At 35.0% G+C, this 72,089-nt stretch overlaps 1 protein-coding gene across 1 annotated transcript; it reads right to left on the minus strand.

Annotated features, from left to right (window-relative positions):
• Window positions 1–6,970: 6,970 nt before the first annotated feature.
• On the minus strand, window positions 6,971–46,031 carry LOC148940532 (uncharacterized). The gene is made up of 4 exons (XM_089105566.1): window positions 45,916–46,031; window positions 43,078–43,251; window positions 8,353–8,851; window positions 6,971–7,933 (listed from the first exon to the last, which is right to left on the minus strand). The coding sequence occupies exons 1-4, from the start codon at window positions 45,956–45,958 to the stop codon at window positions 7,717–7,719; spliced, it is 933 nt and encodes a 310-aa protein (XP_088961692.1). The 5' UTR covers window positions 45,959–46,031; the 3' UTR covers window positions 6,971–7,716.
• Window positions 46,032–72,089: the final 26,058 nt, after the last annotated feature.

A 72,089-nucleotide genomic window follows, 5' to 3' on the forward strand; every position in this document is an offset into this window, starting at 1 on the left:
AGACAGTGGAAATTTCGTGAATGAACATTTCGGCCAATTTATGTCCAATGGCCGTCATCAGCAAAAGATATAAATATATAAAAGAAGAAAGACTTGCAACAACATACAACCAATAAAAACTAAAATGAAGTTGTTTTTTTAAACGGTCCCAGCATCATTACTTCAGCGAAGTTCAACCAGGACTGATAAATAAAGTGAGATGAAACATGGCAATTCATTGAAATGAACGAAGAATAATTAAAAACACGTTCTTATCGCTAATCTTGCCTTTTTGGCAGATAACCTCAAAGGTCTATTTGTGACAGGTTCTGTGTTAATGTCTACTGCTTTTTTTAAAATATTTTGAGATTTTTTTCAAGAGAGAATTGATGTTATGGCGTTCCCTAAATTTTTCCCTACAGGAAAAACTATATGAGAGACATGAACCGTCAATTGTGTAATAATTCTACAACTACTACTAAATCTTCAATATATTTTTCTCGACATGTTGCGTCTCAAAGTAGCAAGAGCATCCTGAGGCTCATTTTATCGGGGGGGGGGGGGCAATCTTCGTAAATTTTACCAAATTACTACCTGATTTATGTCAAATTTTCTACGGAAATCAAGAATTTTGCTAAATTTCGGCCGATTTTGCAAAATATTACCGAATCACTACCTGATTTATGCCAAATTTTTCTGCAGAAATCAAGAATTTTTCTAAATTTCGGCCGATTTTGCAAAATTTCAGCCATAACTTTTGCCTTCGGCGAAAATTTTACCCAATTCAAACAAAGTTGGGGAGGGGGCGGCGCGCCCCTGCCCGCTCCCTCGGGACGCCCCTGCCAAGTAGTACCCTTAATGACTACTGGTTTTCATTCACTGCAGTATGCCATTTTAAGCAATTAAGTAATTTTAAGCTCCTGACTCGCAACCATTAAAGCTGTAGAGGGAAAACACTCAACCAAATTTGTCAAGACGAAATGTAAGTTTTTGTAATGAAATATTCAGACTATAAAACATACATGGTAAAAAATTCTGCTTCACGCAACTTGATATCGGTGCCTCAGGTTTTGATTCTTGAACTCTTAAAAACAGTTTCTAGTTGAACTACTGAAAGGGACATGCTATCAACTTACAGAAAATTATCAATAATTCGTCAAACAGGAGAGGACCTAGAGCGAAATCTTCGGTGTAACCCAATATGACAAAGGTACACATGAGCAAAATATCAGGGAGGGGGGCAATGTTACAAAGGTGTCAGTTATTGACCTAATTATTCTAAACAAAGATTAAAAAAAAAAGTAAAACAACAGGTTAAGAGGGAGCCAGAAAATATCTAGGGGGTCCAGTGGCCCCCGCCCCCTGGATCCACCAGTGTTGTAAAAAATAATCCTCTACTGAATTGAAGATGCATTATTTTTAAAAATGTATAACTTCTTCAGTTTTTTTTTTGCAACTCAATAGCATTTGTCGTTCCAGATCATCCCATATTTTGGGCATACCTTTGAAATCTCAAAACAATTAAGGTATTATTTTATACTATAGGCATTTACAGACTTCATATATGCTGTTTTTAAAGACTATACTAGCCTGTATCTTCAGAAATGCGATTTTGAATCGCTTTCACCACACCTATAGTTTGGAGAGTTTCTCGTCAATCTCTAAAGATAGTGACATACACTCCAGTCACAATGACAATACCTATAGAGGTAAAGAGCATACTGGCTACTTGGAAACAATAAAAATATAAACACCCGAGAAAAAAATCACGCTTAGAATCTGTTCGAACTGATAGAATAGAAGAAGTAGTTGGTGTTCCACAACTGGTAGGAATGGCGACAGATAGAATACTAAAAATCTTTCAGTTCTTCTTGTCACTTTCCAAAATGTATTTATAGATGTCATGCCTAAATTGCACGATGTTGGATGGAAGTTTTTTTTTTTTTTTTTTTTTTTTTTTTTTTTTTTTTTTTTACAGGCAGCAGACAAACAAATAGAAAATAAACGACAGAAACAGCCAATTAGGATAATCCTCGGTATATTATTCTTAATTAAAATGGCCAGGCCCTCCTGTTCACCAAGAATTACTTGATTTGACTGTCCGTGCTCTTGCGATTCCTTTTATGAACATCGTTTTCAGCATGCCTAAGTAAATGAGTGACAAACCCACCCATCACACTTTTAATTGGATCTGCGGTAAGCCATGTTATTACTGCAGGAACACCTGAGCATTAGAATCTTCATTCTCAAACAACTTTTTCTAAGAATTCGCGGTTCAATAGTAACCGAATTGTAAAAAAAGAATTCTGATACTATTAGACATCATATCAAAAGAATTGGCTTGATATAATGATTCCAAACATATAAGATTCATTAAGTTTGCATGTCAAAGGCTACAAGCCTAAAAAAATTTCCACGATTAGCGAAAAAGGGGGAAAACTCCTCTTAAAAGTCAACGAATCTTAATCAAAATCACACCATCAGATTGAGCGTTATCGAAAAAGTTAGTGTAGCAGTTTCAAGATCCCATCTGCAAAAATGTAGGGTTTTGTATTTTTGCCATATGAACGATCAGGAATGAGTATTTAATTGATTAGTTGTTTTTGTTTGTTTGTTCTCTCCAAGGGTGATCGCATCAAACCAATAGTCCTAGAATACGGGGGCAGAGCTCATTCGAACGAAAATTAAAAGTTCTAGTGCCCATTCTAAGTGACCAAACAGATTGGAGGGTAACTAGCCCCCTCCAATCCTCCTTTTTTCTCAAATTCTTCCGATCGAAATATTAAGATAGCCATATTGTTCAGCATAGTTGAAAGGCTCAAAATTATACCTTCGGAGATAACAAGACCCCCACAGTCCATAGAGAAAGGTCGTATGTGTTACTGGGAAGCATGCATACATTTTTGGTATGGAGGAGGGAGGTAAATTTTCAGTTTTCCATTGGGAGGGAAGTTCCCAGGGAGTGAAATTTCCAAGGGAAATTTAAATGGCAGAATTTGCCAGAATTCCTATATGAATTTCTTTTATTAGTCTCACTCTCTCTTTGCCAACTCAATTTTACATATGGAGATGGTAAGGGGAATTGTCCAAGGGAAAATTTTTATTGGTTTAGAGTTGTCAAGAGTATCTGTCCGTAAGGAGGGTGCTGGGATTTTTCACAGGAGACGTTTTCCACGGCATAAATTCTCCAGGGGAATTTTCTGCAAGAGAAACTTTCTACTAGGGGGCAGGGTATTTGTGGAAAAATTTCCCAAGGAGGAGGGGATTTCCGCCATGATTTTAAACACAATCAAAAATTAAATTCTTTTTCAAATGAAAGTACGCTAAGAAAAAATTTTCATCCAGAATCGTTCGCAAGAAATTTTTGGGAGGAAATTTTTAGCTAGAATAGTATTTTTCTGGGAGGAATTTTCCTGGGGTGGGGGGGGGGGATTATTCGTGGGAAAAAATATCCATTGAGGAGTTTTCCATAAGGAGAACGAAATTTCCATGGAGGGGAGCCAGATTTCCTGGCACTATTTAAAAAGAATCAGATATTAACTAAAAAACCAAATTTTTTCAACTGAAAGTAAGGAGCAACATAAAAATTTAAAACGAACAGAAAGCATTACGTATATTAGGGGGGCTGCTATATCCTCAATACCTCGCTCTTTACGCTAAAGTTTGACTTTTTGTCCCAATTCCTTAAGAACAACTCCTGAAACTTAAGGGTTGTTTAATTAGAATAATACGGCAATCTTTCTTAAATATCCTAGTAAATCTTTAGCAACTATATTTGACAACCTATGCATCCCTAAAAATTGTTTTTAATAATTCTTGGACCCTGTACTGCAAAACTGAATTCTGTCTGTATATTAAGATCTCCCTGGCAAACGAGGCAAGTGGTTCACAGTAAAAAACAATCTTTATTTGAATATTGCTGGGCATGAACAAATATTCTTCTACTTCTATTTTGATTATGCTAAGCTTTTCAGCCTATTAGAAAAAAAATATTATTGGTTCTTTCACGCAAATTATTTAGAAGAAAGAAGAGGTGAAAAACTTCAGCATTTTTACGTTAATTCGTCTAACCTGTCGTAAAAAGTGTTGAATTTAGCAATGCTACTTCTTAAATTTGTCGGAGATTTTGTCTGAAGCACCATTTTAGATATGAGAGTACTTGTGTCAAAACACAAGTTGTGCTTCTAAAGTGTCGGCAACTTTTGGAATTCTGTAGAATTCTGCTACAGGCCACTTTGAAACTATTTCCATACCTGGTCTCGACCCAAAGACTTGAAGTTTCCCTTGACCAAAAGACTCCTTAATTTTTGATTCTTTCCTCGGTTTAACTTTAACAAGAGGAGGCGGTATGAAAACCCGAGCCTGTTTCTGCAAAATGTAGTATGATTTGAACTACTCATGACTATACGTTTAAAACTTTTTGCTGGAAAAAGTTTTATTTCCTATTTACGAGCACCCTGACACCAAACACTAAACCCAGAAGCCAAATTGTTTCTCTCCTCTATTTCATGAGAAATAATCAATTGTGCTAAGATGATTCATATCTTTTGGATCAAATGTTTTATAATAAGCAAATCTAAGTTAAACTCGACTTTTTCCATTAAACATCCAAAACTAAAAATTTTGGTTGTACTTATTAACACAACAAGAAATGTTAAATATAGTAACTTGAATATATTAATAAACATGGTCTCAGCGGGTTCACGTGCATCAATAAACATAGAACATATTTTTTTGTTTTTTACATAGGATTAATATTTATGCTTTTGGTTAATTTCACATTAAACAGAAGGTAGTCAAAAAAAAAAAAAAAAAAAAAAAAAAAAAAAAAAAAAATCAACACTGAGAACATACAAAATAAACTTGTACAACAAACCCTTGAGTTTCCCACTATAAGATAAATTACAGCTTGAAGTAAAAAGTTTCTGACATAAATCATATTCGATCTATTTTTAACATGTATAAATTCTCTGTAATTGAAATCGTAACTGATCGTAAATACGATTTAGGTAATCGTAAATCGTAACTGAAAGTAAAATGTCTCTTACCAAAATCACGCTTGACAGATTTTTATAAAGTATAGTTCGTTGATGATAGCACAAAGTACAGTTTGAAGTAAACACTCTTTACATTCATCACATTCGAAAGCCTTTTCTCCAGTATTTTGATGGGTAGATAACTGGGACTTTTTGGGAAATTTTTCCTAGCATATTTAACATTGGAAAGGTTTTTCTAAATTATAAGTTCTTTTATGGTCAGATAGGGTGGATTTTGGTCAAAATAGTTTCTCACACATTGTAAGGTTATTCACCAGTATGAGTTCTTCGATAAAATAAACTATTATAGGAAAGAAAATAGCAAAATGAAAAATAAAAAAAAAAAAAAGATGAAAAAAAGTTCAAAAGTTAAAATGAAAAAAAGGTGAAGTTCTTCGATGATAAGATAAACCCTTTTTTTGTAAAACCTTTATTACATATATCACATTGGAAAGGTTTTTTTCCAGTATGAGTTCCTTGATGATCTGATAAGTAGGATTTGCGGCTGAATGATTTCTCACGTATATCAACAACGGTTTCAAATCTTAACGAATAAAAGATGAAGGTAGCTCCAGTGAAAGTACTAAAAAATCTTTGACTTAAAGAGCGAGGTATTGACTAGGGGGTGAACCCAATCATATACGTAATGTTTTCTGTCGTTTTAAGTTTTGATGTTACTCCTTACTTTCAGTTGAAAACATTCTTTTTTTTATATATATAATGTCTGATCTTTTTTGAATAATGCTGGGAAATCCGGCGTCCCCTTCATAGCAATGCCCCTTTCCCCATGAAAACTTCCTTCATGGAAAGATCCTCCCACATAACCCCCGATCGAATATGATGTATGTCAGAAACTTGACAATTATTATTAAGAATCCCTAATACTTTACACTATACACTCTTATGATCAATAGTTGTTAAATTAATTGGGACAGCTTCTGCCGAGAATTTGATTTCTGTGGTTCCAGTCTGCAGTTACCATAAAGAGAAAAATTTTAAATGGGAGAATTTGCCAGAATTCCTATATGAAATTCTTTTTATTAGTCTCAATATCTCTGTGCCAACTCAGTTTTACATATGGAGATGCTAAGGGGAATTGTCCAAGGGAAAATTTTTATTGGGTTAGAGTTGTCAAGAGTATCTTTCCGTAAGAAGGGGGTAAATTTTCCATGGGGAGTTTCCCACGGGATAAATTCTCCAGAGGGAATTTTCTGCAAGAAAAACTTTCTACTAGGGGGCGGGGTATTTGCGGAAAAATTTCAAGGAGGAGGGGATTTCCGCCACGACTTTAAAAACAATGAAAAATTAAAGTTTTCTTCTAATGAAAGTGCACTAAGAAATTTTTTTTTAACCGGAATCGTCCGCAAGAAATTTTTAGGTAGAACAGAATTTTCTGAAAGACATTTTCTTGGGGGGGGGTTGTTATTCGTGGGGAAAATTTCAATTGAGGAATTTTCCGTGGGGTGAACGAATTTTCCATGGAGGGGAGCCACATTTCCTGGCACTGTTTAAAAACGATCAGAAATTAAATAAAAAACCAAATTATTTCAACTGAAAGTAAGGAGCAACATAAAAAATTAAAACGAACAGAAAGCATTACGTATATTAGAGGGGCTGCTCTATCCTCCATACCTCGCTCTCTAGGCTAAAGTTTGACTTTTTGTCCCAATTCCTTAACAACTACTCCTGAAACTTAAGGGCCGTTTAATTAGAATAATAATCTTTCTTAAATGTCCTAATTAAGCCTTAGGGTCTATATTTAATGAACCTATGCATCCCTAAGAATTGTTTTGATCAATTCTTGGACCCGGTACTGCAAAACTGAATTCTGTCTATATATTAAGATCCCCCTGGCATAGGGAAACGTAGTTTTAAGTTTAAAGTGGTTCACAGTAAAAAAAACAATCTTTACTTGAATATTGTTTGGCGTGAAAAAAATATTCTTCTCCTTCTATTTTGATTATGCTAAGCTTTTAAGCCAATTAGAAAAAAAACTATTGGTTCTTTCTCTGCAAAATTTAGCATCCAAAACTACAAATTTTGGTTCAACTTATTAACACAACAAAATATGTTAAATATACTAACTTGAATATATTAAATAACATGGTCTCAGCGGGTTCACGTGCATCAATAAACATAGAATATCTTCTTTTTTTTTACATAGGATTGATATTTATGCTTTTGGTTAATTTCATATTAAACTGCAGGTAGTCAAATAAAACTAAATACAAAATCAATACTAAAAACATACAAAATAAACTTGTACAACAAACCCTGAGTTTCCCACTAAAAGATAAATTACGGCTTGAAGTAAAAGGTTTCTGACATACATCATATTCGATCTATTTTTTACATGTATAAATTCTCTCTGTAATTGAAATCGTAACTTATCGTAAATACGATTTAGGTAATCGTAAATCATAACTGAAAGTAAAATGTCTCTTATCAAAATCACGATTGAAAGATTTTTCTCCAGTATAGTTCTTTGGTGATTGCTTAACGTAGAGTTTGAAGTAAACATTCTTTACATTCATCACATTTACAAGCCTTTTCTCCAGTATTTTGATGGGTAGATGACTGGGACTTTTTGGGAAATATTTCCTAACACATTTAACATTGGAAAGGTTTATCTCAAGTATAAGTTCTTTTATGATCAGATAGGGTAGATTTTGGTCTGAATAACTTCTCACACACTGTAAAGTTATTCACCAGTATGAGTTCTTAGATGATAAGATAAACCATGTTTTGATGTAAAACATTTATTACATATATCACATTGTAAAGGTTTTTTTCCAGTACGAGTTCTTTGATGATGTGACAGGGAGGATTTATGGATGAATGTTTTCTCACATACATCACATTTGAAAGATTTTTCTCCAGTATGAGTTCTTCGATGAATATATAAATTAGAACTTGAAGTAAAACATCTTTACATACATCACATTGGAAGCGTTGTTCTCAAGCATGAGTATTTTGATGATAAGATAGGGTAGAGCTGGTGATGAAGGTTTTCTCACACATACCGCATTTGAAAGGTTTTTCCCCAGTATGAGTTCTTTGATGATAAAATAAACCATGTTTTGATGTAAAACATTTATTACATATATCACATTGGAAAGATTTGTCTCCAGTACGAGTTTTTAGATGAATTTATAAATTGGAGTTTGATATAAAACGTTTCTTACATACGTCACATTCGAAACGTTTTTCTCAAGTATGAATCAATTGATGATATGATAGGATGGAGATAGCGATGAATGTTTTCTCACACACATCACATTGGAACGGTTTTCTTCAAGTATGAGTTCTTAGGTGACAAAATGAAAATTGTTTTGATGTAAAACATTTATTGCATGTATCGCACTGGAAGGGTTTTCTCCCAGTATGAGTCTTTCTATGATAAGATAGGATGGAGATTTGGAAGAATGTTTTCTCACACACATCGGACTTGAAAGGTTTTTCCCCAGTATGAGTTTTTCGATGAATATTTAAATTGTAACTTGAAGAAAAACTTTTCTCACATACATCACACTCGAAAAGTTTTTCGAAAGGCTTTTCTCCAGTATGAGTTCTTTGATGACTTGATAGATTGGATTTTTGGCGGTATATTTTTTCACATACATTACACTTGAAAGATTTTTCTTCACAATGAAAATTCTCGTCTTTTGCTACATTATCTTCAGCAAATACACTAATGTTACTTGGTATCTCACCTTGAAAATTCAAATTTAATTCTGTTTTTAGACATATTCTTGTCCAACCAGGCTTGCTAGACGTTTTACATTCCACTTGAGTCCACACGATGCCGTTATAAAAGAATGCTCCCACAGGAAAAACTAAAATAATGTAAAATTTACTCAAAATAAATTATTTCTCTTTTGACAATTTTTACCTCAGAGCTACATACATTAATTTCCGATGACTCTTCTATAGGTAATTAGTTTATAACAACGAACATGAAACGCTATTCTAATTATGTTACGAATTCTTTATTTCTTTGGTACTGAATAAAGAACCGAGGTGTTTTTTATAATTGTTATTTACGCTAAATTTTGACCTTTAGTCCATGTTTTCTAAGTATCACTCGTGAAACACAGCACACACTGAATTTAAACGAAAAGAGCTTTTATAACAGTTCGGCTACTTTAAAATCTTAAGCTTAAGGTTAGACAACAATCTGCTTAAACGTGGGTTCATCTATTAGATATTTCTATATACTATTCATGGACTATGTTATGTTAACTTTCTACTTTTACCAATTAACGCAGTTTATTCACATATAAAACTGATATCAGTTTGTAATAATTTGCTATATTTTTGTTTTGTATATAGTATTTTAAATAATGCTACATAATATTAAAAGAGTTTGTCAAGGATGGTCAAAACTATCGAAGATTTATCTTAAAAGCAAATAACAAATTTATAGTGAAGCTCTTTTAAGTCAATTTTTCTTAAGATTCGTTTGTTTTACATATTCAAATGTCTTAGTTATAAAGAGTAGGTAACACAGTTTTTCCTCCCACCCTCTTTTTACTATCACATATGTGTTAGCTTTTTTGGGGAAATTTCAAGATATTTTGAGACATCAAAAAGCAAAAAACATAATTTATGCTGGTTGCCACATAGAAAAAGCGAAACAAGTCATAAAGAACTCCATGCACCAACAACATAACATCTCCAAAATATACATTTCGCTAAATGTAACAATCCTGACATCTAATATTTTTCCTCCCTGTCTTTCGAATCTTAAATCTCCATCAAATGAACCCATACAAAGACTAAAGAATAAGATTAAGTCACTGGCGAAAACAACCAAACGTCAACTGTCAAAACTTTGTCAGAAATCCATGCTGCATAATGTCCAGGTTGCACTCCAGTTTCGATATAAATGAACAAAAATTTATGAGCAATTCCCTGTTTTTATTAAAATCATCCTTATGACATTAAAGCTAATGGCAGCCTAGTCTTAGCCATAATGCACCAGATTTTCACTTATTTGCACCTGACTGCACCCTAGTCTTATTGCACTATCTTCAACTCTTAGTATCAGAGGCAACGCTATAGCGTTGCCTAAAGTAAAGAGCATACAGCTCCAATGTTTTATTATTATTATTTTATTTTTCCCCAGATGCACTTCATATGGAATGGATCGTCGTAAAAACTTCAAAGGGGGCTCATTCGATTGGAAATCGAGAGTTCTAGTGCCCTTTTTATTAGTCGAAAATTATTGAAGGGCAACTAGCCCCCCCCCCCCCCCCGCCCATCAATTCCCCACACACATCCAAGCAAAATATTGAGAAAGCCATTTTGTTCAGCTTAGTTGATTTCTACATAGAAAATATATTTTGAGGAGGAGGCTTCCCCAAAAACCTCAGAGAAAGGATATTAAGCTATGCCCAGGGTGCATATAAGGTTTTTATCGAAGTTGTTGTCGTAGAAACTTCAAAAAAACCTCAATTGATTGGAAATTAAAGGGCTAGTGCCTTTTTAATAGTCGAAAGTGATTGGAGTGAAACTACCCCCCCCCCTCCCGACGCCCATCATTTCACCAAACACATCCAATCAAAATTTTGATATAGCCATTTTGTTCAGCGTAGTTGATTTCCAGATGGAAAATATGTTATTGAGGAGGAAACTCCCCCACAACCTTCAGGGCAAGGGTTTTAAGATATTACTTGGGGGCATATAAGGTTTTTTATAGAAGGCGTTGTCGTAGAAATTTCAAAAAAGGCTCATTCGATTGTAAATTCAAAGGGCTAGTGCCCTTTTTAATACTCGAAACTGACTGGATGGCAACTACCCCCCCCCCCACGCCCATCATTCCCCCAAACAAATCCAATCAAAATTTTGAGATAGCCATTTCGTTCAGCATAGGTGATTTCCATATAGAAAATATATTTTTGACGCGGACACTTCCCCAAAACCCTCAGGGCAAGGGTGTTAATTTATGCCCTGGGGATATAGGAGGTTTTTATAGGAAGCGGTGTCGTAAAAACTTAAAAAAAAGCTCATTCGATTGGAAATTCAAAGGGCTAGTGCTCTTTTTAATAGTCGAAAGTGATTTGAGGGCAACTAGCCCCCCTCTCAAGCCCACCTTTTCCCCAAACACATCAAATAAAAAAATTTTGAGACAGTCATTTTATTAAACGTAGTTTTAAGTTCTGGAAATTATGTCTTTGAGGATGAAAGCTCCCCCAAAGCCCTCAGGGCAAGAGTTGTAATTTAAGGATTCTTCGAATCCTTCCCATTATTTCTTATGGAAAGGATGCTCGTATAAAATTTGGAGAGGTCTAATTTGAATTAAAGTTTAAAGTTCTTGTTCACTTTTTAAGAGTCAAAGGAGATTGGAGGGTGACTAGCCCCTCCCCCCCCTCCTCCACGCCTCAAATGCATCAGATAAAAATTTTGAGATAGACATTTTGTTAAAATAATTCAAAGTTCTGCTAACAAAAAACTCCGGTGTCGACACAGCCCACCAAGGCCGGGGAGTAGGCATTGTAAGTTATGCCGTGGGGCATAACTTATTAAAGGGGGTTTTTAACTTATGGCAAGGGGTTTGGTATGGGAAGAACACATAGGAAATTTATTATAATTATCCACTTATAAGGTTAAAATACATACTCTGAGATAGATGTAAAATTGCTTTGGCACACAAAATCCTATTAAGGTCAATTCCAAACAGTCGTGATCCCTTTGTGTCAGCAAGTGAGATTGTCTAAACCCCCTTATTGGAGCTATTTTTTCAATCCATTCATTTTTGTTAATCGCTGTCCACAAGTTATGCAAGCTGTCTATTGTTCATATATAAGGTTTTTATCGAAGAGGTAATCGTATAGACTTTGCTTTAAATTGAAAGTTCTAAAATGAGGCTTTTAAAAAAGCCTCATTCGATTTAAATTGAAAGTTCTAGATCCGTTTTTTAAAGTCAAGAATAATCGGACATTAAGCAACCCCCCCATGCCATAAAAACTTGAAACTATTTGCTATCAAAGGCGAATAAAAATTAATGAAAAAAACTTTCAAAAAATAAGTTATTCAAATAAAACTAAAGGCCATTTTAAACTTAAGCTTTGCAGATACAAATACATGTTAAAATTCAAACTCAAAACGACCAGAAATTAAATAAACAATCATAGCAAAAACTTTCAACAAATAATAATATAAATGAATAAATAGATCTTAAAGCGAGTAATGCTTAGATTGAATATGAAAATCAAGCTTAAAACGAAAACAAATATTTTGCTATTAAAGTATAAATGAAACTTGAAAAGAACAGAAATTAAATAACAACCAATGCGAACAAACATACAATATATTCTAATGTAAATGAATAAATAGATCTTAAAACGAGTGAAACTTAAATTGAATATGCAAATCAAGTTTGAATCGAATAAAAATAACTACAAACAAGAGTTTGGGTATCACCTCACTGCAGAAGCCTAAAACCTACTGCGTCATTGGCACTTTACTGAAAACAAATTATATTACAAATGTTTTCTTTTGTACTTAATATTGAAAATAAATATTAAAATTACAGTAAAATTTTGAACTGATGAGCTTTTAGCAATTAATATCATTATGCATCAAATATTCAGTTTAATTTATTACTTCTTTTCAAGATTAGTCAAGACAAATATAGCTTCACTACAAACAAAATTTGGATACTGCCCCCTTCTTTAACTGTAAAAACCTAAAGCCTTCTGCGTCATTGGTGCTTCACTGAAAACGAATTACTCGTATATTACAAATTTATTATTTTCCAGCTTACAGCACTGAAAATGAAAATAAAATTACAGTGAAAAAAAAATCTTGAACTGATGGATCTTCCAACAATTAATATCATTATATATCTAATATTCAATTTGATTTTGTTTACACTTTCCAAGACTGTTCAAGACTCATATAGTTTTGCCATTTTTTTTTTAACTCTGCCATTTTTTCTAACTAATCGTGCTGGTTTGTTATGAAAACATTCTATGGCTTCTAGGCATTTCTATTTGAGTGGAAAACTGCACCTCAAACTTTGTGGAACATGCATTTTCTTGCATGAAACACCAAAATATAATAAAATATCAAATTTCGGAGTGTTCCACCACTCGCAAGCAAGTGCCATTGGTATTTTTGAATCTGCATGGTCAATTTAGGGGGTGGAGGGTAGGCTAATTCACGTAGCAGCCCCATTCCGTCGTGGTATGATTCACACTTTCAACACCTGGCGTCTGGACTATCATATAATCTACCAAGCATACAACTACCCCAAATCAGTATCAATAAATAAATGAAACCCAAAACGAACAAATATTAAAATAAATATTAGAGTCAAACTCAAAACGAGCATAATTTAATATGAGTAGGGTTTAAAACCCCTATGCTTTCTAAAAGCCAGAAAATAATTTGTACTTTACTGAAAAAAAATTCAAATGAGTTTACTGAAAAAAAATGTGCATTGTCAATTTAATATACATATGCTGATATTTATTCCCTAAAATCTTAACTAATGAAAGCATTGTTTTCAGTAAAGCGCCAATGACGCAGTAGGTTTTAGGCTTCTGCAGTGAGGCGATACCCAAACTCTTGTTTGTAGTTATTTTTATTGGATTAAAACCTGATGTGCATATTCAATTTAAGTTTCACTCGTTTCAAAATTTATTTATTCATTTACATTAATATATATTGTATGTTTGTTCGCATTGATTGTTTATGTAATTTCTGTTCGTTTTAAGTTTCATTTATACTTTAATGGCAAACTATTCTTTTTCGTTTTGAGCTTGATTTTCCTATTCAATCTAAGCATTACTCACTTTAAGATATATTTATTCATTTATATTATAACTTGTCGTATGTTTATTGCTACGATTGTTTATTTAATTTCTGTTCGTTTTGGGTTTCATTTATTCTTTAATAGTAATTTCTGGTCGTTTTTAGTTTTAAATTTAACACGTATTTGTATCAGCAGAGCTTAAGTTTAAAATGGCCTTTACTTTTATTTGAAAAACATATTTTTCGGAAAGTTTTTTTTAATTAATTATATTAAAATCAATGGAAACTAAAACATTTTCTTTTTTTGAAAAAAAATCATATGAATACAGTGGTTTTTTGAAGTATCAGTAAATAAAAGCCAAATATACCTAAAACGGCTTATAAAGATACTTAAAAAGAAAACTTAATAAAAAAAAGTTCTAAAAAAGAGAAGACAAAGCAAAAAAACAACAGATGTTTGGAGACAAATATGCACCGAGACAATATCTATTTTATGCTAGTTCCAAATACGTTAAAATCATATGATACCAATCAAAATTAATTATTTTAAACTAATCTGCAGAATCATATAGTCTTTGTCTTACAGAAAAGTTCAATGTAAAGAGGCGATACGGAAAAACTCCAAAAAAAACTCTCTGCTATTAAAGGTAGCATACGCTTTATTAAGAGTATAATAAGCATTTACCTTTCTTTGAAACTTTCAAAGAAAGAGTGGGCAAGCTTTTGGGATGAGTGACTGTTGATAACAGCAAGTTTTATAAAGGAGAGATAGGAAGTTAGGACCAAAGGATGCATATTAGAGACTCCAAGTAGATGGCATGCTCTTAAACATTTACATTTTCTTCAGAATCTTTTCAGCGAGTTCTGCCTCTCCTCAATACCCCAATTTTTATGTTAAAATTGGTTTGGTTGTTTCCAAGAGGCATTTAACAATTTAAAAGAAAAATCACAGTCATAATTTTTTATTGTCACTATTTTATTTAAAAATTATTCAAAAACTGTATTATTTGAAGCAAAAAATTGTAACAAGTCATTTAATTATTTTTCACAGAAACCAGTTCATACTATATTTTTATAATTAATGAAACAGAGATAATTTTACTAAGAAAAGCAAGAAAAAAGAATTCATAGCAGGAGTCGGTCGCAACGATATGCGCAAGAAAAGCGATTCTAGTGCCTTTTCTATTCAAAAAAAGTGAAAAAAGCGACTATTCAGAGGCATTCAGAACAGAGGCTTAGCAATTGCACAGGTCCTAGTCACTGTTTTTTTTTTTTTTACATTTTGCCTCCATGAGATTCCTCCAGTTTGGCTGTTGGATGAGAAGGGTAAAACTCTAATATTTCATTCATTTTCTTTCTCTGATCATTCATTATAAGAAGCAAATAGGAAAGTAACAAAATAACGAGATTATATTACTGCAATAAAACATCACACATCATAGGTTACTAATAGAACGCAAATCCCGGCCCATAATAACCGAGAGAAAAATATGCTTAAATAAACTCATTTTTCTGAGTAAAATCCAATATTATTGAGAATAAAATCCGACTCAACAGAGGTTACTGTTGGCCAAATCTAATAAAACAATGGTTAGAAGTTACGAAAAAAATTTCATAATTTTCGAAAGAGTCTAAAATCCTTCGAAAATGGATCCGATTCCAAAATAGTAAACTGATCATTCATGGCTAAAAACCTAGAAAACCGGAGCAGCAGCCCGCCCTTCATCTCGACAGTCACCTTTGAAGTAAGTACACAAATATCAAGGGGAGGGGGTATGGTAAAAAAATAAAAATTTTCGGAAAAAACAAATAGGACTTAAGATTTGGCAAAACGGGGATATTTCAACAAAAAACTGATAGTGCGTGACTAAGAATCTTGAAGTTGGGACTTCACAATAAGAGTTTGATGTGATTGATTTGAAGGGTGCAAAGCCTAGCAGCTGGAAGAGGAATCGCCACCACCTATCCGGATCCCCCAGTCTACCTGAACAGGTTTGAGGGCACAATCGAGAGCCTGTGGTGAAAATTAAAAACAAAACTTATGCAAAATTAATCTGTAAACATTTAAAGATGATGCTTTAGAATTTCAATTTTTTTTTTATTCCAGTGGCATATTACTATTACTAAGTTCTACTAACAGCCTGCTCTGCAATTTGTGACTGCAAAAAATTGACTTTAGTGACAATTTAAAAAAAAATGAAAATCTAAAATAAATGTGACAAAAAGTGATTTAGTGACTGCGGCCAAACTTTGCCATAGCTTGGCTTACTATTTATATTATTTGAAAAAAGCTACGTTTTCTAAAGAGTTAAAGAGGCTGAGTTACAAGGTCGAACCTTAAAACGTACAGGGATTAGCAGGCACAGTTGGGGCTGCCGCCCCCAAACTCCCGCTTTCGCAGCCTTTAAATAAAAAAGTTTTTTAAACTGAAAGTAAGGAGCGACATTAAATCTTAAAACGAACAGAAATTATTCCGTATATGAAAGAGGCTGTGCCCTCCTCAACGCCTCGCTCTTTACGCTTAAGTTTTTATTGTTTAAAAAAAGAGTTGTGAGAAAGTCAAACTTTAGCGTAAAGAGCGAGGCGTTGAGGAGGGCACAGCCTCTTTCATATACGGAATAATTTCTGTTCGTTTTAAGATTTAATGTCGCTCCTTACCTTCAGTTTAAAAAAAATTTTTTTTTTATTTAAAGGCTGCGAAAGCGGGGGTATGGGGGCGGCAGCCCCCCAAGTGTGCCTCCTAATCCCTGTACGTTTTAAGGTTCGAACTTGTGACTCAGCCTCTTTAACAGCCCCCCAACTGTGCCTCCTAATCCCTGTACGTTTTAAGGGTTGACCTTACGTTTTAAGGTTCGAACTTGTGACTCAGCCTCTTTAACAGCCCCCCAACTGTGCCTCCTAATCCCTGTACGTTTTAAGGGTCGACCTTGTAACTCAGTCTTCTTTAACTCTTTAGAAAACGTAATTTTTTTCAAATAATTTAAAAAAGAAACTGAGTTTCTTTTTTAAAGTTTAAATTCAGTATATAAAAAATTTGCTCTGACGGTGAATCGAACCCGGGTTTTACACCTGACAGTCTGGAGTATCAACCGCTGGACTAAAGAGACACAATTGTAATTGTTTTTTAGTAAATGGAATCTATTTTCGACGCAAGCAAATTCCCACAAAACTTGATATTTGGTTTTTGGAAAACAGGAGGAAAACAGGAAGGAGTGATCAGATTGAGCTGAAATTTCGAGGATAAGCTCTCAGGCCCTAGGAAAGCTTATCCTCTAAATTTCAGCCCGATCAGACAACGTTAAAGGGGGGTTGTGGTGGGAAAAATTAACATGGGCTAATATAGGAAAACGAGGTTTTTCGTAAATGTAAATTCGGGGGATAATTTTTTCGGTCTGAAAATATCAAAAGGCCCTAACAAGTCAAATTCTGCTTCGAATGAGTCGTCATTCACCCGGATCAGTTGCCAACTGTGGCCTGTAGGCGTGGATAAGAAAAAATAAGAAATGATGATGAATTTTAAGTTGCTATATTTGGTTTTTTGAAAACAGGGAAGGAGTTATCGGATTGAGCTGAAATTTCAAGGATAAGCTCCCAAGTCCTAGGAAAGCTTAACCTCTAAATTTCAGCCCAATCAGACAACGTTAAAGGGGGCTGTGGTGGGAGGGTCGAAACTTCCGGCCCAGTTTACCCCATGAAGATAAAGTTGGAGGAGGATGAAATTTTGCAAGTTTCTTAGTTTGAGCTTTGGCTACAAAATGCGATTACCGCCGTCTCTCTGCGACATCTAGGACCTGAAATCGCTTAACATTGTGGTGGGTCGCCTCTTTATAGAGGCAAAAGTGTGCCTCCTTGATGTTGGAAAAAATTTCAACAGTTTTCGAAAACATACGCCCTTTTGAGAATATGGACACACATAGTATCCTTTGATTTAGTTTTACACTTCCTTAAGTTTCCCTGAAAACTAAGCTTAATACAATTCCTAAGAGTTTGTATCAATGCTAATTTCACAAACTAAATACACTTATACTCTTTTGAATTAATTCATTTGTAAGAACAGAAGTAGCAATAGTAGCAGCTCTGAAATTTTCAATTCAATATTCTTGGACGTTCTCGACATGTTGCCAAAATGTTTTATTAGTAAGTAACACATACATAATGCCGTTTGATTCAGTTTTTAAGCATCATAAAGTTTCCATGAAGAGATATCCTAAACAACAGACTGTGCTACACCTTTTCACAATGCTAAAAGATAGTTTAAGTAAAACCAACACAATTGTCCAATGAACTGTCCCTTTAAATATCCAGTTTAGGCACAAAAGGGTCCTCCCGCACATGTGAACAGCAGACCTTTGGTATTCCAGTATACTAACTTCAAGATCACCCACTGGAGATATATTTCAGTTTCTATCACATTTTCCCAACGAGTTTGAAATATAAAATTTTATCATGGCGCGCAAATATACCAGAATATACACATAAAAAAAGAACACCACTCGTTTAAATCAATTAATCAATGTTTTATCTGTCAATTCATCAAGCAATAGCTACTATATTACTTTGAAAAATTCTTGAAAAGGCTTTTTCTTGGGTAGGAATCTAAACTTACTCTAACAATTGAAAAATTGTCCTTGTATTGACGATATTAGACAAATTTCCAACAAAAATATTATAAAAGCATCACCATAAAATGTCAAAATACATTTCCGAAAAATATAGCTCAAGAATAGAATTAAATCTAACGTAGAAAACTTTATCAAAATTGTTGTCTTGGATCGAAACACTAAAACCGAGAGGGAGCAGAAAAACAATTCACCAAAAACTGAATAAGGAGCATAAACTTTTAAATATAAACAGTCTTTTAAGTTGCTGTTTTCAACAATTAACATTCAGGAATAACAACTGTTATTTATGTTTGTATTAACAGTAAAAGTCAATCTAGAAAATAGATTTTTTTATTTGGTAATATCAAGAAAGAGCTTGAAACATTGATATGGCCGTTTTCTTATTTCTCATGCACTATAAGGGCATAAGAACAACGCTTATTACTGTTTAAAAGTTCAATTAAAAACTTTTAGATTCACAAATACTTCATATAATTCCCTAATTAAGACACCATAAAATTTCATAAATACTTTATACGTTAATGATGGTGTGGGCAAGACCGTGGGAAGCTTATTAAGTTTATCTAAAGCCCTTAAAAAGACTTTTGAATTCCGCCTAGAGCCCTCACTCTCAAAGCAGCTTCAGTAGGCAACATTTAAATGATCTTTAGAAAAATATGAAAAAAAGATTCAAAGCAGATTCAATGGATGCCATTTATTATTTTTTTTTAAAAAGTAATTTCTAGTAAAATTTTTTGGGAAAAACTTGGAAAAAGAGCATGAAACCCTATGAGTATTCTTTCTCTTATTTTTCATTTCTAAAGGAGCAGTAAATATAGCAGATCATTAAAATGGTTGATTATAACAGTGAGTCCCGAGAATTCTGACCCCCCTACTACTCTATTGCTTTGTTGAGATTTGTTTTATCATTGATCATTTCTAGACAAGATCCTAATTTGCGTTAACAATAATGAAACTTAATCATTGTTCAAATTTTTGGCAATTATTTACAATAGCTTGCCCCATTTAGGAACATAGTGATGTCTAAAGACTGAAAACAAAATTTTGAGCATTTCTAAGAAGAATATGCCCTTAAATTCAAATAAAATAAATTAATAAATAGAATCGAACATTAATAATTATTAGAGATATTAGAATAGAACAATAATATTATAAATAAAATATTTAGAATAAAGAAATAGAAACAGAAGTATACAATTGAAATCCCATTGTCAAAAACCCTGTCCTAGAGACTTGCACTTCCCCACTTTCAACAAAAAGGAAATTTATTTTTCCTTCTTATTGATTTGTTCCTTTTTTGTTAATTTATAAGCTTATACTCTGGACTAATTATTCGTTTGCGTTGTACCCATTTTGTATTTTGATTTGTTTCTTCATGTTCTCCTTCCTGTCAATCCTGCAACTAATGCACTTAGGTTAGCTTTGAGCAATACAACAAACTAATCCATTCTAAATGTAATACCAAATATGACAAAATCAACAACTTTTATAACAACAATTATATAACAATAACTTTTATAATAACAATATCAATTAGGCTTGCCTACACTGGCAATCAAAAGGCCGACTGTAGCAGAGGTTTAAAACCTATACCGTAAATAATTCAAATACCATTTACATTTATGGATTTGTATGCAAGATAACAATAGACTAAAACCCATTTTCAAAATGCTGGATAATGGTTTAGGTATAAATTTGTATTTTTCAGTCTTCTAGCTTGAAGACAATCCATCAATGGCTTGTTTGAGTTTCAGGCTTACTTCTCCAAGGATTTGAAAATTTAATATTCCATCTTAACACACAACAGTACAAGAAAAAAAGAAAAAAACAGACCATACTCCAAAACAATACGTGTCAACAATGTTCGAAGTCTGCACTTAAACTTAAATCTGGAAATTACTCGTTTTGAGAAAGTCTTCCACTTCAAAAATCCTTCTGTAGGCAAACAAAAAGTATCATCATTTCCAACGTCATTTCCATCATCATTTGGTAGTGCATCTTCAAGATCTAAAGGAATTTTATAGCTAATTTACTTATAGATTTGAATTAATGATTTAGCGATGGGTAAAAGTTTCAAAAAGAAAAATTTTCCTTTCTAAAAGAAAACTTTCCAAAACTGTTATAAAAATTTTATTCTATAAGAGGTGGGTGACAGAAGATGATACCTAAATTTTTGAAAATTTTCAATAGACTTAGCAACAATTTGAAGCTGCTTTTTTGGAGCCAGTTTCCTTGGTTAAAGTTAAATGCAACCTCGACCATATTATTGTGTCTAAGTTCGCGAGGTGTCTGTTGATGAAGACAAAATCGGTGATGACCATCTCCCAATTTCGTGCCTAAATGAGCCTCCTGACGTTCAAGCCCACTTTAGTGTTCCCATTCGAAATGGTATCAAAAACCCAATTGGAATCGGATAAACGTTGAGATGTGTACTACTACTTTATCCACTCTGCTCTCAACTATTAAAGTCCCGTTTCACTGGCTCCAGACTTTGATTAATTGCCCTGATTCAAAGGAAAACCTAAATTCGTATTATTACCCGATTGTAGAATGTTTAAAGTCGGCCACAAAAGCTGCAGTTCCGTTTGAGCACGTGCGTTCTGGGTCTCGCAAACCCCTGTGGAATATAAATCCAGAAGTGAAAAGAGTAAAGAACTGCGCAAAGTTTTGGTTGCGACTGTGGAACACTTGCGATCGACCTACTTCCAGCGCTGTGTTTACAGTAAAAAGAAACGAAGAAAGAATACAAATCCTGTTTACGTAATGCAAGACTCAACGCGTGGGACGCTCCAAATAGTAAAATGACCTGGAATAGAGTTATCAATAGAAGTAAGTGTACTCCCCCAGCTCAGTCTAAATTAATCCTTATGAATTTTGTGCACCACTATATTGACATATTTTCCGTATTTAACCAGTATGTTCAGAAACATTTTTCTAATCTACTTAGTTCGGTCCTGCCAGTGTCTCTGTCAACATAGAGTTCTTGCGATAAGTATGAGTAATTTATATCGCGCGCTGAAGAAAGTAAAAAGATCAGATTCTACTGATTGTGATGGCCTATGTTTTAGAAATTTTGCTTATGATTGCCCATTATTGTTGAAACACCTGCAGTTATTATTTCAGATTTGTATAGCTCAATCTCTGGTTCTCGATAGTTTTCTTTCCGGTAGTGTCACGCCTATACTTAAACGAGGTAAAGATCCAGATTCACGCTCGAATTACAGACCGATTACTGTATCTTGCTTCGTGAGGAAGATTTTTGAGTACATTCTTTTGCCTGAAATAATTTCTAAGTGCGATTTTTCGTCTTTTCAATTAGGATTTAAAAGAGGGGTTGGCTGCCCCCAAGCACATCATGTGCTCAGCCGGTCGTTAAAGGGAGGTTTTGCTTAAAAGCGTTCATTGTATTGCTGCACAGTAGACATTTCCGGGGCCTTTGACAATGTTGTTCACGCCCAGGCCTTGTATTCCCTTGCCTGTTTCGGAGTTAATTATTCAGTTATTTCTATATTGCGACATTGGTATGATAATTCTTATGAGCGTTTTAAGTGAATGTCACATATTCCTGATTCGGTAGCTGTTAGGAAAGGCATTAGACAGGGTGGTGTTTTATCTGCTTATATTTTTAAATGTGTCCTCGCTACTTCTTTAAAATATCTACATCCTACTGTGTTTTTTTGTGATATCGGTTTAATTTCCGTAAGCTGTCTTCTCTAGTTAGTGATATTGGCATTTCTGTTAATGTGGTAAAGTGTGAGTTTATGTGCTTTAATAGTAGAACTTCTGTATCTCCACTAAAATTTTGTTCAATTCCATTACCTTGTTTGGATAATATTAAGTGGCTTGGTATATCGTTTTGCCCGTCTTTTTCTGAAACTTGCTCCGAGTTGGTTACTAATGCATTAAAAAGTATTCGTGTGTCGTATGGTAATATATCTCCAAATAGAGGGCGTTATCACCGTAAGGGTCTAAGCTCGGCATTATAATAGTTTTTGCTCACCAGGAGTAAATTTCCTATCTGGATTCCGCCACCTGCTGAGAAAAAAAGATTTATTAACACTTGGAAATGGTTATTTTAGATACTGTAAATATCTGATGTATTTACCCGGCCGTTTCAGAAATAGAAATATTGTATCCCGTTATGGTGTCATTGATGGTTGCGCGCAGCTGGTCAGTCTGGCTTCTAATATGATCATGAATACTTGTAATGTTGTTTCTGTCATCGACCCCTAGGTTGCTTTTTTCATCGTGATATAGGTTAAATTGTATTTTTGCTGTTTGTTTTTGTATTGATGTTGTTTTTATTAATTTTTTTCTTCTTTTGTATTTACTCCGCAGTGTCATTTCTAATGTTCATTTGTGGGTTATAAATAAATTAAAATCTTACAATTATCCTATTTAGCACCATCTCCTGCAAATAAAAATTAGTTCTAATAGACATAAGAGAGACAAGACAAAGATAGATACGAATCAAACGGAGTTCTAATTTAATGAAGGCGGATCAAGGAAATTATTTCTAATGACAAATGATGCCGGCTGTGACAGGAACAAGCTTTGATACCTTTTCAAAAAGTCTGAATTTAAAACTGTACTCAATCCTCCTCTCCCAGTCTCAACTTTCAAACAAGCTTGATTGTATAAACGCTGAGATTATGCAGCTGAAAACACGATCTTCTTCACGCGCTAATACAATCGCATCCCTTGAGCATATATATATATATATATATATATATATATATATATATATATATATATATATATATATATATATATATATATATATATATATATATATATATATATATATATATATATATATATATATATATATATATATATATATATATATATATATATATATATATATATATATATATATATATATATATGTATATATAATCTATCTCGAAGGAGTAATCGTATAATTGTATCGAAGGAGTTGTCTTGGGAACTTCGAAAAGGGCTCATTCGATTGAAAATAGAAAAAGGCTGATGCCCTTTTTAAAAGTCGAACGTGACTGGAGGGCAACTAATCCCCGTCCCACGCCCAACCAGCCATTTGCCCATTATGTTTAAAAACTAAACTTTGCCTAAAGATTAAATCAAAATGCACTGTGTTAATGCTAATTCCCAATAAGGCATCTCAGCAGTATCCCAAGAACGACTGAGGGTATTATGTTCAAACTTTCAGGGCTACTTCTACTCTTAAAATTTAACCAAATCAAAATAGCGTCAGTGTATCCAAGCTATCAAAGAAAGTAAACAGATTTTTTTGCGAATGGTATCAAGTTTTCCATTTCAGGTCAATTAGAGGGGTATGAAACTAAGTTAAACACTAATATAGGTGTACAGATTTTTAAAAGGGCGTATCTTCAACCAGGACTGAGTCCTGGTTAAACTTCGCTGAAGTAAGGATGCTAGGATTGCTTTGAAAAATTTTTAATATTTGGTTTTATTGGTCGCATGTTGTTGTGAGTCTTTTTTCTTTTATATATTTTTGTCTTGCTGAGGATGGCCCTTGGACATAGGGCCGAAATATTCATTCAAATTATTTCCACTGTCTTGCAAAAAGATTTCCCTATTGTTCTTCGTGCTTTTGTTGTTGGTCAGCTAGAGGAGATATAAAACTAAATTAAACACTTCTATTTGTGCCCAGATTTTCAAAAGCATTTATGTTGTTAAAAATTTGTCGAAAAATTTTCTCCATCATACGAATAGCAGGCCAAAATATAAATTCTTAAAAAAAAAACCGAAAAGATTTAAATTATTATTTTCTTTTCCCCTGAAAAGACTAAACTAACAGAAACTAATTAAAAAAAAAATTCCGCAAAATAATTTTTTTTCAAAAAAAGTAAAGAACTGCATTAGACCAAAAATGATCCAAAATAAAATTAAATAATCTACCAAACGTAAAGCAACCACAAATCAGAATCGATATGTAAATGAAACCCAATGTGAACAGAAATTACAATAAATAACCAGGCCAAACTCAAAACGATAATAAAATAATTTGCACTTTATAAAATTTTTTTTTAATATTATCACTTTCGTAACTTTAAAAAATCAATTATTATTAACATTTTCAGAAATAAATGTCAGCATATTTATATTAAACTGACTATGTACATTCATTTGTATTTTTTCAGTAAAGTGTAAAACTTAATGGTAAACCAGCTAAACCCACTGACATGGAATCTATCCAAAAGGACCTTGACATTCTTGGGACTTGGGCTGATACATGGCTCCTCTCTTTCAATGCTTTTAATTTCCATGTAATAGATTTCGACACTCATAGTCCACATTAGTAGTACCATCTCCATGGTACTCTGCAGTTTTTGAAAAACTGCATTAAAAAACTCTGCATTTGAAAAAATTCATTAACTTAAGTTCAACACCTATGCAAAATCTGTATCAGCGTCTGCCCTACAATCTCTCGGAATAATCAAAAGAAATATCTCTCGCAGATGCCCAAAAGTATTTATGAAGCTCTACAAGGCACTAGTTCGCCAGCGTCTAGAGGTTGGAATTTCTCTGGTGTCGCCCTACTACAAGAAGAACAAGAGAATAACAGAAACAGTACAACGAAGAGCAACCAAACTGGTTGAAGGCCTCAAACAAATGTCATACGAAAAAACGTTTACGTAATTTGAAGCTCCCTACTCTCGCATACCGAAGGGAAACGTGGCGAAATGATTATGGCTTGCGAAATTATTTTCAAAAATATTCTCCCTGGTCTCCTTCACCCCCAACCCCAGAACGCTCTATGACTAGAGGACATTCAAAGAAAATCTTCAAGAAGCACTCCTCAATCCGAGAAAGAAGCCATTTCTTCATCCAGTATGTAACAAACTTGCGAAATCAACTCTCTGAAAATACAGGGGCTGCTGATTCGATGGGTGCATTCAAGCGGACTGTGGACAAACAATGGCTAAAGCAGAAATTCTTGTACAACTGGGAAGCTATTGAGTCCTCAACCCTAATATAGCAAACAGCCTTCAGAAGCCATCATGGAGTATCAAAAGGACGGAAAATCATTAGATTCGCTCCAAGGTTCTTTATTATAATATAGCCATAAATTACACAATTTTATTCATGTTTTCCGTTAGCCGTGAGTAGAGTTCGTATACCAATGAAAAAAACAATCGACAAAATTAATAGATCATGCCACTAAAAGAAACACAACTATTCTTGCCTGAATTTCATATTAAAGAAATAACATTGACATACCACTCTAACCTACCGCCAACACACGTTCATCCGAGACAATGCTAACTTTATAATACCAATTATCAGGCTACAGTGGTCAAGGAGTGCAGAAAGATCATATTTAAACAATCACAAAATAATGTAAATAATAAATGCAAGACACCTTGCTTCATCAAAATAAGTTTTTAATTTTTAAAGCATTGAATGAGCAATGTTCAGAGCCGAGATCTAATGGCAGTAAGTGACAACGTGACATCTATAGATGCAGCAAACTTTGACCAAATCAATGGTATCCTATACCGAACTGGAAGGAGACGGTAGAAACTTCTTAAGGACACGAGCAGACTTACTCTGTAGCTTTTGAATTGGAAAAAGAATAGACTTAAAAGTATTGAGGTAAACCATACCCGCATAATCAAAACAAGATTTTACTGAAGTAAAACTGAAGTGCAGAGTAGGGGACTAAGTTTTCAACTGGTTCATAATACCAACTTCCCGTGATGCTTTCGCACGAACAAGATTAATGTAATTCTTCCATGGAAGATTCTCGTTGATAACCACACCTAGATAATGAATACTTCTCGCTCTTTCAATGGACGATAAACAGTCTTCAAGCTTAACGCAAATGTTAGTTAATTTTGGAAACTTGCACTCAGCTCTACAATAAATAATAAGTTTTTTTATTAAGCGCATTTTTTTTTTAATAAATCCATTTAGAAATACGACTGTATGCATGGAAAATTATTTATTTAAAGCTAATTGAAAGATTTACCGCACCCAGAAGCAGCTGTATCATCAGCAAACAATGTATCTAGGGAAGAAGAAGAAGCTGTAGCAAAATTCAGATCGTTAATTTAAAGAAGAAAGAAAAGAGGACCCGTAATTGAACCCTGAGGGACACCAACCAATGCTGATAGTGGAAGGAAAGAAGAAGCAGACTCTAAAAGATATGATCTTATTAATTACAATGCTTTCCCAAGGCAAGCTAAAATATAATTTGTACTTTACTGAAAATAGATCAAATGAATTTACTGAAAAAAATGCGCACTGTCAGTTTAATATACATTTGTTGATATTTATTCCTTAAAATCTTGATTTATTTTTAATTTCTTAAAGTTATAAAAATTAAAAAACTTAAAAGATTTTTTTGGGCTTTTGGAAAGCTGTTTAGAACCTTACTCAGATTAATTTCTGCTCGTTTTGAGTTTGACTTTTTTTAATTTCTGTTTGTTTTGGGTTTCATTTATTTAATGATACTGATTTGTGGTAGTTGTATGCTTGGTAAATTATTTGATTCTATTTTTGTTCATTTTTGGTTTAATGGAGTTCTTTACTTTTTTAAAAACTTATTTTGTGCAAAACGGTTTTTTTATTAATTTCTGTTCGTTTTATATTGACATAGTCTTTTTCAGGGAGAAAGACTGAGCCCTTTCTGAAATTTTTACGACAATGCTTTCTATATAAACATTATATACCCGCAGGGCGTAACTTACAACCTTATCTCAGACGGCTCTGGGGAATTGTCATCCTCAAAGACCTAATTTCCAGAAATTTCAACTACCTTCAACAAAATGGCATTCTTAAAATTTCGATTGGATGTTTTTTGGGAAATGGTGGGCGTGAGAGGGCTATTAAAAAGCTATTAAAAATCACTTTCGGCTATTAAAGAGGGAACTAGCCCTTTCAATTTCCAATTGAATGAGCCCTTTTGAAGTTTCTACAAAATCGCTTTCTATAAAAACCTTATATGCCCCCAGGGAAAAATTACAACCCTTACCCGAGGGCTGTGGGGGGGGGGGCTGTCATCCTCAAAGACATAATTTTCAGAACTTTCAACTACATTGAAAAAAATGGCTATCTCGAAATTTCGATTATATGTGTTTCGGGAAATGGTGAGCTTGAGAGGGCTTAGTTACCCTCCAATCATTTTGAACTATTAAAAAGGGCACTAGCTATTTCAATTTCCAATCGAATAAGCCCTTTTTGAAGTTTCTACGACAGCGTTTTCTATAAAAACTTTATATACCTCCAGGGGATAGCATACAACCCTTGCCCTGAGGGATTTGAGGGGGGGGGGGTTGATATCCTCAAAGACCTAATTTCCAAAACTTTAAACGTCGTTGAACAAAATGGCTAGCTAAAAAATTTGATTGGATGTGTTTGGGGAAAAGGTGGGCGTGAGAGGGGGTTAGTTGCCCTCCAGTCACTTTCGACTATTAAAAAGGGCACTAGCCCTTTGAATTTCCAGTCAAATGAGCCCTTTTTCAAGTTTATACGACAAAGCTTTCAATAAAAACCTTATATGCCCCCAGGGCATAATTTATAACCCTAGCCCTGAAGACTGTGGGGGGAGTGTCCTGCTCGAAGACATAATTTCCAGAACTTTCAACTACGTTGAACACAATGGCTTTCTCAAAATTTTGATTGGACGTGTTTGGGGAAATGGTGGGCAAGGAAGGGGTGATAGTTTCCTTCCAATCGTGTGCGTGAGAGGGGGGTTAGTTGCTCTCCATTCACTTTTGACTTTTAAAAAGGACATTAGCCCTTTCAATTTCCATGTCCTCCTCAAAAACATAATTTCTATGTGGAAATCAACTACGCTGAACAAAATGGCTATCTAAAAATTTTGATTGGATGCGTTTGGGGAAATGGTGGGCGTGGAAGGAGTGTTAGTTGTCTTCCAATCACTTTTGACTATTAAAAAGGGCATTAGCCATTCCAATTTCCAATCGAATGAGCCCATTTCGAAGTTTCTCTGACAACCCCTTCGATACGCAGTGCCCTGGCCAAAACAAGAAAATAAATAATACATTGTGCCAACATCGTTCTTTACTTAGGTAGCGCTATTGCGCTGCCTATGATACTGGTAAAAATCCTTCAGATTAAGCTGATTTTTTTACCAAAATTTCTCAGCCTCTCCGCCAGTGGTCCACTGATACTCATTGAAAGTTAAATAATCTGTTTTTTCTGATGCCTCGGACTCTACGTGCTTACAATTAGGTTGGGGTGGCATGCACTCAATATGAAATGCCAGAGATGACAGAATTGTACATTATCAAGATACATAAATTGTGGTTTTCTTGGAACAGTTTAGTTACAAAATAGCAAATACACACAGCAAGAGTAAAAAAGAAGCTTTGAAAATAGCAAGCTGACGCTTAAAAAAAATTAAATAAACAAAAATTACTGGATGAAAAAACCCTCGCGACTTTCCTCTTTATAGACGGATCATTTTACAGGGCATCTTATTCTGGTATAAGACTGATATGAACAGTTATATAAACAACGCACTACATAATTGAAGAAGAGTATTTAGACACTTTATATTTTTCCCAGTTGAGATTAGCGTCCTTTTTTATCCCTAGCCAGATTTCTGCACCCTGTCATTTAACACGGTTCATTAACACATCACCCCTTTCATTTAAATCTTTTCCTTTGATTAGGAGGCTGCTGCGAAGGTTGTTTAGAACTGGTGGTAGAACTGTTGTAATAGGTATCCCAAATCCTTTAAGCTTCGAAACAGATTTAAGGATGCTTTGGATCTCAAGTTCATTACGTTATGAGATGAGGACAGGTCTTGCTTTGGGCCTTCTACGCACGGCAACCCCACTTATTATTTTATCAGAAATGTACAATTCTGTCATCTCTGCCGTTTCATGTTGAGTGCATGTCACCCCAACCTAATTGTAAGCCCGTAGAGTTCGAGGCATCAGAAAAAACAGATTATTTAACTTTTAGTGAGTATTAGTGGACCATTGGTGGAGAGGCTGAGAGATTGTGAAAAAAAATCAGCTTAATCTGAAGGATTTTTACGAGCATCATATGCAGCGCACTAGTACTACCAAAGTAAAGAACGATGTTGGCACAATGTATTATTTATTTTCTTGTTTTGGCCAGGGCGCTGCGAATCGAAAGGATTGTCATAGAAACTTCGAAAAGGGCTCATTCGATTGGAAATTGGAATGGCTAATGCCCTTTTTAATAGTCAAAACTGATTGGAAGACAACTAACACTCCTTCCACGCATCCAATCAAAATTTTTAGATAGCCATTTTGTTCAGCGTAGTTGAATTCCACATAGAAATTATGTTTTTGAGGAGGACATGGAAATCGAAAGGGCTAATGTCCTTTTTAAAAGTCAAAAGTGAATGAAGAACAACTAACCCCCTCTCACGCACACGATTGGAAGGAAACTATCACCCCTTCGTTGCCCACCATTTCCCCAAACACATCCAATAAAAATTTTGAGAAAGCCATGGTGTTCAACGTAGTTGAAAGTTCTGGAAATTATGTCTTCGAGCAGGACACTCCCCCCACAGTCTTCAGGGCTAGGGTTATAAATTATGCCCTGGGGGCATATAAGGTTTTTATTGAAAGCTTTGTCGTATAAACTTGAAAAAGGGCTCATTTGACTGGAAATTCAAAGGGCTAGTGCCCTTTTTAATAGTCGAAAGTGACTGGAGGCCAAATAACCCCCTCTCACGCCCACCTTTTCCCCAAACACATCCAATCAAAATTTTTAGATAGCCATTTTGTTCAACGACGTTTAAAGTTTTGGAAATTAGGTCTTTGAGGATGACACCCCCCCCCCCCAAAGCCCTCAGGGCAAGGGTTGTATGCTATCCCCTGGAGGTATATAAAGTTTTTATAGAAAACGCTGTCGTAGAAATTTCAATAAGAGCTCATTCGATTGGAAATTGAAATGGCTAGTGCCCTTTTTAATACTTGAAAATGATTGGAAGGCAACTAAACCCCTCGCATGCTCACCATTTCTCCAAACACATATAATCAAAATATTGGGATAGCCATTTTTTTCAATGTAGTTGAAAGTTCTGAAAATTATGTCTTTGAGGATGACAGCCCCCCCCCCCCCAGCCCTCGGGTAAGGGTTGTAATTTTTCCCTGGGGGCATATAAGGTTTTTATAGAAAGCGATTTTGTAGAAACTTCAAAAAGGGCTCATTCAATTGGAAATTGAAAGGGCTAGTTCCCTCTTTAATAGCCGAAAGTGATTTTTAATAGCTTTTTAATAGCCCTCTCACGCCCACCATTTCCCAAAAAACATCCAATCGAAATTTTAAGAATGCCATTTTGTTGAAGGTAGTTGAAATTTCTGGAAATTAGGTCTTTGAGGATGACAATTCCCCAGAGCCGTCTGAGATAAGGTTGTAAGTTACGCCCTGCGGGTATATAATGTTTATATAGAAAGCATTGTCGTAAAAATTTCAGAAAGGGCTCATTCTCTTTCTCTTAAACAGACTATATCAATATAAAACTAACATAAATTAATAAAAAAAAATTTTTTCCATAAAATAATTTTTTAATAAATAGAGTAAAGAACTCCATTAAACATAAATTAACAAAATTATAGTCGAATAATCTAACAAGAATACAACTACGTCTAATCGGTATCATTATATAAATGAAACCCGAAACAAACAGAAATTAAAAAAAAGTCAAAATCAAAACGAGCAGATATTAATCTGAGTAGGGTTCTAAACAGCTTTCCAAAAGCCCTAAAAATCTTTTAAATGTTTTCACTTTTGTAACTTTAAGAAATCAAAAATAAATTAAGATTATAAAGAATAAATATCAGCATATGTATATTAAACTGACAATGCACATTTTTTTCAGTCAATTCATTTAGTTTTTTTCAGTAAAGTACAAATTATATTCTAGCTTGCCTTGGGAAAGCATTGGAATTAATAAGATCATATCTTTTAGAGTCTGCTTCTTCTTTCCTTCCACTATCAGCATTGGTTGGTGTCCCTCAGGGTTCAATTACGGGTCCTCTTTTCTTTCTTCTTTAAATTAACGATCTGAATTTTGCTACAGCTTCTTCTTCTTCCCTAGATACATTGTTTGCTGATGATACCGCTGCTTCTGGGTGCGGTAAATCTTTAAATTAGCTTTAAATAAATAATTTTCCATGCATACAGTGTTATTTCTAATTGTATTGATGAAAAAAAAAATGCACTTAATAAAAAAAACTACTCTTATTATTTATTGTAGAGCAGAGTGCAAGTTTCAAAATTAACTAACATTTGCGTTAAGCTTGAAGACCGTTTATCGTCCATCGAAAGAGCGACAAGTATTCATTATCTAGATGTGGTTATCAACGAGAATCTTCCGTGGAAGAATTACATCAATCTTGTTCGTGCGAAAGCATCATGGGAAGTTGGTATTATGAACCAGTTGAAAACTTAGTCCCCTACTCTGCACTTCAGTTTTACTTCAGTAAAATCTTGTTTTGATTATGCGGGTATGGTTTACCTCAATACTTTTAAGTCTATTCTTTTTCCAATTCAAAAGCTACAGAGTAAGTCTGCTCGTGTCCTTAAGAAGTTTCTACCGTCTCCTTCCAGTTCGGTATAGGATACCATTGATTTGGTCAAAGTTTGCTGCATCTATAGATGTCACGTTGTCACTTACTGCCATTAGATCTCGGCTCTGAACATTGCTCATTCAATGCTTTAAAAATTAAAAACTTATTTTGATGAAGCAAGGTGTCTTGCATTTATTATTTACATTATTTTGTGATTGTTTAAATATGATCTTTCTGCACTCCTTGACCACTGTAGCCTGATAATTGGTATTATAAAGTTAGCATTGTCTCGGATGAACGTGTGTTGGCGGTAGGTTAGAGTGGCATGTCAATGCTATTTCTTTAATATGAAATTCAGGCAAGAATAGTTGTGTTTCTTTTAGTGGCATGATCTATTAATTTTGTCGATTGTTTTTTTCATTGGTATACGAACTCTACTCACGGCTAACGGAAAACATGAATAAAATTGTGTAATTTATGGCTATATTATAATAAAGAACCTTGGAGCGAATCTAATGATTTTCCGTCCTTTTGATACTCCATGATGGCTTCTGAAGGCTGTTTGCTATATTAGGGTTGAGGACTCAATAGCTTCCCAGTTGTACAAGAATTTCTGCTTTAGCCATTGTTTGTCCACAGTCCGCTTGAATGCACCCACTGAATCAGCAGCCCCTGTATTTTCAGAGAGTTGATTTCGCAAGTTTGTTACATACTGGATGAAGAAATGGCTTCTTTCTCGGATTGAGGAGTGCTTCTTGAAGATTTTCTTTGAATGTCCTCTAGTCATAGAGCGTTCTGGGGTTGGGGGTGAAGGAGACCAGGGAGAATATTTTTGAAAATAATTTCGCAAGCCATAATCATTTCGCCACGTTTTCTTCGATATGCGAGAGTAGGGAGCTTCAAATGACGTAAACGTTCTTCGTATGACATTTCTTTGAGGCCTTCAACCATTTTGGTTGCTCTTCGTTGTACTGTTTCCGTTATTCTCTTGTTCTTCTTGTAGTAGGGCGACACCAGAGAAATTCCAACCTCTAGACGCTGGCGAACTAGTGCCTTGTAGAGCTTCATAAATACTTTTGGGCATCTGCGAGAGATATTTCTTTTGATTATTCCGAGAGATTGTAGGGCAGACGCTGATACAGATTTTGCATAGGTGTTGAACTTAAGTTAATGAATTTTTTCAAATGCAGAGTTTTTTAATGCAGTTTTTCAAAAACTGCAGAGTACCATGGAGATGGTACTACTAATGTGGACTATGATTTCCAAAGTGTATTACATGGCAATTAACAGCATTGAAAGAGAGGAGCCATATATCAGCCCAATTCCCAAGAATGTCAAGGTCCTTTTGGATAGATTCCATGTCAGTGGGTTTAGCTGGTTTACCATCAAGTTTTACACTTTACTGAAAAAATACAAATGAATGTACATAGTCAGTTTAATATAGATATAGTGACATTTATTTCTGAAAATGTTAATAATAATTGATTTATTAAAGTAACGAAAGTGATAATATTAAAAAAAAAAAAAAATTGTAAAGTGCAAATTATTTTATTATCGTTTTGAGTTTGGCCTGGTTATTTATTGTAATTTCTGTTCACATTGGGTTTCATTTACATATCGATTCTGATTTGTGGTAGCTTTACGTTTGGTAGATTATTTAATTTTATTTTGGCTCATTTTTGGTCTAATGGAGTTCTTTACTTTTTTTGAAAAAAATAATTTTGTGGAATTTTTTTTAATTAGTTTTTCTGTTAGTTTTGAATTGACAGTCTTTTCAGGGAAAAAGAAAATAATAATTTAAATCTTTTCGGTTTTTTTTTTAAAAATTTATATTTTGGCCTGCTATTCGTATGATGGAGAAAATCTTTCGACAAATTTTTAACAACATAAATGCTTAATCTGAGCACAAATAGAAGTGTTTAATTTAGTTTTATATCTCCTCTAGCTGACCAACAACAAAAGCACGAAGAACAATAGGGAAATCTTTTTGCAAGACAGTGGAAATTATTCGTATGAATATTTCAGCCCTATGTCCAAGGGCCGTCCTCAGCAAGACAAAAATATATAAAAGAAAAAAGACTCACGACAACACGCGACCAATAAAACCAAAAATTGAAAATTTTTCAAAGCAGTCTTAGCATCCTTACTTCAGCAAAGTTCAACCAGGACTCAGTCCTGGTTGAAGATACGCCCGTTTAAAAATATGTACAAATATATTACTGTTTAATTTAGTTTCATACCTCCTCTAATTGACCTGAAATGGAAAACTTGATACCATTCGCTAAAAAATCTGTTTACTTTCTTTGATAGCTTGCATACACTTACGCTATTTTGATTTGGTTAAATTTTAAGAGCAGAAGTAGCCCTGAAAGTTTGAATATAATACCCTCAGTCGTTGTTAGGATACTGCTGAGATGCCTTATTGGGAATTAGAATTAACACAGTGCATTTTGATTTAATCTTAAGGCAAAATTTAGTTTTTAAACATAATAGGCAAATGGGAGGGTGGGCATGGGAGTGGGACGGGGATTAGTTGCCCTCCAGTCACGTTCGACTTTTAAAAAGGGCATCAGCCCTTTCAATTTTCAATCGAATGAGCCCTTTTCGAAGTTCCCAAGACAACTCCTTCGATACAATTATACGATTACTCCTTCGAGATAGATTATATATACATATATATATATATATATATATATATATATATATATATATATATATATATATATATATATATATATATATATATATATATATATATATATATATATATATATATATATATATATATATATATATATATATATATATATATATATATATATATATATATATATATATATATATATATATATATATATATATATATATATATATATATATATATATATCGGCACGTACAAACAGCTCCTCTCATTTGATCTGCCATTAGCGGTCCAATTACCCTACAACACGTATTTTGGCAGAAACTTTCTCAAAATGCCTTTAAAACCAACTCGAGACTTCGAAACCTACTTGTAATTCCTATAAACATCTGAACTAATTATATATATATATATATATATATATATATATATATATATATATATATATATATATATATATATATATATATATATATATATATATATATATATATATATATCCAACGTTGAAGCTAAGTTTCGCGTTCAAGAGAAATCTGACTTGTCTACCCGTGAAAAGATCTAAGGTCGCTTATGTTTATATGTTCTTTGGAGCACTCGTACCTCGGTCCGGCTTTTTATAATGGGTGAGGAAGGTAAGATCATACTGCTAATTATATATACAGTGCTTTCGACTACTAAAAAGGGTAATTTCAATTTCTAATCAAAAAAGCCCTTTTTGAAATTTCTACAACAACTCTCTATATAAACTTTATATGCCCAGAGGCCATAACTTACAACCGTTGCGCTGAGGGTTCAGAGGGGTTTATCGTTCAACATTACCAAATTTCAAGAACTTTCAACTAGGTTGAACAAAATGGATATCTCAAAATTTTGATTGGATGTGTTTGGGAAAATGGTGGCCGTGAGAGGTGCGTTAGTCACTCTCCAATCACTTTCAACTATTGAAAAAGGCACTAGCCCTTTCAATATCCAATTGAATGAGCCCTTTTGAAATTTCTACGACAACCCTTTCAGTAAAAACCTTATGTGCCCCCAGGGCATAACTTACAACCCTTGCCCTGCGGGCTGTAGGGGTGGGGAAGGGTTGTCATCCTTAAAGACCTAATTTCCAAAACTTTCAACTATGTTGAATAAAATGGCCATCTAAAAAATTTTATTGGATGCGGTTGGGTAAAAGATGGGCGTGAGAGGGTTAGTTGCCCTCAAATCACTTTCGACTATTAAAAGAGCACTAGCCCTTTGAATTTCCAATCGAATGAGTCCTTTCTCAAGTTTCTACGGCAAAGATTTCAATAAAGACCTTATATGTCCCCAGGGCATAACCTTAGCCGTGAAGACTGTGGGGGAGTGTCCTGCTCAAAGGTAGAATTTCCTGAACTTTGAGCTGCGTGGAACAAAATGGCTATCTCAAAATCTTTATTGGATGTGTTTATGTGGGCGTGGAAGGGGTGTTAGTTGCTTTCCAATCACTTTCGACTATTAAAAAGGGGCACTAGCCATTTCAATTTCCTTTCGGATGAGCCCTTTTTGAAGTTTCTACGACAACGCGTTCTATAAAAACCTTATATGCCCCCTGGGCATAACTTACAACCCTTGCTGTGAGGGCTGTGGGGGAGGGGTTGTCATCCTCAAAGACCTAATTTCCAGAACTTAAAACTACGTTGAATTAAATGGCTATCTCAAAATTTTGATTGGATGTGTTTGGGGAAAAGGTGGGCGTGAGAGGGGGGTTAGTTGCCCTCCAATCCCTTTCGACTATTAAAAAGGCCACGAGCCCTTTGAATTTCCAAACGAATGTGCCTTTTTTGAAGTTTCTACGACACCTTCTATAAAAAACCTTATAACACCTTCTATAAAAAACCTTATATGCCCCCAGGGCAGAACTTACAATCCTTGCCCTTAGGGCTGGGGGGACTTTCCTCCTCAAAACATAATTTCTACGTGGAAATCAACTACGCTGAACGAAATGGCTATCACAAAAATTTTGATTGGGTGTGTTTCGGGAAATGGTGGGTGTGGAAGGGGTGTTAGTCGCCTTCCAATCCCTTTAAACTATTAAAAAGGGCACAACCCATTCCAATTTCCAATTGAATGAACCCTTTTCGAAGTTTCTACGACAACTTCTTCGATACGAAGTGCCCTGCTCTAAAGGTCAAAAGTAATAAATAATACATTGTGACAACATCGTTTTTATATGCCCCAAGGGCATAACTTAAAACCTGCTCAGAGGGTTGTGGCAGAGTGTCCTCCTCAAAAAACATATTTTCTATTTGGAAATCAACAACATCTATCTCAAAATTTTGATTGGATATGTTTGGGGTTTGATGGGCGTCGGGGGGGGGGGGGGGGGCTAGTTGCTCTCCAGTCACTTTCGACTATTAAAAAGGGCACTTTCGACTATGATGGGCGTGGGGGGAGGCGGCTAGTTGCCCACCAATAACTTTCGACTTTTAAAAAGGGCACTATCCACTCCAATTTCTAATCGAATGACCCCTTTTAAACGCTTCTACGGCAGTACCTTTGATACGAAGTGCCCAGTTATGGAAAAAAATAATTGCGGCAACAACGTACTTTACATAGGCAGCACAATTGCGCTGCCTATGATTTATATAACAACTTTCAATATAAACCTAATATGCTCTCAGGGTATTACTTACAACCCTTGAACTGAGGGCTCTGAGGGGGTTATCATCCAAAAAGACCCAATGTCCAGAAATTTCAACTACGTTGAAGAAAATAGCTATTAAAAATTTTGACTGGATGTGTTTGGGAAAATGATGGGCGTGAGAGGGGAGTTAGTAGCTCTCCAATCACTTTCAACTATTAAAAAAGGCACTAGCCCTTTCAATTTCCAATTGAATGAGCGCTTTTGAAGTTTTTACGACAACGCTTTCAGTAAAAACTTTATATGCCCTCAGGGCATAACTTATAACCCTTGCCCTAAGGGATGTGGGGGGGGGGGTTGTCATCCTGAAAGACCTAATTTCCAAAACTTTCAATTATGTTGAATAAAACGGCTATCTAAAAATTTTGATTGGATGTGTTTGAGGAAAATGAGGGCGTGAGAAGGGGGTTAGTTGCCTCAAATCACTTTCGACTATTAAAAAGGGCACTAGACCTTTGAATTTCAAATCGAATGAGCCCTTTTTCAAGTTTCTAAGACAAAGATTTCAATAAAAACCTTATAGGCCCCCAGGGCTAATTTATAACCCTTGCCCCGAAGACTGTGGAGGGAGTGTCCTGCTCAAAGGTATAATTTACGGAACTTTGAACGTCTTGGAACAAATTGGCTATCTCAAAATTTTTATTGGATGTGTTTCGGGAAATGGTGGGCGTGGCGGGGGTGTTAGTTTCCTTCCAATCACATTCGACTATGAAAAAGGGCACTAGCCATTTCAATTTCCAATCGAATGAGCCTTTTTTGAAGTTTCTACGACAACGCGTTCTATAAAAACCTTATATGCCCCCAGGGTATAACTTACAACTTTTGCTCCGAGGGTTGTGGGGGTGTGTCCTCCTTAAAAATATATTTTCTATCTGGAAATCAACTACGCTGAACAAAATGGCTATCTTAAAATTTTGATTGGATGTGTTTGGGGTTTGATAGGCGTCGGGGGGGGGGGGCTAGTTGCTCTCCAGTCACTTTCGACTATTAAAAAGGGCACTAGACCTTTGAATTTCCACACGAATGAGCCTTTTTTGAAGTTTCTACGACAACGCCGTCTATAAAAACCTTATTGTCCCCCAGGGCATAACGTACAACCCTTGCCCTGAAGGCTGTGGGGGAGTGTCCTCCTCAAAAGCATAATTTCTATCTGGAAATTAACTACGCTGGACAAAATGGCTATATCAAAATTTTGATTGGATGTTTCGGGAACTGGTGGGCGTGGAAGGGGTGTTAGGTGCCTTCCAATCACTTTCGACCATTAAAAAGAGCACAAGCCACTCCAATTTCCAATTGAATCAGCTCTTTTCGAAGTTTCTACGACAACTTCTTCGATACGAAGTGCCCTGCTCTAAAGGAAAAAAATAAAAAATAATTCAGTGTGCCAACATTGTTCTTATATGCCCTCAGGGCATAACTTAAAACCCTTACCCCGAGGGTTGTGGGGGAGTGTCCTCCTCAAAAACATATTTTCTATCTGGATATCAACTACGCTGAACGAAATGGCTATCTCAAAAATTTGATTGGATGTGTTTGGGGGAATGATGGCCATGGGGGGGGGGGGGCTAGTTGCCCTCCAGTCACTTTCAACTATAAAAAAGGGCACTAGCCACTCCAATTTCCTATCGAATTAGTCCTTTTCGAAGTTTTTACGACAACTCCTTCGATACGAAGTGCCAGGGTATGGAGAAAAAAAATAATACATTGTGCCCACATCGTTCTTTACTTAGGCAGCGCTATCGCACTGCCTAAGATTCCAAAATCTGTCACAACTTATCCTGAAAGTTCAAACTTCACAATGTAAGCAGTTATTATGATATTGCTTTGTCACCTTATTGACAATCTATACGATCATAGTTCGCTTTGATTTACTTCAGCATCCGCCTAACTATTCCTTGCAAGTTTTACCTTTATACCCAAAGCTTGGGTAGCAGCAATAGCTGTATCAGCAGCAGTAGCAGTAGTGTAGTAGCAGGTAGGTATCACCTTTTTTTCAACAGCCCCGTCAACACAAGAGGAAATCTTTAACTTAATACCATCAACCGGTCCTGAATCAATACTCATAAGTCCTCATGAAAACCAATGTGGGCATAGTGTGCTTTGATTTATTTTAAAAGTTACAATATTGCTCAAAATTTTAACCTTAATACCCTTACATTTATTATTAGTAGTAGTAGCGCCAGTAGTTATAGTAGTAGCAGTAGGAGTAGAGTTAATAATAGTAGTCTTAGACTTAGTAGTAGTAGTAGTAGTACCAGTGCCCAAAATTATGCCCAAAATTTTGACCTTAATCACTTGATCATTTTGACTCTTAAAAAGAACACAAGAATCTCTGACTACCAATCCCATGAGTCTCCTCCAAAGTATATACGACAAACGTTCATACAAGAAAGTTGTCTTCCTCAGAGACATAATTTTGATACCCTTCAACTACAATGAACAAAATTGTTATATCCAAATTTTGATTGGAGGTGTTAAGAGAAATGATGAGCGTGGAGAGGGGGGGGCTCGTTGCTCTCAAATCATTATGACTCTTAAAAAGGGCACTAAAACTTCCTATTTCAAATCAAATGAGCCTCATTTGAAGTTTATACGACCGCTCAATCCATGAAACCTTATATGCCCTCATGGCATAACTTACAACCCTATCCCCAGGGCGCTGGAGGATTCTGTCAACCCTAGCGGGGGGGGGGGCTAAATGCCCTCCATCACTGAAAGTAGCAATGTCCACAACTTTCGTCCATCCCCATTTTCTACCTTCTACTTCAGAAGCAGCAATAGTTCACTATTTCCGAAGCCATCTTAGGAGAGTAAAAGATTGAATTGGGCTTCAGAGCCCTGTCCTTGATCCTAAGAATTGCGGATGGAGACTTAAGAACGGCTGTTTACTATCCTGACGAATCTTCCGATGGCACCAAAGAAAGCCTACCGTCGTGAAGTGTGGTTGTAAGGGATCCTGTGACAATGACCGGTGCAGCCGTCACCGAAATGACATCGAATGCAACATTGCTTGCAAATCTTGCAAAGGAACTAGTTGCTCTAATGCTCAGGTCCAAATCAGAGTTAAAGAAGATATGTGATTAACTAAAAAATGTGATGAATATCCAATCCTGTTACAATTTCAAAATATTGGTGATTTTCTGTTACAATTAAAATCAATGAATTAGCTATTTGTAAGAATTTGCTTATTGGATTTTAAGAATTCGGGGTGGTAAGGGATGGTAAAGCTGTCATTGCAGCCCAAAGCGAGTGTCAGACTACTCCCTTACCAGTTTTAACCAGCGTTGCCAGTTGCCAGACTAATTTTCTGCTAGGAACTAAAGATGCCAGTACCCAGACAGATTTTGAATCAAATTGTGAACCTTCTAATGATGCATCCTGCCAGACTGAAATTGAAAAATTAAAAAAAACAAGCACTTGCCCACTGGATATTCCTGTCCCACTTATTAAAGCCTTTAGTGATTACCTCTCAGAGCCCCTTTCTAATCCTTTCAATCAATGCGCTCAATCTGGAGTCTTCCCTTCCCTTTGGAAACAAAGTTTCATAACTCCAATAAAAAAAGAAAACCGGTAAGCCTGGCTTTGATGGCATTTGTCCTATCTCTCTGATTTCTATTTTTTCCAAATTATATGAAAGCTTTCTTACTGACTGACTTCCATCCCCTTGTTGATCCTAGGCAGTTCAAAAATCTTAAATCTGTATCAACCTCACGTTACCTTACCCACTTCGTTGACTCCATGGGGAGACTACTTGAGAGACCAAACACATGGCTAAACCTAATTTCTGTTGACCTACAAAAGACTTTCGACGTGGTTAACCATAATATCTTGGTAGAAAAACTTATCGAAGAATTCCAGGTCGGGACATTTTTACTAAAGCTCGTTGCCTCATTTCTTTCTAACAGACCACAGGCAGTCAAATATCAAGATTGCTATTCCAGCCACCTTCCTATTCACAATGGTATTCACCAGGATACTAGTCTTGGCCCCCACCAGTTTTTCGTCATGATCAAAAGCCTTTCAATGGATAAGTCTGACATGTGGAAATTTGTCGACTACTTAACAGTTGTAGATACGTGTTATAAAAATATTTATAGCAATCCAAGGGGTATCCTCCATGGCATTGCAGGCGAGGCTTCTTCTCTTGATATGACGGTTAATCCTTGTAAATTCACCATATTATCTGTCAGTTTCCTAAAGTCCCCTCCTCTTTTCCTTCATCCTATTCCTCCTGAGATTTCAGCTTCTTCCTTTAAACTCCTAGGTGTTACCATATCTTCTGATTTGAAGTGGGACACCCATATAAATAACATCCTCCGTCAAGCAAACTTGTCACTTTCTCTTCTGAATCTTCTCAATAAATTTAGTTGCCTCCCATCTCAGTTACTAAAGGAATATATTTCTTTTGTGCGTCCTTTGGTCAAGTACGCTTGTTCTGTCTGACTCCCAGGCCTCTCAATTGAAGCAACCAAAAAATAGAAAATATTCAAAAAAAAGCCCTGAGGATTATTTAAAAAGAAGGCAAGATCCCATATTCCTACCTCCTTGAAACTTAAAAACTTGATACCCTCAAGTCCAGAAGAAAAAAATTTATGCCTCCGTTTTGGGAAGTCAGCACAAATAAACCCCCGTACTGAAAACCTCTTTCCTAGCCGCCACTCACCCATAAGAAATCGCCAGCCCCATATAGTTCCCCATCCCCATCCTTTCTCCCATACCCTTTTCTATCTTACGTTATAAAAAAAACTTTTATTCCCTTTTTTACAAATAAAATCAACCAAAATCACAACCCTTAAGTTTGCCAAAAATTTAAACTGTTTTGTGTATATTATTTTTTTATTTTTGAATATTTGGTTATTTTATTTGTTACCCTTTTTATCTTTTTATATTATGACCTATAAAATATTTTTTAATTATGACCTATATTTATGACTTGTATTTTCTGACTGTTACCTGTTGTGTTTTCGTTACAGTGGTAACTATGTATTGTTACCACTGTAACAACAACACCACTGTGTTATTGTATTATTTTGTTATTGTATTCTTTTTACTAAGAAATGCGAATTCAGCCCACTAGGGTTTGTGATAGTTCTTTTGCCAATAAATATCAATCTATATATCTACCCTCATTGTCAGAAACCCGTTACTAGAGACTTACAGTCAGTCACTGTAAACAACAAGGAAAATAACTTTTTCTTCTTAGTGATTGGTTTCTTTTTTGGTAATTGATTAGCTAATAATCTGGGCTAATTTTTTGGTTTTGTTGCACTCATTTTGTATTATGATCTGTTTCTGCATCTTCTCCCTGTTGTTAATCCTGTAATTAAGGCACTTAGGTTACCTTTGATCAATGCAACAAACTAAATACATTTTAATATAGTACTAAATATGAAAAAATCAATAACTCTTATGATATCAGTATAATAATATCAATATTACGCTTTTCTAAACCGACAATCTAAGACCGAGTGTGGCAGAGGTTTAAAATTAAAAGAGTTTCATTATTGTTGGTACCTGGGGTGCAGCTTGGATTTTGAGTTTGAGGGGGAGGGGGTAAAGAATGTGCCAACAAATTATAACACATAATCTACATTAAACCAAAAACATACCTGGTACCATTTATATTGTGGAATATGTATATAAGACGACAAGACACTGTGAAAAATCTTCAAAATGTTGGTTGAGAGTTTAGAGATATTTATATTTTCCAGTTTTCTAGCTTGAAGACTATCCATTAAAGGTATATTTCAGTTTCTGTCATATTTCCCCAAAAAGTTGAAAATTCAATATTCTATCTTGGCACACAAATGTACAAGGAAATAAAAAAAACAAAAAACATACCACTTTCTACATTAATATCTGGCTCAAATTTCAGAGGGTGGCCATCTGATTCAGGCTTTGCAGATGCGTCTGTAGAAAAAACATTCTCTTGGAAAACTTCTTCTTTAGGTAACAAAAATGGATAAGAACTTCCAAACAGACTTTCTGCATCATTTGGTAGTGCGTCTTCAAGTTCTACAAAAAGCTTAAAGCTAATTTACTTAGAAAACTCAGAACAGTAATTTAGTGATACGTAAAAACGTTCAAAAAGAAAAGATTAAGAGAAAAAAATCTTGCAGGATTGGCTGACTATCTTTGGCTTTATCGTAGCAAAATAGAAGAGTTTATGGCCAATTACTATAAGCAAAGCAAAAGCTAATTCTTGAACGTGGTAAACAAATTAAAAAAAAAGTTTTGAGATGAAAACAGAACAATACCTCATATGCTTAACCTTTGTAGAGTCAAAAAGATTTAAAATTTACAACTTTTAATTATTCTGAAGAAGCCTCAGGCAGCTATTTGGGTAGCTCCCCCTTTAACTTAGCTATTTCAACATTAATGCAAGAAAAAAAATATTTGCATTTAGAGCCCCTGTCTTCTCTTTAGCAAATTAAAAAGGCAATTCCAAATCTAGGAAAATTGTAAAGCAAAGTTTAAATTATTATGGAAAGCGTCTGGAGCAGGAAGGCGAATCTGGCACATTTTTCAAATTTCATTTAAGAAAAGTTATGTTATAAAAAAGGGTACAAAATGTAATTAAAATACAAAAAACAAACTAATATTACATAAGACAGAATTGAACCCCACCTTACATTGATAATTTTTGCCATTAAATGTGGAATATGTTTTATTAAGGGTAGGGTATAATTAGCATCTACTGTACCTTGAGACTTGAAATTAAAGAGTTGGGGAGTTTAGGGGAGGGGCGACTCTTGATAATCTAAATTTTGACGAAGGAGAGGTAGGAAATTTTACCATAAGAAGCATATAAGACACCCCAAGCAGAGGTTCTAGACATACTCTATACAATTTATGCTTTCTTTAAAATCTTTTCTGCAATTTCAGCATGCATTCCATACATTCCAATACATTCAAAATATTCCAATACATTCAAAATATACATTCCAATATTTTACAATGCAACAAAAAAAAAGCAAACTAAGAATTTCATGTATTTTTTTTTATTATCAAAATTGTACTAAAACATTTAAAAAACAAACTAGTTTGAAGCAAGAAAAAAACATGCTATTTTCTACTGCTAGTTATATACATGTAACCATGAGTGTCCCAAATCTGGTTAATGTCAAGATTCACTGGTGAATGTCCAAAATTCATTTTTATCTGCTTGGATTCAATTAGCTTTGCAAGTCAGCTTTGCAAGTCCTAAGCAAGCTATGATGGTAAAAGTTAAAGTTAGGTTAGATTATGTTAGTTTAAGTTAGGTTAGATTAGGTTAAACTTAGTTCTTAATATAAGAAATAGGTTAAAAATCTAACCAAAGTTAACCTAACGTGTCATCATCAAACCTTGCATTAAATTAAAAAGGTTGACTGGAAACACTGACTATAAATCCATGGAAAAAAAAAGGTATTTTGGACAATCACCGGTTAATGTTAATATTCACTAATTTGTGGACATTCATGGTAACATATATATATATATATATATATATATATATATATATATATATATATATATATATATATATATATATATATATATATATATATATATATATATATATATATATATATATATATATACTTTTCTTATAAGAAATATTTCAGCTACAAATATTCTGAAAAAAATCTTTGATTTATCAGTTTAGTGATATATGATAAAAACATAAAGCAGAAGAAATAAAAATTTATCATAATGACAAAAGAATAATTTTTGGCATTCCTCTAGTCTAAAGGGACTTCATAAAGTACGACTTTATCAGCAACACCAACCTCCTGTCCTGTACGATGCAGATTCCATTCTCCCTGCGAGTTGTGCAATGTACACTGAGATGGTGCAACGACCTCCTCCAAATGTCAGAAGAAACCTCCTTTTGCATTGTATATGCTTTCAACCCTTTGTTTGCTGGATTTAAACGATCATGCGGTCACCCAAGAGCAAGACGGTCTAAGAGTCTACATAATCCCAATGCAAGGCAAAGATAAGACCTGAAGATGCACCTGTGGCAGTTCAAGACTGGGTTTACTGGAGAGCAATAGTGCCTGCTCTCTTGATGCTGTTGCAAAGTCAGCAGGAGAATTAAGTCAAGTATCTCAGAGGAATTTATTCTCTTATCTACATAGAAATATTGCTAGAGCGATATCTTGGAGACTCCCCTACTTAGAAAATTTAGCCTGGTTACACATGGCAAACTAGACAAATGCCCTACTTTAATGATGATTCTCAGCTGGTTCTTTTTAATACCTTGGATAGGAGGCCTAATGGGGTAGAAGAAATAAGGGATAAAAGAATTTACTATTCCCATCCATTCTATTAGGAAGTTTTTTTCTTTTTTTTAAGTCAATCCATTTTTTAGGGAGAGTGATAATCTTTCAACCTCCAATTAAAATTTGCGCTCTAGGGAGAAGATAATCTTATTTAAATTACACAAAAAAGCACAGCTTGTAAGACGTTGGTTTTAAACAGTTTGTTGGAATTTTTATTTTTAATTGATAACTGACAGGTTTTACAGTTTGTTTATTCTAGTTGACGAACAGTTTGACAATCAAACTGACTTAAAACAATCATTAAGATTGTTCTAATTTTTCAGCAGAATAGTACAAAATAAGAACAGTAAAAAAGCACAAAAGTAACACAAATAATCATGAAATTGGTTGGATCCCCCATAAGACTAATTACCTTGCTTAACAGCAGTGACACCAAAGAGGATGGGTATTTCCATGCTTCTTCAGTTGAGTTACAAAGTCAGAATCCTTTCAGAATTCTGAATATAACCTTCAAAAGAGCCCAAAATCTAGTACATAGATGGGAGATACAAGAAAAAAAAATATAGATCAGACACATAGACTACTGGAGCTAAAGACCAATTTATTGCTATTTTTAAATCTATATTGGCCAACTGCAGTGGAGATAGTTGTAAGGTATGTAGACTTTTGTTGATCTTCCCAAGAACAATCCATTGCAAATCTTCAGTCATAGGCAGCGCTTTAAGTAAAGAGCGATGTGGGCACAATGTGTTTTTTTCTCCATACCCGGGCACTTCGTATCGAAGGAGTTGTCGTAGAAAGTTCGAAAAGGGCTCATTCGATTGCAAATTGGAGTGGCTAATGCCCAATTTAACAGTCAAAAGAGATAGGAGGGGTACTAGCCCCCCGCCACGCCCATCATTCCCCCAAACACATCCAATAAAAATTTTGAGATAGCCATTTTGTTCAGCATAGTTGATTTCCACATAGAGAATACCTTTTTGAGGAGGAGACTCCCCCACAACCCTCGGGGCAAGGCTTTTAAGTTATGCCCTGGGGGCATATAAGGTTTTTATAGAAGGCGTTGTCGTAGAAACTTCAAAAAAGGCTCGTTTGATTGGAAATTCAAAGGGCTAGTGCCCTTTTTAATAGTCGAAAGTGAATGGAGGGCAACTAGCCCCCCCCCCCCACACGCACATCATTCCCCCAAACACATACAATCAAAATTTTGAGATAGCCAATTTGTTCAGCATAGTTGATTTCCAGATAGAAAATATCTTTTTGAGGAGGACACTCCCCAACAACCCTCAGGGCATGGGTTTTGAGTTATGCCTTGGGGGCATATAAGGATTTTATAGAAGGCGTTTTCGTAGAAACTTCAAAAGGCACTCAGTTGATAGGATATACACAGGGCTAGTGCCCGTTTCATTAGTCGAAAGTGATAGGAGGGCAACTAGCCCCCCCCGCCCATCATTCCCCCAAACACATCCAATCAAAATTTTGAGATAGTCATTTTGTTCAGCATAGTTGATTTCCAAATAGAAAACATGTTTTTGAGGAGGACACTCCACTACAACCCTCGGGGCAAGGGTTTTCAGTTATGCCCTGGGGGCATATAAGGTTTTTATACATGGCGTTGTCGTAGATACTTCAAAAAAGGCTCATTCAATTGGAAATTCAAAGGGCTAGTGCCCTTTTTAAAAGTCGACAGTGATTGAAGGGCAACTAGCCCCCCACGCCCATCATTCCCCCAAACACATCCAATCAAAATTTTGAGATGGCTATTTTCTTCAGCGTAGTTGATTTCCAAATAGAAAATATGTTTTTTAGTAGGACACTCCCCTACAACCCTCGGGACAAGGGTTGTAAACTATGCCCTGGAGGCATATAAGGTTTTTATAGAAGGCGTTGTCATAGAAACTTAAAAAAAGGATCGTTTGATTGGAAATTCAAAGGGCTAGAGCCCTTTTTAATAGTTGAAAGTGATTAAACGGTAATCAACCCCCCTCTGACGCCTACCTTTTCCCCAAACAGATCCAATCAAAAGTGTGAGATAGTCATTTTGTTCACAGTATTTGAAAGTTCTGGAGATTATGTCTTTGAAGATGACAACCCCCCACAGCCCTCAGGGCAAAGGTTGTAAGTTATGCCCTAGAGGCATATAAGGTTTTTATAGAAAGTGTTGTTGTAGAAACTTTAAAAAAGGGCTCTTTTGATTAGAAATTGAAATGGCTTGTGCCCTTTTTAATAGTCGAAAGCAATTGGAAGGCAGCTAACACCCCTTCCACACCCACCATTTTTCCAAACACATCCAATCTAAATTTTGAAAAAGCCATTTTGTCCCATGCAGTTAAAGTTCAGGAAATTATACCTTTGAGCAGGACACTCCCCTCACAGTCTTCAGAGCAAGGGTTATAAGTTATGCCCTGGGGACATATAAGTTTTTATTGAAATCTTTGTCATAGTAACTTGAAAAAGGGCTCATTCGATTGGAAATTCAAAGGTCTAGTGCTGTTTTGAATAGTCAAAAGTAATTTGAGGGCAACTAGCCCCCCTCTCTCGCCCATCTTTTCCTAAAACACATCCAATCAAAATTTTTTGATAGCCATTTTGTTCAGCGTTGTGGATTTCCAGATAGAAATTATGTTTTTGAGGAGGACACTCCCCCACAGCCCTCAGGGCAATGGTTGTAAGTTATGCCCTGGGGGCATTTAAGGTTTTTACTGAACGTGTCGTCGCAGAAACTTCAAAAAGAGCTCATTCGATTGGAAATTGAAATGGCTAGTGCCTTTTTTAATAGTCGAAAGTGATTGGAGGGCAACTAATACCCCCTCCACACCCACCGTTTCCCCATACATATCCAATCAAAATTTTTAGATCGCAATATTGTTCCACGCAGTTTAAAGCCCGGGACTCTATCCGTTTGAGCAGTACACTCCCCCCACAGTCTTCAGGGCAAGGGTTATAAGTTATGCCCTGGTGGCATATAAAGTTTTTATTGAAATGTATGTTGTAGAAACTTGAAAAAGGGCTCATTCGATTGGAAATTCAAAGGGCTAGTGCTCTTTTTAAAAGTCGAAAGTGATTTAAAGGTAACTAACCCACCTGTCAAGCCCACCAATTCCCCGAAAACATCCGATCAAAATTTTAGATAGCCATTTTATTCAAAGCAGTTGAAAGTTTTGGAAATTAGGACTTTAAGGATGACAACCCATCCCCCCCCCATCACCCTCAGGGCAAGGGTTTTAATTTATGCCCTGGAAGCATGTAAGGTTTTTATTGAAATTGATGTTGTAAAAACATCCAAAAAGGCCGAGTGCTCTTTTTAATAGTCGAAAGTGACTGGAAGGCTTTACATTTTTATAGTAAAAATTGATGTGGGTATACTGTATTATTTTTTTTGTTGTTGTTGTTGTTTAGACCAGGGCACTTTGTATCAAAGGAGTTGCCGTGGGAACTACGAAAAGGGCTCATTTGATTGAAAATAGAAAAGGCTGATGCTCTTTTTATTGGAGGGCAACTAATCCCCCTCCCACACCCACCCTCCCATTTGCCCATTATGTTTAAAAACTAAATGTTGCCTTAAGATTAAATCAAAATGCACTGTGTTAATGCTAATTCTCAATAAGGTATCTCAGCAGTAACCCAAGAACGACTGAGGGCATTATGTTCATACTTTTGGGGCTACTTCTGCTCTTAAAATTTAACCAAATCAAAATAGCGTAAGTGTATCCAAGCTATCAAAGAAAGTATACAGATTTTTTTTGCCAATGGTATCAAGTTTTCCATTTCAGGTCAACTAGATTTATGCCGGACTGACCTCTGGTCCATTGTTTTTAGAAATACCTTGGAATCTTGTCAGATCATTGTAAGTGTCTAAGTATCCTATTATACATTATTGTAGTTTTCCGAGGCTTGTGATCTACATGGGACAGCCAGTCCTAGTAGAAAATATATATCTGGTATTATTATATGTTAATCGAATAAAAGTATTGTATTATAGCCAACCTCTCTACAATCTACATTTAGTCCCTCGAATATACCCAGCTGGTACGCCTCATTAGTTCGGTCATAGCCTAAGGCACGCTACCAAAGTTTAGATACCTCAGGGCCATAGTTTATCCCCCCTATAAAGGGAGAATAGAGGCATCTACAACAACATCACCCTGAATACAATAAAACCACCTCACCACAACTGGTGGCCGTTGGAAAAATTTGGTTGTGAGGGCTTGATAAATATTGTTGACAGACATAAAATTGATCTACCATAGGAAAAAAATGCATCCCTATAAACGGTGCTTGAATTTACAAAAATTACATCAGAATGCATAGGACTTTCAGATGAAGATGAGTTTATCGCAAAATTGAAAATTTTCGACGAACTAGCTGAATCGTTTGAGGATAAGGTCAAAGAGCAATGCGTTGCAGCCAGACTAAAGGGAAGCGCCCTTAAACATTTTGAGGCAATTAAGGAAAAAGAGCCCAAGGACATCAGTACTCTAATTGAATCTTTTAAAACAAGATTCATAGAGACAAGCATCTCCGAGAAGCTAAGAACAGAGGTAGTGACATTCAATACCTCAACTAGTATCAGGGAAAATGCCGAGAAAATATGTATGCTTACAAGTAGAGAAAGACGGAAATGACGAAACAGTACAGAAAGTACAGCTACATACGTTTACCCAAGGCTTACCAAAAAAGCTATTAAGACTAATATTATCACGGAAACCTGAAAATTTAGAGCAGGCTATAATACTAGTCGAAACAGAGGTAAAAATTGACGAGGTTATGAAAAAGTTTGATCAAATGACAAAAAATAACACAGGAGCCAAAGAAAGCATAAAATATGAAAGGGGACAGAAGCGGGTGAACTTTGAGGAGCCAAATCGTGAACCAAAAAGGCGCGATGGAGGACGAGGGTCGCCGTCTAGGGAAATAGCTGATAGATTCCGCGACCTTGAGAGGTTAGCAGCTAATAACTATAGAAAATACGGGCATCCTCCCCCACCAAAGACAGAGAGTTGGCGAACCAACAGTGACATTAGGAAGGCAGGGAACAAATAATACTAGGCAAATACCTAATAATATTCCTGAATTTAGGCCCAGGAGGCAAACGGTTAACAATACCCAGGGTTAAAGTAGCGACGCTGAAGAAAACTGGGATAACCCCATAAACTTTTGGCCAAACAGTGGGCATTTAAACGGAGAAACCAGCCTGTAAGGGTCGACAGAGCTTTTTCCTTACAAAGACACCTATACAGTTTAGAATGTTGTGATACAAATGCAAATAATAATAGTCTACAGATTTTGCGTTGTTTTAAAATTGAGTGTTTTCAAAATTTACCATGTTTGCTAGATACGGGTGCATCTAAATCATTAATTCGAGAGGAAGTTTTTAAGAGGTTTCCCCCTAGTGTCAAAAATCGCGTAAGCAGATGCCCGAATACCCTGCCATCAGTGACAGGGCACAGGCTGACAATTTTGGGGGAATATCCATTAAAATTTAGCCCAGGGAATAAAGAAATAACAGTAACCGTGATAATATGCAAGCAGCTATCATTCCCTTGTATTCTAGGAGTAGATGCCATCAGGAAATAAGCGATCGTATGGGAACCCATATCTGATACAATAACCATAAACCAGGCAAATAAAACTAATAGACAAATTTGCGTAACGACATATAAAGATATTGACGAATCGAATTATAACCAAAAAATAAACGGAAAAATCCCAATAGAAGGCGGAACATCAGCTCAAGTTCTAGCGACATTAAATACAAAAGAAGGAAATGTTAAAACAATGGATCAAATGATAGGATACACCCTCGAAGAATATCCCACGATTTTCGTGGAAAATCAAGTTATTAAAATTGAAAATGGTATCACATACTTAAAACTATCAAATCTAAGTAATAATAAAGTAAAACTGAACTAAATAGAGCTTGGGTCAGTGGAAAAGATTTCAAATTCAGATATAAAATCTCTAAACAGTCCAGAATTAAGCGTAAATTTCACTAGCCACGAACAATTATCCTCATTAAAACCGCAACCACAAGGGAAGTATGGAATGTCGAAAACGGACTTTTTGCCACAATTTGATTTAAAACATTTACCGGAAAACGTAAAAACTCGGGTAGAAAATATTCTTTGGGATTTTAAATGGACTTTTAAAAGACACAAAGCGGATTACGGATTAACTCTTTTATTCACGCACAATATATTAACAGAGGGCCCTCCAATCAAAAAGTTACCGTATTAAACACCTTTTCATTAAAAACGATTGCTGGAAAGCCAAATAAAGGAAATGGAAAATCAGAAAAAAATTCAAGAAAGTCTTAGCGATTGGTGTCTTCCACTAGTAATAGTCAGAAAGAAAGATAACACCTGGAGATTATGTATAGATTTTAGAGCGCTAAATGCCGTCACAGTAAAAGACGTCATGAAACTTCCAAGTATTAATACGATTTTAGATTCGCCGGGAGGTACAAAATATTTAACTAGTTTTGACTTAATAGCAGGATATTGGCAAATCGCTTTACATGCAGAAACAAAGCATAAAGCTACAGTAATCTTAGACGATGGAAGAACTTTTACATTTGAAAGTATAACTTTTGGCTTATCATTTAGTCCAAATTGTTTTAGTCGACTAATGAATTTGGTGTTAAAAGATAACGAACCAGGAAGGAAAAAAGATACCTTAACTTTTTTAGATGATGTAATTTTGTTTAATGAAAACCTGGAAGACCACTTGGTCGGACTAAGAAAAATACTGGAAAAGTTTGAAAAAGCAGGTTTAAAATTAAAACCAGAAAAGTTAAAAATAGTAGTGCCGAAACTAGTTTTTCTTGGACACCTGATAAACCAAGGTACTATATCACCAAATCCCAGAAAAATTTACAGTCATAGAAAATTTACAGCCTCCTAAAGATAAAAAAAGCTGCAGATCAGTTTGTGGTTTGTTAAGCTATTTCAGACGATATATTGAAAATTATGCAACAATAGCGCAACCTTTGACAAACCTTTTGAAAAAAGCAGGTAAATTCGAATATCCAGCGGACGCAAAACAAGCGCTGGATGAAATAAAAAGACAATTATTACTGGCACCAATACTTAAACTACCAGATTTGCCACAAGACTTCTGTTTACAAACAGATGCTTCGGGGTATAGTATTGGAGCCATATTATTAAACATAAATTCGGAAGGAGTAGAATCAATAGTCCAATACGCCAGCAGGTCACTGACAGAGGCAGAAAGAAAATATTGAACAGTTGAAAGGGAATGCTTAGCAGTTGTAGTTTTTACAGAATATTTTCGACAATTTTTACTTGGAAAAAATTTCGTTTTACGCGTAGACCAAAAAGCATTAATTTGGCTACATACGATGCAAAATACTTCAGCCCGGCTGACACGGTGGATACTACGTCTACAAGCATATTCATATACCCCAATATATATAAAGGGCCGTACAAACATTTTACCCGACTATTTGTCACGAAATCCTGATACGGAAGGAAATTTGATAACAACAATCCAGAGCGAACTGGAAGGGGTAGAAATACTATCTAATGAAAATATTTCGAATCATCAGGATAAAGATGATTTTTGTTTAGCGATGAAATCCATTTTATCAAAAGGAACGGAAGTGCCAGAGCACTTTAAACATTTTTTGAAGGACCTCGATAATTTTGATCTTGATGAAAGTAAAAATATTTTAGTCAGATATTACAAACCATCGCAAGAATATAGAAAAAATTACTTAAAAATTATTCCAGTAATTCCAAAATCACTGGAAGGAGAAATTTTACAGATGGCACACGTAACTTTTGGCCGTCACATGGGAGAAGCGAAAACTATGGGGAGGCTAAAAGGAAATTTTATTTTATAAAAATGTACTCAAAAGTAAAAGCTTTCATACAAAGCTGCCAAGAGTGTGCCAAACAAAAGTCGCCACCAAAGGTAGGATAATTCATAGGTAGGAGAATCAATATCAATAGGCATTTAGGGAACAGGAGAAAGTTTACTAGTTTCCAGGAAAGGAAACAGGTGTGTACTAACCGTAGTTGACCATTTTAACTCATACTTATACGCTTTTCCAATTAAAGACGAAGACAAAAACCTTTGCGAAAGTTTTAGTCCATCGCCTCTTTTTGGAACACGAAATTTTTCCTAGAGTTTTACTTAGTGACAACGGGCCATATTTTAGAGCCAAATTATAAGACGAAATTACGGAATCTGAGGGTAAAACGATGGTTTACCTCGTCTTATATGGCAGCCGCTAATGCAAAGGTTGAACACAAACATAGGGAATTAGCTTATATGCTAGGGATACAGGCAAGAGAGGAAAATGAAAATTGGGATGAAGATTTACCATTCGTAGTCTTTGCAATAAATACGGCTTTTCACGTTCCTCAAAAGAAACGCCATTTTTTTTTACAACATGTAAGAGATCCCAGAATTTTTTTAGATGAAATATAAAATGATAGAATATATTACAACCTAGACCAATATAAGCAAGAAATGGTAATGCGAATGAAAAAAGCTATGGAACAAGTTAAAGAAAATTTGGAAGATACGAAAACAGAACAAAAAAAATATGACAGAAAAAGCAAAAATAAGACAAATTATTATTTAGGAGACTTGGTTTACGTACACAAAGCCAACCTGGAAGGGACAAAAAAGTTAAAACCAAAATGGGATGGGATCCCAACAGGATTGTAAAAGTTCTACCGAATAACTTAGAATATGTTCTAAAGCATCAGTATAAGGAGAAGGAAGAAGTAGTACACCATAATAGAATATAAAAGGGATTTTTTCCAAAACCTTGGAAATCAGAGCCTATTCCTTCAGACGAAGAAATAGAGGAAACAATTTCACCGGTATATACCAGAAGACCATATGAATTTTATGACCTTTTTAACGACCACAAAGGTTGGGAGGAGTGGAAGGAGTATTTAGCCCAGTCTTGAATACAAACTCTCCAAAACAAACAAGAGAAAAAGGGAAATATTCGATGCTCATCTGATGCTAGCGATGAAGAAACTAAAAACACAGCCTAATGGTTTAAAACGAGATAAACCAAAGGTGAAATCCAAAGAGGAAGAAAAATTGGAAAGAACCAATGAATTATCTGATTTTCATACATTAAACTCACCTACAGTCTTAACACAAAAATGGCTTTTGGAACAAACGTCATCTACCAGACGCGAGCTAACAGAATGTGAAACCGATAATTCTTCTACAGAAACAGATATAACTAAGCCTGGGCCATCGTTAAGAAAACCCTCTTAAGAGGGAAATTATGGAGAAAAGTAAAGAAACCAGAAGGACACCAACAAGTTCCTTTGTCAGCAGCACAAGTAGCTAAATCCCTTATGAAAAAGTCCAAACATCATGAGAAACAAAGATTAAGGATATCAGACGAGGCAACAAAACCGCGCTCGAATTCAGAGCCTTGTGAACCACACTATAGAGACCACGGAAAAACTTGCAAATATTATAAAGAAGACAAAACAAAAATTTGGAGTCCAAAATTCGGACCAAGAAACGGAGAAAGGGAGAACAAGCATAGCTCCCAGCCGATTAATATTTGAATAAAATAATGATAACGGAAAAAAAAATAAAACGAGTAGAGCCTCTAAAGAAATATCTATATTTTTCTTACTTTAATCGGTATATGAATAACGTCAAATTTTTTTTCATAATATATGTCGCCAGTAAACACTATTACCGTTACGAAGAAAAGAAACTAAAAAAAAAATTTTTAGCCTACAGACTCGTAAGTTTCCAGAAATGAAATAAGCTCAGATCTAAAGTGACATCAGAGCTTCCTGCAAAAATTATGTCTCCGGGACGAAATAAAACTTCGCGAATGGTGTACTGACAAGACTTGTCAAAAAGAATTTCGTTTCATAAAAGAAATTAAGTAAGGCCACGTAACTTTTGAATAAGTGTAGTGAAACTAATTGAATTATACATATTTAGAATCAGCATTAAAAAGCGATTCTTTTGATCTGTATATTGGAAAAAATATTTGGGGGGATAATTTAAAAAAAAAAGAAAAAAAGATACAAGTGATAACATGAATAAATAAATTTCTAGGGCATGACGCACGAAATCTCAACACCAATAAGCGACAAAGTGGGTTTAAACAAAATCATTAAAGCCAGTAAGCGCCACCCCGTAGTGACAGAAGACTTTTCAAAAGAATGTATGTTAACCGTTTTAATACAAATCTTATCAGAGGTGGGAAAAGATCCTAATATCAGCTTTTTGCAAAAATTAAAGGGTGTGGTAAAAACTAACACAAAAATAACGAAAGAAAACAAGGAATTGTTACAAGTTTTAAAAGAACAAGCAGATTCAAAGAAACTTATAGAGATGTTTCAAAAAAGTAATATAAAATGGATACTCAGGCTTTCAAATCGCTCATGTGCAGTGATACACAGTCTGAATCCGTTAATGAAAAAAGTATACAAAGATAATGGAAAAACAGTAACCAAGGAATTATCAGGGCTACGAACTTATTTTCCAAACTTTTGTTTAAAACCCCTAATATGCTGGAAAGCCCTATAAACCGTAAGAAAGCATATTGCGGAAAAAAAAACTTTACAAGAAAACGGAGGGCCATTCGGTAATATCAATTCTTTTCTTGTAGACAATGTGGAAGTTTTACTGGTGGGCTATTTTATCGATATTATTCTTGGGAAAAAGTGTTAAGATGACAAAAACAAAATCAGAGGGCGAGAAAGTACAAGTAGTTGACGGAGGAACTATAATGCAAATACGCCAGGTGAGAATTATAGCAATTTACTGGCAACTCCTATTTCAAATAGACTTAGAACATTTACAAAAAATGCTAGATATCATAAGGTTAAAAAAGAACGCTTATCAAAAGATAATCGAAGCCTTTTGGTTGAAAATTAGTAACCCAGAAGAAAAAAATATTTCGCGAAAAACTAGATATGAAAGAATTGCAAATATATCCCATAGCTTCGAGCAATCGGTGCTTGCAAAATTGTACGCAATAAACAGACAAGTAGAAGCTATAATGCATGTGACGAAAGACGGTACTAATATTAATGTTCAATCACTAATAGAAGAACAAAATAAAACGAATATAGCTTTCGAAGATATACAAAAGTATATTTGGAAAAAATACATGCCAATATCAAGGAGGAAGAAAAGAAAAACATATCGAGCAAAACATATTTTCATATCGAAAAAGAAAAAAAATCGTTATGGCTAGCTAGCACAGAATGAAAAAATCTCCAGTCTAAATTGGACTCTAGGGGAAATTTACAATATATTCAGTAGAATAGAGAATTTACTGATTAATGAAAGTAAAGAAGATAAGCCGTTATATGGAGAATATTTAGCGGTAAGCATGTTAGAGCTAATGACACATCTACAAATTTTAAGTGATTATACAATAGAAGTTCTAAGAGCATTAGGATTATTAGAGTTAGGACAGATTCCAAAACTTCTGTTGCCTCCAAAGGAGTTAAAAGAGATCTTGCAAAACATACAGTGTTTTGTATTAAAGGAAGGGTACTATGAATTACCTTCAGGGTTAGACCCGATAGACCCCTTAAGCTGGTATGCTAAGCTATTAAAAGCGTCTTATTTTCTATTTGCGGGAAACCTCCGAATAAACGCAAAAATACCCCTGGTTCAGAAAAAGAGCGTATATACAATGTATCAAGCTTTTCCCATGGCAACAGGGGGCCCACAGGGAGTAGAAAACCCCATGACATCAACTTCAGCGTATGTACTAGTAGAAAATAAAGGAGAAAGAATAATGTCTCTAGAAAAAATTCGGGTCAAGGACATTTAAGAAAATGGTATTTTTAAACTAGAACTGACCAAAAAAAGGACAAAAATGGGAATAGTTTAAATTGCTGGGAAAACATAATTCTAGAAAATCGACAAGGCATTCAGAAAACATGCCATTGGCAAGTCTCTAAACCTTCAGAAACAACTGAAGGAATTATAAAATCAAGCTTATCCAAAGTGTTGGTTTCAAATAATGTTACGCTAGATGGAACTTGTGTTCAAGACAGAGAAATACCAAATTTTCCACTAATTATATCGACAATTTCAGAATGTAATCTATGGCACAAAGATGCAAATTTCATTCTTAAAAGAGAAAATAGACAAAGATCAGAAGAAAACATTAATAAATTAACTCCATTAAAAATTAAAACAATTTTACCAGGCAAATTAGAATTTTTTTCAAAAAAGGGAGTAAGCGCCTAATAGATAAGTGGGAAAAGAATTTTAAAGAATCTATTATTTGAGCACAAATTTTGAAATAAATCGGGAAAAAGAATAAGAAACAGCCCTTAGTCAAGCAGAAGTTACACTGAAAGTAATAGGGGATGAAAGCATTCAATTCAATGAATTATTTTTAGTAGGATGTATAATGGGCACAGTATGTGTAAATATATATTTACACTTATAACAGCTTGGATTATTTACCAAAAGAGTAAATACAAGATGTCAGACAGGAAGTAACCGAATTACAAGAATTGACGATAACGCCAAGGCAATTACAAATGATCCAAGAATATGCAAAATACGCAGGATTTGCGCGTTAATTCACAACTCGTTCAATTTTATTTTTTTTAGTGTTTATATATGATCTATATAAGGAATATTTATTACAGATGAGAAATTGGACAATAATTTGCGTTTTTAAGCTTCTCCAGCTTATTGCGGCCGAATTTAGGGTTTTAAAAGGAGCATCATTTCGCAGGATGAATACCATCAAACCCATGGAAGGCTACTGGCAAATCGCCATTAGGTTTGATGCTTCAACCTTACCTACCCTCCAGAACCATGTAACGGTACTAGCAAATAATCTGGAAATGACGAAGAAGAGAATTAGAAAAAACTTTTAACCCACCTCCTTTCACACCCCCGCAGGTAATAGAAAAAGAATCAATTTCGGATCAATTTTTTTCAATCATTTTTTGACGCATTTTGGAAAGTAACAAATTTTGAAGCCACTTCAAATGTAACCTGATACTAACATCTCATACCATCAGAAACCAAACCATACCTGATCAACTGATATTTTGGAAACTGTATGCAGTATTACAGACTTTGCTAACAGTTCATTGTAAAGTGAGATAAGAATCAGAACTTAATTTAAGGCCTAGATAATGTGCTACATAGCCTAAATGGCTTATATTATTGAAATATGTGAAAATGCTTTGTGCTGGAAAAAATATGTCAAAATTTAAAACCCAAAAATGTTATGTGTAATTTATCCAAGGCATTTCTAAAACCAAAAATAAACGGTATATCAACCACATCACACAGACAAATTAAATTGTAATGGGAATTAAATTTAAACTCAAATAATTTGTAAACATTTTGAATATAACTTTAAATCTAATTTAAGCAGAACCACTAATATAATGCTTAAGCCGCTTGGGGTCAAGCTAAAACAGAAGATGCATACAAAAAGGGTAAAAAGAGTATTTTTCAGTCCCAGAGACAGAGAAAAAGAGAAACAAGGATGAATTTCAAATTGAAATCCTTTGAAAAAAAAAGAACGTGGCCTATATTGGACCAGAAACATGACCCTAAGGAAACCCATACAGGGTATATGCACATAATGACCCAAGGATGGCAGCATAATAGCTGTAAACAAAATTAAGTTGTTTTTAAAAGTAAAGTATTGAGATTTGTGGGCAACTCTTCTTTAAATGGGGAGTATTGCGGTGAAGCCTTCTAATTTAGTCAATTTGCAATTTTTTAAAAATATATTAAGACACAAATACAAAATTTAGAAATACTACTTTTTATTAAGATAAGGAAGATATCCTGCAAAGTTTTCTGCTTAAAGGGAAATTGAGAAACCACCACTTCCTAGCTAATTGCGTCGGTTGGGTACAGGAAGGTGTGGTTGATAAAAATGTACAAAAGATACATTTTATGGAAAGGGGGAGACTGATACTAACTTTATGCCGGACTGACCTCTGGTCTGTTGTTTTTAGAAATACCTTGGAATCTTGTTGGATCATTGTAAGTGTCTAAGTATCCTATTATATATTATGGTAGTTTCCCGAGGCTTGTGGTCTACTTGGGACAGCCAGTCCCAGTAGAAACTATATATCTGGTATTAGTAAATGTTAATTGAATAAAAGTATTGTATTATAGCCAACCTCTGTACAATCTACTTTGAGTCCCTTGAACATACCCAGCTGATACGCCTCATTAGTTTGGTCATAGCCTAAGGCACGCTACCAAAGTTTAATTACCTTAGGGCCATAGTTTATCTCCCCTATAAAGGGAGAATAAAGGCATCTACCACTACATCACCATAAATACAATAAAATCACCTTACCACAAAATTTCACATGAAATAAATCTGTATATGCTGGAAATACATATAAGATACATTTCACATAAATATACATATCTATATACTGTTCAGGGGCATATCTAGGGGAAACTAGGTCCCACAATTTTTCCTGATGACCTCAGTGTTTTTTTTTCTTACTCTTTCTCAAATTAGACTTGTCACTAAGATTTCGCTCTAGATCTACCTTTTAAGCTCTACTTATATGATAATCAGCTCTTATTTACCTCGTATTTTCTTTTCATATAGAATTTTATTCGATAATTATAGTTCTTCTCCACCAAAACACCCCAATAAAACCCTGCGAAGCGGTAATTTTTATTAATGGGAGAAAAAACTTTCATCTTGATTTTCCTGGTGGTTAATGGTTAAATCATAAGATACTGAGATTTCAAGAGCAAAAATCTACCTCCATGTCAAGATTTATTAATAAAAGGTATAGTGTGTGGAAATTTTGGGGACCTACCACATTTTCTGAAAGTGTAATACAAGTCATCTTAGCAACAATGCTGACAAGCTCCCTATTCCTAATTAAATAAAAAAAAACAAGTTTTTTTAACTGAAAGTAAGGAGCGACATTAAAACTTAAATCAAACAGAAATTATTCCATATATGAAAGGGGCTGTCCCCTCCTCAACGCCTTGCTCTTTACGCTAATGTTTTTATTGTTTCAAAAAATAAAGTTGTGAGACAGAGTCAAACTTTAGCGTAAAGAGCGAGGCGTTGAGGAGGGGACAGTCCCTTTCATATACGGAATAATTTCTGTTCGTTTTAAGTTTTAATGTCGCTCCTTACTTTCAGTTTAAAAACTTGTTTTTTTTATTTAATTTCTCATCGTTTTTTAGTTAATGCAGCTTTTATTTTGGCTCGCCGTCATTGAATAAGTAAACAAAATTTGCATAAAAATTTTACTTTTCTTTTGCTAAATGGCTGTCTCTAAATTTCGTTCTGACGTAATTTACAAATTAACTTACGTAACGAACTTCTATATTCGTATATTTTTCTTCTGGCAAAAAATACAAAGTTGCAGATTTTTGCAAATATGAGCTTGAAACTTATGTTATAGGGTTTTCTGATACGCTGAATCTGACGGTGTGATTTTCATTAAAAATTTTTCACTTTTAGGGGATGTTTCCCCCTCTTTAAAAAATCAGGTGAGTTTTCTGAGGCTCGTAGCCTTTGATTAGTAATACTAAACTTAATAAAATTCATATATTTAGAATCAGCATTATAAGCCCATTCTTTTGATACATTTATTGACATCAAAGTTCCGTTTTTAAAAGTTTTGATAACTATTGAGCCGTATCGCTTTTTTTTTATTGCGTATAAGTTATTACGTATATGATGGGATTCTCCCCTTAGTCAATACCACGCTCTTTAATTTATAGGTTAAAAAAAATTTCAATTCACAAACCCCTGAATCACAACGGCCTTTTAATTATAATATATAGCTCTTTTGAAAGCACTAAAATAAAACTGTTGCGTAAAGAGTACGGTATGGGAATGGGGGAGTGCCCCCTCAGCTACTTAATCATGTCTGTTCATTTTAAGTTCTAATGTTGCTTCTTACTTTCAGTTGAAAGTACTTGTTTTTTTTTAATTACCCCAAAAAAAAATCCTCCACGGAAAGATTCTCCCAAGTAACCCCCTCCTCCAGCCCCCTCCCCCCCCACCAGGAAAAAATCCTTCCTGAAAATGTCTGTATACTTCCCAATAACCAATACAATATGTAAGCAATGGGCAAAGTTCATAACTTGCAGCCCTTCCCCTGGGAACTGTGGGGGATTAAGTCATCTTAAAAGACAGATTTATTAGATTTTCGACTATGCTAAACACAATGGCTATCTCAAAATTTTAATTGGGTGACTTTGAGAAAAAAATGAGCGTGGGAGGGGGCCTAGTTGCCCTTCAGTCTTTTTGGTCACTTGAAAAGGGAACTAGAACTTCTAATTTCTGTTCGAATGAGCCCTCTTACGATATTCTAAGACCACTGGGTCAATACGATTACCCCAGGGAAAAAATAACAACAAATAAACACGCACCTATGAACTTCTTCTGGCAAAAACTGCAGAATTCCACATTTCTGTAGATAGGAGCTTAAAACCTCTGCAGTAGGGTTATCTGATACGCTGAATATGATGGTGTGAATTTCATTAAGGTTCTATAGCTTTTAGGGGGTCTTTCCCCCTTTTTTCGAAAATGAGCCAAATTTTCTCAGGCGCGTAACTTTTGATGGGTATATATAAACTTGATGAAACTTATATTTTTGAAATTAGAACTAAAATCTGATTCTTTTGATGTATCTATTGGTACCAAAATTCCGTTTTTTAGAGTTTCGGTTACCATTGAGCTGGGTCGCTCCTTACTTACAGTTTGTTACCACAAACTGTTTGATGAAGGAAAGATTTATGCCTAAAATTAAAGTAAAATATTTTTTGTCAAAATTCAGGTAGCCTAAGCCTAGGTAGCTTATGTGGTATTATTCTAGACATCTTTGGAAGGGGCTATGTCAGAAAACCAATACTTTCAGGGATGGACTTAAAGACTAAAGTATGTCCTGGGAAGGTTTTTGAATTACCTACCTCCACTCCTTTTCCTTCTAGAGGGCAGTGACCTTTGATGACATTAAAAAATCTTTGTTTTATAAAAGTGAAACCTGGTAAAATTCTAGATGAACTACTTTTTGCTATTTTGGAAAGAGGTTATACTAGGTTAGGAAAATTAAACTTTCATTAATGATTCAGGGGCCAAAAGCATGTTTAGATAAGGTATTGACAAGCAACTAATTAATTAACTAATTAAATTATTTATAACCCACAAATGAACATTAGAAATGACACTGCAGAGTAAATACAAAAGAAAAAAATATAATAATAATAATATCAACATCAATACAAAAACAAAAAAAACAACAAAAATACAATTTAGCCCATATCACAATGAAAAAGGCAAACTAGGGGGTTGGTGACAGAAACAACATTACTAGTATTTGTAATCATATTAGCAGCCAGACTGACCAGTCATGTACAAGCATCAATGACACCATAACTGGAATACAGTATTTCTATTTCTGAAATGGCTGGGTAAGACATCAGATATTTACAGTATCTAAAGTAAACCCTTCTAAGTCTCCATAAATGTTTTTTTTTTTTAAGCAGTTGGTGGAATCCAGATAGGAAATTTACTCCTGGAAAGCAAAAAATATTATAAAACTGAGCTAGACCTATTATGCTATGCTTAGGCTTATATCCCATTGGCTTTTATAGGCTTAGGCTTATAAATGCTAGGCTTATCCCATTTCAAAATACCTTCCTGGGACACATATTAGTCAGTAGATCAGGGATGGATCCAGTCTTTTGTTCTAGGGGGGGGGGATTCTGACCAAAAAAGGGGGGGTAGTTTCCTTTTTGTTGGACAAACAAGGCTGATTTTTTTTTTTTTTTTTTTTGCATTTTAAGTGTCTCTGTTGGTCTCTTAATTAAAAAAATGATGTTTTCATATATTACAATAATGCTTAAAAAAACTGTACTTGATCAACTGACAACTGTTTACAAGAAAAATTGAAGCTTCCTGGCTCCACTGTTTCCAAACCTGTTGATTACCCTGTCAATGCTGATATTGATGTCATGGTGCACATTAAGGATGGCCAAACCAGTGAGTCTAGTTTGCCTCATCTGTGCTCTTAGCCAGGTTTTCAGTTTCTGTAAAGTTGAGAAGCTATGCTCAGCAGATGCCACACTCACTGGAAGAGATATGAAAATAGCAAGAAGTGAGCTGACATAAGGATAAATTTCTCTGTCACATTCCTTGGCAGTTTCTGCTGCTGAACAAGGAAAAATACCTCCTTCTCTTTTAACCCAAAGCCATCTACTTTTCCACACAAACGCTTCTGCCAAAACAAGCATTGCACTGGTAGACAACATGGTTATGCCAAGAAGTTGACTGAACATGCTAGAGATCTCTTTGATGGAAGATTGCAGCATATCATCAGTAAAATTCACAATATTTGATAGAAGCAATATGGTTAACTGGAAAGAGTTCAGCATGTTTCTTGAGAATTGGCTCTTTAAGTCACTTATAACTGAGTCAAGCATAAAAGATTGGAAACATGGCTGTTGGCAGCCCCCAAGTCCAAAGTCTACTTCTGGAATAGCCAACTAAGAGGCAAGGTCACAACAAAGATTGCTGTGTAGACACTGAAGGGAAACCACAAATTCCTCACTATGTAACACTGTCACAAGCGTCTTTGAATTTGGAGTGGCTACTGATTCACTCCAGTGACTGATGTGTTCCAAAGACTGAATGATTTTTGGAAGTTCAGACACAAACTGCATAAGTGACTTGTGCCACTCAATCCACCTTGTCTTGCACATTCCCATGAGCTTAGCTTTCAGAACCTTATTCAAGACATAATTTCTCTTCACATATGCATTAAAAAATGTCACAGCTTCTTTTATAATGCCTATGGCATTTCTGATGCTCAAAACAGCTGAGCTTCTTGACAAGAAAAGGTTCAGGGCATGGTTAAAGCAGGGACAATTAGACGCGTTTTCAGTTTTTGTCTGAATTTCCACTACAGCACCACAGTTAATTGATACCATCATTGCAAACCCATCTGTCCCAATTCCAACACAGTCAAGTAGATTCAAACCAATTTCTTCCAAGAAGCTTAGAACTAGCTGGCCAATTACTTTTCCATTGACAGTTGGTTCTTTGTCTGCAGAAGAACTTTCAAAGGTGGCATGCTGAAAGTCAACAAAACCTGTGAAGTCCTTGCATCTATGGTTACTCAAAGGCATAGCAGAGACCTAAACAAAGTTGTAATAAATGTAACACATCTGTTGTCTCATCAAAAATGATGCCAAAATACCTTGCTGACTTTACTCTCTCTAGAATGACACCTATGACTTCTTTTGCACAGCACTTAATCAACTGGTTTTGAGTTGTTTTGCTGATAAAGGTAGCATTTTTTCTTGATGTTTTCAGTTGTTCCTTTAATTTGCTGTTGCCACTTTCAATACAATAATGTAGTGGTTCTTGGAAGTTTCCTTTGTTGAAAAGCAGCAAGTCATCCAAGTTTAAGCTGCCATTATTCCAATTGCCCCTCAGTGTAATATTCTGTCTTCCTAGAAATATGATTGATTCAAGAATCAGCTTAAGCCTCTCTCTGTTTTCTTTTACTTGCTTCATTTGCTGTTTGTTAACACAGTTATTTACAGATTTGTGTGGAGAATGGTAGGCCCTTAGAAACAACTTTCCAGCTTCTACTGCATCAAAATGGTACTGGTAAGTATCATGTACTGTCAGGTCTCCATCTTTTTCCATAAACTTAGGAAATTTTGTGACAGGCTTTGTGACCAGCTTTTGTAGGGCAACCTGTCTGTTTGAACCCCTGCTAGCCCCAGTTACAAAAAGAGGGCAGTATTTGCAAAAAAGGTCTTTCTGGGCAGCAGATTATACAAGCCAGTGAAAACTCTACAAATGAGAATTGTTCAAGTACCTTTTTTCATCTTTCCCCTGCTTGAAATGAGCAGAATGAAGCATTTGGTATCCAATTGGCAGTTTCCATGGCCTCTCCAGAACCTCACCCTTTATTGAGTTGTCAATGGCATGTAGTGCACCAATGCAGATCCCAATATAGTTTTCCAGAAACAGGGTAGGGGTGGGGTGTTGTTGGATGATCACTCTGAACACTTACAGGGTTAACAGAAGATTAGAAGAGTGTCTGGAATTTGTCCATGTTTCCCACTTCCAACAGAACTAATTGAAGAGCTACTTGCAGTTACATTTACAATATTTGTTCTGTGATACTTTGAAATGGCAAAGCTGTCAAACATCATTTGTCCATGTTTTCCCAACATTAATATTGCTTATACAACAAAGTCCTTGTGAAAGAGGTATATTAAATTTCCCTGTACACTGGAATGAAATAATTGTTTTGAAATTTCAGAGCATTCAGGTCTGGTTGCATTGCATCTCAAACAAGGAGGCAAATGGCAAGAACTAGCTAAAATTTACCAGGTATACTGTTGCTATCTTCCCAAGTACCAAGGAATTACCCATTAGTCAATTTAAATCTGAGCTATGTGTGGGGTTGCTTGGTAAGTAAACCTTTAAAACAGATTGAGATTAATGGAGTTAAATTTGACAGTAACTTTTTTTTTTTTTTTTGGCTTTGGGACCATGATATTATGTTGTTTTATTGCGTATGATTTATTTATGTAAGTTTATTTTTCAGTACATGGTTTCACCCTTCTGCTTATTATAGATTATAGGCCTAGTTGTTATTTTTTTTCTATTTTTTCTTTATTTTCTTAGTAGCACACCCTTGCAAGTGATGCTTTTGGTATGCTAATGATTGATTTTGTCGCTGTTTTTTTTTTAAATAATAAATTGCTATTACTACTATTATTATGAGGTGAGAAATACTCAAGGAGGAAACAGCAGTGGAGGAAAAGCCGTGGACTGCTACAACTGCTACTAAGCAGCTAGAAAATAAAAAAATAAAAGTATTATTGTTTTTACTACCATTTTGAGAAAGATTATAATTATTATCCTTTTTTGGTTAAGTATCTTAGCTGATTTATTTGCTGTATTGATTTGGCTGTTATCAATATTTTTGCAATTTTCCTTGACTGAATGTCAAAACCAGATCCACCTGGCCTCCATTTTGAAGGGGGCCAGTCTAAATATAAACTTTGATTTATTATCTTTTTTGTAGACATTATGTTATTATTTTACATTTTGAATTCCTGCTGTATCAAAAGACAATAAGCCAAACTGCAAAACTACTTGTTGTATGGATACCCAATCTTCAAAAAAACTTTAACCGAATCTTCAAAAAGATTTCTTCATGTATGCTTTTAAACTGTTAATGGATCTAAACCTACAACACCCTATGTATAGTAGGTCAGTTTATGCTGACTTTATTGAATTGGACAAACCCTACTATGATTATACCACATATTTTTACCTAATTAGCAGATCTACATGTTTACATAATCATCCATATTTTGAATATTCATAAGCAGTGTTTACAATAATGCTATTTACTATAATAGTAACATAATTTTTGCAACTAGAGAATTTACATTCTACTGCAACATCTCATACAGCAGCAATTGAATTGTCCCAAGAAGAGGCCTACAAATTTATCACAAGAAAAGAAGAAAATTCAAAGATTGGGATACATTGTCAACCCAACCAAGAAAGAAGAGAGGCAAATGATCTGATTTTCAGAATGCATATCTTGATTGTCTACAGTTGACTGAAAATAATGTAAAAAGGTTTTAGAGTCTAGTTAGAGTAGTTAAAACATGCATTGATGCAGACTTCCATAAGTGCAGTAAAACACAAGAAAAATACAAACTGTCTAGGGGGGGGGGGTTATTGACCCCCCCCCCTCTGGAATCCGCCACTGCAGTAGATCCATCCCTGAAAGTTTCATTTTCCTAGCCTTACCCCTTTCCAAGACAGCAAAAAATAGCTTGTCTAGAATTTTACCAGAAATGATATAAGTATGTAATTTCCAACTGGGCTACTTCCTTCTGAAGAGGGCAAACCACTGCACTAGTAGGCTACCAAATTTTTCTTTCCTCAGAGCTATTAATATACAATATCACTAAATAGCCAATCCCTCAACACAGGGTAGCCTACAGCATAAACTAACCTATATTTGGAACCAAAGTCAGGGCTAATCTAGGTCTCTTATCCTAGGATAGTCTATTACAGATGTTTCCTAGCTACAGATGTTTCCTAGCCGTGCATAGCACATTAATCAGCACAAACCTAGATGGTCTAGGTTACAAAGTCTAAAGACTGCTCAAGCCATGTATAAATTTCACAAACCCCAGAAAAAACAACCAGGTAGATATGGTAGCTTGATAGTACCTTTCCATGTTATACTTCACAGAACTAATTCTTACAACCCAGGAGATAAATATTTAGAAGTTTGTATTATTGACTTAGGAATAAAGTAAACAGTAAATATATACCAAATCATAATATTGAGTTAGGAATAAAGTGAATACACCATTTGATGCCTTTTTTATGCTGATTACGAATATAATAATCATTTCTATCAGAAATAAATTTCAGCCCCCCCCTATATATGTCAATTCAGGGTATATATTTCTACATTAAGGGGGGTGGGGGTAAAGTTTAAATTTACCTCCTATTTACATCAGAAACAAAATTTGCCCCTACCCCTCTAATGTAGAAATATATACCCTGAATTGGCATATATAGTGGGGGGGGGGCTGAAATTCATTTCTGATAGAAATGATTATTATATTCATAATCAGCATAAAAAAGGCATCAAATGGTGTATTCACTTTATTCCTAACTCAATACTATGATTTGGTATATATTTACCAAGTAAACATACCACTTGATGCCTTTTTTGGTAAAATTTTACTTTAGCTACTTTTGACTATCTTGGAAAGGGGTTAGGTTAGGAAAATGAAACTTTCAGGGATGGGTCTACAGGCTAAAGTATGCCCTGGGAAGATACTTAGAAGTATCTACCTCCACTCCTTCTCCCTCTAGAGGGTCCTGACCTTTAAAATCTGTGAGTTATAGAAGCAAAATCTTGCAAAATAGATCTTCTGCTTAAATAAAATACAGCAAAATTGTTTTCAGCTTTATAATTTTTCTCAATACCAATTTATAAGGTTTTAAAGATATGCAAATACATTTCCTAACTTTTGAAAAAAAACATTGATATGGCTTAAAATTCTGCTTGGATAACTGAAAGTGCCTTTTCAGAGCTAAAGCCAGAGAAAAAGAAACTGATAACTGAAAATTGAGGTAAAATATTGTTTTGTCAAAATTTCAATGGGTATTCAATGGGACCTGTTATGTAGGCAAATTTCAGGACCCTCTAGAAGAGAAGGAGTGGAGGTAGGTAATTGAAAATACCTTCTCAGGACACACTTTGGCCTTTAGACCCATCCCTGAAAGTTTCATTTTCCTGACCTAACCCCATTCCAAGATTGCCAAAAGTAGCTAAAGTAGAATTTTACCCCTTTTTTATGCTCTTTATATATCTGCATATTAGGGAGGTGGGGATAAAGTTTATTTATGATGCAAATAGGAGGTAAGTTTAAACTTTAACCCCCCCCTCCCTCCTTAATGTGCAAATATATACCCTGAATTGGTAGGATATATATAGGGGTGGGGGTAACATTCATTTCCAACAAAAATGAGTATTAGCCTATATTTATGAAGAGCATAAAAAAGGCATTGAGTGGTATGTTTACTTTATTTGTAAGTCAATAATGTGAACTGCCAAAAATTTATCACCCAGGATTAATCCCCAAAAGTTTGAAATGTAATATAAGCTATCCTACACAGAAACAAGTTTGTTTGTTCTAGATAGGCTAGTTTTTCTTTGGATGGTAGTGAGACTACCAAATGACTAACCAGCATTAGTTACATATTTGGGCCCTGTGTCATATCATAATTATTCCTTTGTGTTAGTATTTGTCTGTACATTCTTTTCAGTCGAATATTTTTCTGTTTTTAATTCCTCTGAATCAACGTTTACAATTTTTGATTTTCTTGTTTTATTTCCTCTTGCTGGTTTGCTGGATGCCAATTATGATTTTTTTTTTCCGTGACATTCTCTTTAAGCCAAAGAGTATTTTTTTTTCTCTTTAATCCAAAGAGTATTTCATTCTCTTTAAGCCAAAGAGTATTTAGGCCTATATTTAACACTCAAAAGGTTTTTCTAAATTATAAGTTCTTTTATGGTCAGATAGGGTGGATTTTGGTCAAAATAGTTTCTCACACATTGTAAGGTTATTCACCAGTATGAGTTCTTCTATAAATGAAACTCTTAGAGTAAAGAAAATAGAAAAATGAAAAAAAAAAAAAAAAAAGATGAAAAAAAAGTTCAAATGAAAAAAGGTGAACAGTTATTAGATGATAAGATAAACCCTTTTTTTGTAAAACCTTTATTACATATATCACATTGGAAAGGTTTTTTTCCAGTATGAGTTCCTTGATGATCTTGTAAATAGGATTTTCGGCTGAATGGTTTCTCACGTACATTACATTTGAAATGTTTTTCTCCAGTATGAGTTCTTCGATGTCTACTTAAATTGGAACTCCTAGCAAAATATTTCTTACATACGTCACATTCGAAGGGTTTTTCACCGGCATGAATATTTTGATGATAAGATAGGGCGGAGCTCTGGCTGAAGGTTTTCTCACATATATTGCATTTGAAAGGTTTTTCTCCCAGCATGAGCTCTTTGGTGAGAATATAGGGCGGATTTCAGGCATAATGTTTTCTCACGTATATCACATTTGAAAAGTTTTTCTGCAGTATGAGTTCTTAGATGTCTATTTAAATCGGAACTTACATTACATTACACATACATTACACTCGAAAGGTTTTTCTCCAGTATGAGTTCTTCGATGAGCGGAAAGGTTGTATTTTTGGCGGTATGTTTTCTCACCTAAAACACACTTGAAAGATTTTTTTTCACTATGAAAATCCTTATGTTTTTCTATACCTTTTTCAGCTAATACGTTAATGTTACTTGGTATCTCATGTTGAAAATTCAAATTCATTTCTATTTTTAGACATATTCTTGCCAAACAAGGCATGCTAGATGCCTTGCATGCAAAATAGATGATAGCATGCAAGGCATGCTATTATTTATTTTCTTGTTTTGGCCAGGGCACTGCGTATCGAAAGGGTTGTCGTAGAAACTTCGAAAAGGGCTCATTCGATTGGAAATTTTAATGGCTAGGGTCTTTTAAATAGTCGAAAGTGATTGCAAGGCAACTAACACCCCTTTCACGCCCACAATTTCCCCAAACACATCCAATCAAAATTTTTAGATAGTATTTTGAGATTTTGTAAAGCGTAGTTAATTTCCACATATAAATTATGTTTTCGAGGAGGACAATCCTCCCACAGCCCTCAGGGCAAGGGTTGTAAGTTATGCCCTGGGGGCATATAAGGTTTTTTATAGACAGCTTTGTCATAGAAACTTCAAAAAGGGCTCATTCGATTGGAAATTCAAAATGCTAGTGCCCTTTTTTATTGTCGAAAGTGATTAGAGTGCAAATAACCCCCCTCTCACGCCCACCTTTTCCCAAAACACATCCAATCAAAATTATGAGATAGCCATTTTGTTCAATGTCGTTGAAAGTTTTGGAAATTAGGTCTTTGAGGATGACAACGCCCCCCCCCAACCCCACAGACCTCAGGACAAGGGTTGTAAGTTATGTCCTAGAGGCATATACGGTTTTTATAGAAAGTGTTGTCGTAGAAAATTCAAAAAGGGCTCATTCGATTGGAAATTGAAATGGCTAGTGCCCATTTTAATAGTCGAAAGTGATTGGGGAGCAACTAACCCCTCTCCCACGCCAACCTTTTCCCCAAACACATCCAATCAAAATTATTGATTGGATAATCAATCAAAATTATTGGTTGTAAGTTATGCCCTAGGGGCACATAAGGTTTTTATAGAAAGCGTGGTCATAGAAACTTCAAAAAGGCCTCATTCAATTGGAAATTGAAATGGATAGTGCCCTTTTTAATATTCAAAAGTGATTGGAAGGCAACTAACACCCCTTCCAAGCCCAAAATTTATACAAACACATTCAATCTAATTTTGAGATGGCCATTGTATTTAACGTAGTTGAAAGTTCTGGAAATTAGGTCTTTGAGGACGATAACCTCTTTAGAGCCCTCAGGGCAAGGGTTATAAGTTATACCCTGGGGGCATATAAGGTTTCAATTGAAAGCTTTGTTGCAGAAACTTGAAAAAGGGCTTTGATTGAAAATTCAAAGGGCTAGTGCCCTTTTTAATAGTCGAAAGGGATTTGAGGGGAACCAACCCCCCCTCTCACGCCCAACTTTTCCCCAAACACATACAATCACATTTTTAGACAGCCATTTTGTTCAACGTAGTTGAAAGTTCTGAAAATTAGGTCTTTGAGGATGACACCCCCTCCCCCCACCACAGCCCTCAGGGCAAGGGTTGTAAGTTATGCCCTGGGGGCATATAAGGTTTTTATAGAAAACATTTTTATAGAGACTTCAAAAAGGGCTGATTCCATTGGAAATTGAAATGGCTAGCGGCCTTTTAAATAGTCGAAAGTAATTGGAAGGTAACTAACACTCCTTCTTAACCCAATATTTATCCAAACACATTCAATCAAATTTTGAGATGGCCCATTTTGTTTGAGGGGATTTGAGGGGAACCAACCCCCCCTCTCAC

This window comes from Artemia sp. Qi Xiang Cuo, chromosome 19 (assembly GCF_049724085.1).
Source record: "Artemia sp. Qi Xiang Cuo chromosome 19, ASM4972408v1, whole genome shotgun sequence".
In the NCBI taxonomy this organism is placed as follows: domain Eukaryota; kingdom Metazoa; phylum Arthropoda; class Branchiopoda; order Anostraca; family Artemiidae; genus Artemia; species Artemia sp. Qi Xiang Cuo.

What these genes read in the sequence shown, in the direction of transcription:
- LOC148940532 (XM_089105566.1), bottom strand. Translation starts at nt 45,958, where the DNA reads ATGGAAATACCCATCCTCTTTGGTGTCACTGCTGTTAAGCAAG. An exon ending in TGTCACTGCTGTTAAGCAAG is followed by an intron (nt 43,252 to 45,915) that starts GTAATTAGTCTT and finishes AGCTTTTTGTAG; the next exon opens with AACTTGAAGACGCACTACCA. An exon ending in AGATATTAATGTAGAAAGTG is followed by an intron (nt 8,852 to 43,077) that starts GTATGTTTTTTG and finishes ACATTATTTTAG; the next exon opens with TTTTTCCTGTGGGAGCATTC.